Source organism: Ursus maritimus, unplaced genomic scaffold (assembly GCF_017311325.1).
Source record: "Ursus maritimus isolate PB19 unplaced genomic scaffold, ASM1731132v1 scaffold_14, whole genome shotgun sequence".
NCBI classification, from domain to species: domain Eukaryota; kingdom Metazoa; phylum Chordata; class Mammalia; order Carnivora; family Ursidae; genus Ursus; species Ursus maritimus.
The window spans coordinates 12,368,753-12,429,700 of record NW_024423786.1 but is presented as its reverse complement, the minus strand read 5'-3'; the positions used below and the strand labels follow the sequence as shown (position 1 = coordinate 12,429,700).

At 46.8% G+C, this 60,948-nt stretch overlaps 1 protein-coding gene across 1 annotated transcript; it reads left to right on the top strand.

The window, feature by feature from the left end:
* Positions 1–2,685: 2,685 nt before the first annotated feature.
* EDEM1 (ER degradation enhancing alpha-mannosidase like protein 1) lies at positions 2,686–30,342 on the top strand. Its single transcript, XM_040628530.1, has 12 exons — positions 2,686–3,247; positions 9,431–9,503; positions 12,414–12,517; positions 13,789–13,960; positions 14,952–15,135; positions 16,877–17,051; positions 18,518–18,638; positions 19,111–19,281; positions 21,092–21,165; positions 22,016–22,112; positions 23,639–23,842; positions 26,362–30,342. Exons 1-12 carry the CDS (start codon positions 2,727–2,729, stop codon positions 26,449–26,451), a joined length of 1,986 nt encoding a protein of 661 aa, XP_040484464.1. The 5' UTR covers positions 2,686–2,726; the 3' UTR covers positions 26,452–30,342.
* Positions 30,343–60,948: the final 30,606 nt, after the last annotated feature.

Sequence of the window (60,948 nt, the reverse complement as noted above, 5' to 3'; positions counted from 1 at the left end):
CCCTCATTTTACAGATGGGAAAACCAGGTACAGAAAAGTAACTTCCCAAGGTCACTCAAGAGGCGAGAGCTATGATTTGAACATCTGGCAATGGGGCTTCTGAGTCTGGGTTCTCAGCTGTTGTCTCTTTGGCGTCCCCCAGAGCGAAGCCATTTTTACCATAGTACGTTTCTTTTTTCTTTTCTTTCTTTCTTTCTTTCTTTCTTTCTTTCTTTCTTTCTTTCTTTCTTTCTTTCTTTCTTTTTTTTTTATCAGTCCCCTGATGCTCTTGTGAGACTGTACAGAAAAGCCTTTCATAAAGAGTTGATTTTTAAGGTTGAGGTTTTCTGATAGGGGTGTTGTCCCAATCTTAACAGCCACATTTACCTTAAGGGGAGTCCTAGGCTAATCTAAAAGGCTAGCATGAGATATTCCGTGTTCTTTTGATTCAGCTTAATTCGAGGCAAAACACTTTCTGAACCTGGCCCCTAAATCTTTGGCTGCACCTTGCAGGGCACTAATGTCAACAATGTTGCCAGTGGGTGACTTGGGAAGAGTAGAAAAACCAGTCTTCATTTGCTTTGAGGGCCAGCTAGTTTTGGTAAATTCTGCTAAAGTTCAGGAGACCTGGGTGGTAGCTCTTTTTCTGCCTACAGTAAGTAGCTCAGAGAACTTGAGCCTTCCAACCTGATTTCTTCCCTTATGGCTTGTGGAATAGGCCTAGCAACGCTTTCTGTGAAGATTAAACGACAACACGTTTTGAAGACCATAAGACATACATAACTGGCAGCTACTGTCAGTTTTACCAGGAAAAGCATCTTTCAAAAGTTAGATGGTTTTCTCTGGCTATGAAAAGAAATTTGGTTTTGTTTTTACTGGAGCTTGTCTCCAAATGTGAGGACAGGAGCTGTCATTAATGTGGAGTGCACTTGACCATGGAGCAAGATCAAATTTAAAACTTTTTAAATTTGCAATAAAATAGCTAACGAAGGCAACAACACATACCCTAATGTTCACATTCAGTTTTCAGGTTCTTGGAAGGCAGACCTCAAAGTCCAGGATCAAGCCCAATCAAGATTGGATTTCTAGCATGGTTCCTACCTGCCTTTCACAGAGGAGTAAAAGAATCTTCATAGGCAAAAGACCTCGGTTCAAGCTCTCTATATACTCTTTGATGCTTGGGCAGGCCTATCTCTCAGGATTTGGGGGGAAGAATAAGGCTCAGCCAAAAAAGAGGGGCTTAGTAGGTGCCAGTTACCTTGTGTTGTAATAAAATGTTTCTCTGGGCTCCCGAGTCCCCATTACATACACCTCCTCAATGTTGCAAAAAGCCCCCTGACTCAGAATGTGATGATTGTGCCACATGACAACTTCATCATCCTCTTAATCACTCCTTGGTCACTCAGCCAATCTCTGATTTGGGCCATTCATCGGTTTTTGCTTCCTGTGCTTTTCAGAAACCTTGGTGTAACAAGCACATGGTCTAACTTTGAGGGAATATCTTAACAGACATCTACAAATGTAGCAAACAAAACAAAACCCCTAAACTGTTGAATTGTTATATGAGAGCCATAGCCCTTCAGAGCTGATATTCTCAACCTTCTTAATTGTAAGTAGATACATGGGTATGTGGTAATGGGTAAAGTGATTTGACCAGGAATCTATTCTAGGAACCCAAAGGTTAGGTCCGTACTGTGGTGCACAGGAGAGATGGTGGGAGTAGCAGAGGCGGGAGGGGACCTGGTTAAATAGATTAGGCAAAAATAATTCGGCGTTACCGGCGGCCTTTCCTTTTCCTTTTTTTTTTTTTTTTAAGCTCCTATTTCCGAGACAAAGGCAATATAACCTAATTCAGCATTTCCTGAAATTGCCAGATGCTAAGAATCGCCCAAGAGCACTTGTTACACACAATTCCCAGGACCCTCCCCATTGGCATTTGCTAGGTCTAGTATAAGATCTGGGAATATGTGTTTTACAATTACAGTGCGCGATTCTTACAAATTAGGGTGTTCTGATAAGAGAATTCAGGATACCTTTTTGTGTCGTCGGGAGCTACCAGTAGTATCCCACCCCCACCGTAAACAACCATCTTCTTAAAAACCGTGCCCGTGCAATGCAAAAGTAGCTCCTTTTATAAGGAAATGTCCCTTTCCCTCCTCTTCCTTACGTCTTTTAACTGGCACCATCCCTAACCTAGGGCTGGAGTGGCTTTCTCCGGTCCCAGCCAGGCGGGAGACAAGCTCTACCCAAAGCCCGGCGGGCTGGGGGCCAAGTCTCTGTCCGGCGTCCGACTGGTGCTCCCGTGCAGCGCTCCCATTGGCTGGAAGTTTTCTCGCTAGTAGCCCGAGCGGCCTCTACTCGCCACGCCAGCCCATCTGGACTCCGACCGCCCAGGGGGCGGGACGGGAGGATGGGGCGGGGCCCCGAGGGCGGGGCGGGAGGATGGGGCGGGGCCTCACGGCGCTGCGGAAGTCCGGGCGGCCTATGGCGCGGGAGGGAGTCCCCGGCCGCGCCCCACGAGGCCGGGCCGGGCCGGGCCAATCCCGGGCGACTGGGCGGGCGAACGCGGGGCCGGGCCGGCCGGCCCGAGGAACTGGGGGTGGGGGACAATGGGCCGGTTCCTGGTGCGTCACGGGGGAGTTCCTTAAAGGGGAAGTGAGCGGGGCTACGGGGCGGGTGCGGGGTGCGGTGGTCCGCGGGGGAGGTCCCCCGCGCTTTAAAATAATGCCCGCGGCGCCCGCGCGACCATGCAATGGCGAGCGCTTGTCCTGGGGCTGGTGCTCCTCCGGCTTGGCCTCCATGGAGTGCTGTGGCTCGTCTTCGGGCTGGGGCCCAGCATGGGCTTCTACCAGCGTTTTCCGCTCAGCTTCGGCTTCCAGCGCCTGAGGGCCCCCGACGGCCCCGAGTCTCCTGCCTTGGGGCCCGCGGGCCGGCCCGGGACGCCCGGGGGGCCGTCGGGGCCGTCGTGGATGCAGCCGCCGCTCCCTGGGGCTGCGGCGGCGGGACGACGGCGGGCTCCGCGGCGGCCGGAGCCGGGCGTGTGCGGCCCGGCCCACTGGGGCTACGTGCTGGGCGGCCGGGGCCGCGGCCCGGACGAGTACGAGAAGCGCTACAGCGGCGCCTTCCCGCCGCAGCTGCGCGCCCAGATGCGCGACCTGGCGCGGGGCATGTTCGTCTTCGGCTACGACAACTACATGGCGCACGCCTTTCCCCAGGACGAGCTCAACCCCATCCACTGCCGCGGCCGAGGGCCTGACCGCGGGGACCCGTAAGTAGTCGGCGCTGGCCCGACGCCCCGGCCGCGCGCCCCACGCGCTTCCTTCCGTCCTCCGGGTCAGGGTGCAGCCTTCTGACCTCCGGATTCCCCAAGGGCTGCCGCGGCGTTTAAGGGCCTGGGGCCACACCCGCCCGCCCAGTGCCTTGGCCCGCCCCCCGCCCCGGGCGTCCCCCTGGACTTGGGGGGGTGGTGTGGATGGGCCGGTGGCTGTCCTCTTTCTTGATTCTTCCGGAATCTCTTGAGTTACAGGACAACTGTTCAGCGCAGTCTCTTTTACAGATGGGGAAACTGAGGCTCAGACTGGAAGGGACGGTAGCAAGTACCAAGGGGATAGCTTCGGGGGCTTTAGACTCTCATCTCCAATAACCCCTTCTCCAGATGAACATATATATAATCAAAATGAAATCCCTTGTAAACGGAGCTTCAAAACAGTCTCTCATCCCCTCCCCCGACTTATCCCCATATAAAAATTCAGGGGTTGATTCCAGGAAAGGACTTTTCCAAAGCCAGCCAGTGATAGTGACGCAGAGTGGGTCTCCAACCTTTCTCCTTCATTTATGGGGACTGCTTCTTAGGCTGAGGAAACTTACAGGAAAGGGAGAGACTCTGTCTTGGCTGTCTGGCCAAGATTTGGGGTCTTGATACTCAGGGTTTGATTCCTTGGCCGCTGAATTGACTGTCACCTTTATCTGCCCCATAAATTCCTCCACTCTGGTGGCCGGACTGTCCAGTAAGGTCAGCCAGTCCTCCCCTTCCACCAGCCTTGTCTGTGGAGGCCAAGCTTCCAGGGTCACTGGTGTTGACATCAGAGTCCAGGAGGACAGCACACCCAGCTAAGGACCTTCCAGCTGGAGAGAATGGGTGTGCTTTGCCACTGACCCTGTTAAACCGGATAGGTGACTACCTTCCTCTGGGTGATGGGAGTAGAGGAGATGGGCTGCCCATTGCCTTGGCCCCACATCCTATGGGTGCTTTTGGACTTTGAGGGATGTATCTTCCTTCACCTGGTGAAAGGAAGAGTCCTGTCCTTAAGTTCTGAAAAGGAAGCCCATATACTAAAGGGGTTTAAAGAATTTAAAGAAATGGTTAGGTTATCTACAAAGTCATATCTTAAATGACAATTTGAGGAGCATGAGTTTTAGTGAAGCGAGGGGCACAGTCCAAGCTAGTTTCAAAGGACTGGGCCTTTTTAAATTTGTAGGAAACTGATGAGTTATTTTTCTTGCTTCACTGTATCAGGCTTTATGGGTATGAATATTTTCTATCTCAGTTTTTTTTTTTTTTTTGAGAAAAATTTTTAAGTTTTGATAAAAATTACTGGGGCCTTTCCAGATATTAGGAAATTAGTGAGCTAATTGTTAGTCCTTAACTGTACCAGACTTTATACCTATGTATTTTCTTTGGATCTCATTTTTTGTTGTTTGTTGTTGGAGGAAAAAAAGATTAAAATTTGAAAAAAACTAAAAAAGCCTAAAACCCCACCAGACAGTTATTTTTAATTTATTTTTCCTGGCAGCTCCTGCCCATATGCCTACACATATTTTACATAGTTGAAACCAAAGTGTGTGTACATATTTTGGATCTTGTATTTTCTCACTAATGCTCATGGTATTACAAGGAGGGAGAGGATACTTTGAGTAAGTGCCCTTATTCTCTCTCACTTTTTCCTCAGATTTCCTTTTATGGTGTGGACCTAAGGAAAATAGTTTAATGAGGACTTGTGATAACGCTTTCAATTGGAATATGATGGTCAGGAGAGTGAGTTGATGACATTTTGATGCTTTTCTTAATGACCGTTAGGAACCCTTTGGAGAGTTGGAGCCCTTCTCCAGCAAGGTGACGTGGCAGTTGATTAACTTGCTGGTCCCTGTGGTAGTTCCAGGTGGCATAGGCTTTGTTTCAGGATGAAGTCTGCTGATGAGTGTCTTGGTTTGATTGTACAGTGGCGGTGTGGGTAAACTGAAGTCAGGTTGCTTTGAGACAGATGTATTGTTGTTGGAAAGATGGAGTTTGAAATATTGAGCAGATGCCATTTGGGAAGGGTTGTTCCCAGAGGTTAATAAACCTTTCGGTTGATAAACCTTTGGTGTCTTTGAGGAGGTGAAAGAACTCTGGGTAATGGTGGCTTTGAATAGACCCTCACACTGACTGCTTCCAAAGAGTGGAAAGGCTAATTTTTTTTTACTCTCCTTTCTTTAACTTAATTCCTTTCAGACTAGGATTTTCAAAGAAACGTTTAGAACGAGAGCTTTGTCATTCTGGCTCTGAAACAATAGGATACATTTACATCCCCAAAATAGATAACCTGCAATAAAAACTTTTCAGATTTTCTTTTATTTCTTTAATATCTTTTTTTTTTTTTTTGGTGGGGGGTAAAGATTTTATTTATTTATTTGAGAGACAGCAAGAGTGAGAGTGAGAGGGCACAGAGGGAGAGGGAGCTGAGCAGGGAGCCCGATGAGGGGTCCATCCCATGATCCCGAGATCATGACTGAGCCGAAGGCAGACGCTTAACCGACTGAGCCACCCAGGTGCCCCAAAGTTTTTCAGATTTAAAAAAATCAAATGTATTCTAATGATAGTTGTCAAGCATATTCTAATGATGCATTTAAAATATAGAGTGACATAACCATTGTATGTAGAAAGTACAGAAACAAAATATGGGTGCTCAATCTGTGTTTCTTTTCCTTTTAGTCACATTTACTTGAGGCTTGTCTTGCATGTCTTGTTTGACTGTAGGTTAGGGTGAGGAGTTAACGTGAAGTAAATGAAACCTGAACACTTTAAAATAGCTAATCTTTCGGCCCAGCTACAGATTACTGTGCAAAGTCAGTTACTCTCATATCCCCAATTTGGGTTGGAGGATCCGAATTCAAAAGTTTCTTCAGATAAATTTGGATATTCTATTTCTTGTCATCTTGTGAATGATAACGATAGTTCAGGCCTTGGGCGCATGATCCTTCTTTGCTTCCTGCATGGCCATATTGCTGTTCAAGTAAAAAAGCAAGCCTGTGAACAACCCCAACTGATACTGGCCCCAAACCGACCCGTTCCGAGGCACCGCTAGCATAAGGTGGCCTCCTGTGCATTCTTCTTTCTTTCTAATGTCCTGTCTCACTTCACAGTCAGACCTAAGTCTTTTTCTACGATGCCATTGAACTTTTGAAAACAATTTTCCTTGCTTTACTTGGTTCTCCTTTCCGTTTCTTCCGTTTGAGCTGCTCTCCCACATTTCAACATCACTTGAGAACTGAGTGCTGTTGTGTGCTCACCTTCCCTTCCCTTTGTCTTGTCTCTCCAGATTGTCAACCCCTTGGCACAGACACTGCTTCCTATGTTACCTCAGTGCTACCCAGCAGCAGGTAGATTTCCGAACAGCTGGTACAGGTTAAATATATGTGGGAGACTTTTTTTTTTTTTACTGTATGTTTGATTTTGTTAGTTACATAATCAAAAATTGTCTGTCAAAGGTTGTAGTTTTTTCCAGCTCTGTTTTGGGGTGATAACCTTACAAATTCACACTGGGGTGAATGTCATGAACAGTCACACGTGGTAAATTAAGTGGAGAGTTTAATTCTGGGTCATCGTGGTTCAGCCAGCTGGTGATGTGAAAAGATGTGTACTTGGGAGCCTAGCCCCGTACTAGAAGATTTAGTTCTTGGCTTGAGGCACTTAGCAGATAAGTCAGGCTGGCCATCGATCAAGAATATCTACAAAGAACAAGGCCACAGTCTTATACCTACATCATGAGCTGGTGTAAATGGAATCACAGTAGTATGGTGCTGTTAGGCCAAGGGGGTTTTATGGAATCTACGTTCCACTTCACACCCCTCTTTCTTTTCTTCTATTTTGGCACATTTTGAAAGAGTGTATAGCAATTACTTGGTAGGAAATAGTTAAAAGTGTTTTAATGCACACCTTAGATTTTTCAGGTGATTGGTCTTAGTGGAGAGAAGGAACCCACCCAGTTATTCCAAATTTTTATTTTTTTACCGCAGCATTGCTTATAACTGTTCATTGTGAGTAACTGCTTGGGCACTGTATTGAGAGGTATTGTAAAGTTGTGTCCTTTTTAGTGATGGCCTAAAAGGAAAAGTACTATAAAACATGTGAAGCAGTTTAGCAGTCAAAATTCGTACTACCTTCCACGGGCCTGTGCAGGTGGAGTGGGTGACCTTGGCCCAGACGAGGGTACAGCTCAGGAGAGGGCAGTTGGGGTGTTGCTAAGTGGTGAGGTTGCCATTTTCTTTCTTTTCATTTTTTTTTTTTTTAAGATTTTATTTATTTATTTGACAGAGAGAGAGCACAAGCAGAGGGAGCAGCAGGCAGAGGGAGAGGGAGAAGCAGGCTCTACTGAGCAGGGATCCCAATGTGGGGCTCGATCCCAGGACCCTGGGGTCATGACCCAAGCGAAAGGCAGATGCTTAACTGACTGAGCCACCCAGGCCTCCCAAGGGAGCCATTTTCTAATGAGGTGGGTCCTGGGAACCCACTCTGTTTCTGAGCCACAGAGCAATGCAGTTAAATATTTAAACCCAACAGAATATTCTGGAGTTGGCAGAATTGAGCACAAGGATCTCCCTGTCTACTCTGACCTTCTTCTCCAACTTTCTGCATTTCCTGTATCCTTTCTGGCTGGCAGTGCCCTTGAAGTGCTTATTTTAACCCACAGCTCTCGGCTAGAGGACCTTTTGCAATTATATAACTTTGTTTAGAAAGAATCTACAGATCGAAGAAGCAGGTGCTGTGTTTGAGCCGTGCAGTGTGCTGGCCTCATGGTTTGTGAGGGGCGGGATAACCTGGTTCCCAGATAGCCCCTTCTATGTAGCCTGTTTGAAACAATGTATGTAAAAGTTACCTCTTAATTCTTTGTCCTAGATTTAGTGGGGTAACACAGCACACAACAAAGCAACAGGAAGGAAGCCTCAGGTAAGATCAGCTGTGACGTGTTGAAGTTCTGTTTGCCTGCCTCATGTAAGGCCATTCACCCAACCCAGGCACATTGCGGGGGGACGCTTTCAGAGAGCAGAGCAGGCCATCCAGAACAGGGAAGCGAGACCAGTCCCATTCGAGTGACTGAAGGACTAGCCACAGTGGTCTGGGGATGTGCTGGAAGATGCCATAATTTCAGTGAATCTGCTGTCAAAGATAAAGCCAGGGCTTTTTGACTTTGGTCTTTAGTGAAAGTAAGCAGGTATCCTACTTCTCTCCTTACTTCTGAGTGACTGGGAGCTTTACCCTCACTGCAGGCCTGAAGTCGGTGTCTTAAGATTGCTTCAGAAAGGGAAATCGGTGTTGATTGTGGAGACAGGAGGTGTGGGCAGAAACGTGGGTGCAGCTCCAGCGTAGAGAAGTCCTGCCTTGGCTCAGCTCCTCAGAGTTGGTGGAGGTGATGGGATTCTTTCATTGAGATGTGAATGAGAAAATGAGATCAAGAGGTTAATTTATTCCCCAACCAAAGCACAGCTGAGTGGTAATCAGGCTGTCATGGAAGGTATTTGCTTCTTTTTGTGGGTAACTTGCTGGAGCGGCTGAGTTCTGTATTAAAGGGTCATGGGGGTGGGCACCTGGATGGCCCAGTTGGTTAAGCATCTGCCTTCAGCTCAGGTCATGATCTCAGGGTCCTGGGATCGAGTCCTGCTTAGCGGGGAGCCTGCTTCTCCCTCTCCCTCTGGCCCTCCCCCCCTGCTTGTGCACGTGCTCTCTCTCTCTCTCTCTCTCTCTCTCAAACAAATAAATAAAATCTTAAAAAAAAAAATGAAGAGTCATGGGCAGGTCACACGACAGGGTCTTTCTTTTTCCATTCCTAATGTTTTTGAAATCAGAGCTCTTTGAAGCTGGCCAGAGAGCTTGATTTGTGGTGATAAAGCTGTACCTCAGAGCGGGCACACGACTCTGGTTCACCACCTCTGGACTTCCTGTTGCGTGTTCTTCCCACAGTAGTGTCATTGGTGTGTCTCTGTTGTTGTGTGACTTGAGTCCACTTGCAGACACTCTAGAAATAGTCACTTATGAGACAGAAAGACCACTGCCAAACTGACTCACCTATAATGGTCCCTGAATCAGTGAGAGTTGCCAACAGTTTCAGTTTCTGATGGGTGTTTAGTGTTATTGTCCCCTTTTTCTTTTAAAATAAAGTACCTTTCTTTAATTTTAATTTTATTTCTTTTTCAGTTCAAATCTGAACATCAATGATGTCCTAGGGAATTATTCATTGACTCTTGTTGATGCATTGGATACACTTGCGGTAAGTGTTTAGCCTTATTATTTTTTTCATTAATTAAGATATTTCGGGATTGATTATCTCTAGTTTCTACCAGGGATGGGAATTCCAGGAAACCTGATACTCAAAATGTATTCATAGCTTTGATAGCCATTGTTTATTTTAATGACCTTAATGCTGAGGGTGAGAAAGGCATTCAAGGTTAAAGGAGTGGAAATGTGATTCCCCTAAAAAAAAAAAATGGAGAAGAAATGATTGTTTTGGGGGAACCTATTTTTCTTCCAGTTTCCCACTATTTTATTCGATAAAGGAATCAGTAGAGCATTCCATTCAAGTTGACAGTTACTGTAGTTAAGATTTGAGAAGTAAAGACAAGCTCCGGGTCAGTGGGCCCCTGAAGTAGCATCTGGCTGCTTGCTCCCCGGGAGTGTGTCCTGAGCCCTGGCCCCGGGCCCCTGCGCAAGACCTTCTCTAGAAACGCTCCTCTCTGCGTGCCGCTCGTGTCTTGTCCACACCGAGGCTGCCAATATGGGCGCTGCCTTTTCCCCCAACATCCCATGGTTTCCTCGTGGAGTCCGGGAGCTGGAGACGCCTGAGCAGATAGGAAGACGCTCGCTGCAAGCAGGACGCCGCTGGCATGGTACTTGCCATCACTCCGTGCGGGCCGTGTGCGCGGTCTGCCTCTCGGCGCTTTGCTTCCACGGGACTGTACTTCAGCGTAGCATGTTAAATCCTCCTTCGTGAAGCTGTCGCAAACCTCTTTGCTCCGCTTCATTGTCCAGCACGCCTTTACCACTAGAGAATTCTTCCCGTCTTCGAGCCCAAATCCTGCATTTACTAATGTAGTCTTGTCTGTTTTAACTTCCCTGAGAAGAGTTTAAAGCTGTCAGGGGTTGGAAGTGGGTAATGCTAGCTAAGTTAGTATTACAGCTGCCCAGGAGCTCGCTGGCGGGAGACTCGCTAGGACTTGGGAGGAGCTCGAGCGGTCTCTGTGCCCTCCTGGGCCCAGGGTCTGCGGGGCCTCTGGGCTTTCATTCTGCCAGCCTGTGGTTGCACAGCATGTTAGTGGCCCAGTTTCTCCTTCTGGGCTTTTTGCTGCTCCGCTTCAGTCATCCATCCTCGGCGATCACAATGTGCCGGGACAAGTCTGCTCAGCCTAATTAGAGTTATCTTGTTGAAGATACCGGAGGCTGACTCAGCCTTGTAGGTGTTGCTTGGAGAGTCTCCCAAAACTCACGTACCTTATGAAGGAGTGCCTCTCATCCCTGACCTCTCTTTTTTGGCCCTCATTGTGTCTTTTTATCCCTCTGCCATGCTCATTAAGTACAGAGACCTCATCTGTATTATTCACTGTACTCTCCACCTAATGGTGTCTGATACATAGTAGGACTGCAAATATGTGTTGAAAAAATGAACTTCTCCAAATTCAGCATTTCCCAACACTGTTTCCAAGGGTATATTCCCCAAAAGAGGAATTCCATTTCCAAGTGAACCTTGAGAATTTCTGCATGGCTGTCCATTATTGGAGAGCTACAACGTATGCCAGCATTTCAAAGGCTCTGAGAAGTCCTGCAGTAAAGAACCCGATTTAACTCCTTTGTCCAGTCCAGGTTTTCTTAAGCCTGAGCAAATGATTTCACAGCCTGCTTACTCTGTAGCTGTGTGACTAAAACGGTAAATTGGACTATGTAATTGAAAGTTGCTGGCTTCCTTCACCATCCTCCATTCGATCTGAGATCATATCAGCCTCTGCAGCTGCTAACAGATATTGTCACTGGTGAGCATCTGTAAGGAAACAAAGCCACTTGTGTGGTTTTTCATTGTAGAATATCCGGTCTTCACTGTGCTAGCACTTCGGGCTTATTTTTCAGGTGTTACTTCAGCTGAGGTTTTCTTGTTCTCTTGCTAACGTTTTAAACAGGCTCTAACAGATGTGCTGTAGAAACACTCGGAAGATAACAGTCCCCTGACCATTGGCTGCAACGTGTAGCATTATTGCGTAATCTTTTAAAAAGAAAGAACTAAAGGCCAGGAAAGAAACGTCTGTACTTGCTCTGGGTGTTTATGGCATAATAACAACAAAGAGGGAGATAAAAAGATGTGCTAGCCCAATAAATACTAGGAATTCAGGCACGCTTGAAAGAAATAGTGTCTGGATGAAATTATTTGTTTTTCCTTTGTGTGTGTATCATTATGATGTCCTTAAAGTCCCAGGATTGTCCTAAATTTTCGAACAGAATGAAAGCATTTTGGTTGAGTTAATCTGTAAAATTTTATTCCCAATTTGCACTTCATATAGGAGAGAGTGGCTTAGCATGAGATCATATTCAGGCACCCAAAATAGGAATCGTAATTTTAGATCACTCTTTAAAAAGGACACGGAGCAGATTATTTGTATGTTTTGTTTGTTTCGAGTGCCCCTGGGTTTATGCTGTGCTCCAAAAGATAATGCTGCTATTTCTTAAAGTGTTTGGACATCTGGATAAGTAGCAACAAGTCCACTTTCCAGATGTTTCAGTCTCCTGGGAGCCAAGCACCCAAGCTGTCGATTTATTTGAAGAGCATAGGGGAAGTTATATTTTTGTTTCTTCGGTTTTTGGATTTATTTTTACTCATTTCAAGAGTTTTAGGAACTCTAGCGCCTTGCATGCTAAATCAGACGAAGTTTGAGGGAGAGTCTAGTGGGAAGGTGAGGGGTACTAATGGTTCATGAGGAATTATTTCACAGTTTGACCATTAGGAGATAGGATTCTTGAGTTGCGGGAAATGGGCTTGCCTTCTGTCCTGGAATATATTCTAAGAGATAACTGTGTTTCTACGTGTTGTGTTTATGCTCCTTCCATGGGTGGCAAAACCGCGGACAGACATTTAGATGAAGTGGCCCCTCTGTGTCATTTCAAGCTGTTTTAAGGGTTTGTGTTCCTCTTTTTAAAGATAATGGGAAATTCGTCTGAGTTCCAGAAAGCAGTCAAGTTAGTGATCGACACAGTTTCATTTGACAAAGATTCCACCGTCCAAGTCTTTGAGGCCACGATAAGGTAAAATAGTACATGAAATGGATGGAAGGCTTCTTTTCTGGGTGTGAGCAGCAAAATTCCTGAGGCTCTCCCTGCTGCGAGATCCAGGTAGAGAGTCCACCGGGGACCTTATGGGCGCCGTGTCGTTTTTCCTCTCCCTTTTGGGCTTCATCATCAGTGGAACAATTGACATTTCAAAGTAATTACATTGGGGTCTGAAAAGAAAGACTCACTTAAGCTTTAATGTAGGTGGGAGACGGATGTCCTATTAATGCAGATTTTCACTGTCACTTGGTGTCTGGTCTCATTTCCTTCCTTCACTGTGTCCTAGGAAAACCCCTACAACATTTCTGAAGGAAATGAAAGTTTCCCATCTTACCTACCACCCACAGAGGACGACTGCTTACCATTTGGGTGTATTTCCCTCTCATGTGCCACTCTAACTTCTCTCCCCACCCCCCACCCCGTGCCCGCTGCCCCCCCTCCCCCCACCAAGGTAGTTGGGCATATGTTCCATACTCAGTTTTGTATCTTTCATCTCTAGGCTGATATATTGTGACTATTTTACTACTTAAACTTTTTGAAAACTGTGTTACTGCATAGCATTTCAGATGTGTCATTTATTTAAAATGAAAGTTATGAAAACATAACTTCAAACAACAATCATACCAGCAAACATCACGATCAGCTTGAGATCATTGGGGTGATGCAGGATTCCTGGCTCCGTAGGGACATAGACCTGAGCCTGAGCTGGTGGCCGTCTGCCTCTGAGCGCGTCTTTTCCTCCTCTTCCTCACCTTGCCTCCTCACCAGAAGGTGGAGAATTTCTCAGCACTTTGGCAGCCTGAACTAGGAGAGCTACTTAGTATTTGCTGTCTTGCCCTCTCCTGTTTCCCATATGGTTAAGTGTTTTCCCCATATGAGAGAAACCGAGTCCTTTATTAATACTGAAAGGTAATGTTTATTCTGAGAATGGCTGGTACCCTCCCTTCAGATGAGATGATTGAGACTGCTGGCCATTAGTTATTACTTTAAGTGAGATTATTCTTGGTGGCCTCAGGTGAATGGTTCTCTGTCCCCCCATTACCCAGTAATGTGGGTAATTAAGAATCGGTCATTTATCAGGGCTGGAAAGAACTTCAAGAAGCCATTAAGGTCAGTCCCTGGGATTCCAGGCAGCTCTGAGTTCAAGGGGTTTGAGGCTGCTGCTTTCAGTCTGAACTGGATTGTGCGCATTGACAAGCCACGTGATTGTATTGTTTTTGTGTTCTTCTTGTCATCCTGTCTTTTAGGGTCCTAGGAAGCCTCCTTTCTGCCCACAGAATAATAACTGACTCCAAGCAGCCCTTTGGTGACATGACAATTAAGGATTATGATAACGAATTGTTGCACATGGCTCATGACCTGGCCGTGCGGCTCCTGCCGGCCTTTGAAAACACCAAGACAGGGATCCCCTATCCTCGGGTACGTAGAGTAGTTGGACGTTTCAGCATCTTCCTGAATTAAAACTCTTTTTTGATTGATATATTTGGGGGGAGGAGAGAAGTGATGTGAAAGAGGAAAGCTGTGTCCTTGAGAGAATTTGTCCCTAAATGTGATGTAAATGTTTTTAATTCAGTCAGCATTTACCGAGCACCTACTGCATACTAGGCATACGGTTGACATACGTGATTCTTCCCCTTAAGGAACTTATGTTCCTGTACTCAGTATTCTGAAGTTCTTCTGCGTGTGAGAGTTATGTCCCCTGCCACAAAACAGCATGGGGAATTTGTCTTTATTTCTGACTCGAGTACGTTTCCCCAGAGACCCTCATGTGTGCACTGTAGGGTCCTGGCGAATGTTCTTGGGAGTGCTTCACCTGGATCTTTCAAATAAAAGCCTGCCCAGCCCAGCCAGTGAGCTGCTGATTTAAATGCAAGATTTGGAATGCGATTATATCTTTGTGGCACCCAATTTGCTGAGCTCAGAACTCCCTTGGGAATTGAGTCAGCCTTTTAGGTAACCAGAAGAGAATTGCCAGCCCACGGAGCCTCAGTGATGAAACAGGCTGTCACATTCTTCCCGTGTCTCCCTTGTCTGCCGGTTTGTGATTTCTGTTCGCTGAGCAGGGGTGAGTTCCTAGTAGCTCACTTAAAATTGATAAGGGATCCCACAGCTGGCCTTTGTTTCTAATGCCAAAGCCCGGTTATGGAAAGACGTGGATTAGTGCATAGCATTGTAACCATTCCCCTAAGACTTGCTCTTATTAAAACAAGGCCGTGGTGTTCTGATTGTCTTGTTTGTGTCTTCGAAGCTTAACTCCCCTGTCTCAGGTGTGACATGGGAGGCGGTGAGCTGCGTCACACTGCAGTAAGTTTGGTTCAGTAGTTGAGTCTAGTGGCTGTGACCTGGCCTTCTAGCCCTGAGGGTTCCTCACAAGTCTTGCCACAAATCCTTTGTCTCTTCCTGTCCCCAGGTGAATCTAAAGACAGGCGTCCCCCCTGACAGCAATAATGAGACTTGCACAGCGGGCGCCGGTTCCCTCCTGGTGGAATTTGGGATTCTGAGCCGACTCCTGGGGGATTCTACATTTGAGTGGGTGGCCAGACGTGCTGTGAAAGCCCTTTGGAACCTGCGGAGCAATGATACAGGATTATTAGGTGTGGTGGCACCTTCTCAGGCTGTTGGGACTGGGTACATGTGGCCCCCTTTCCTTTCCTCTTCTCTGGGGCTCTCCTCACTGTCCACTCCTTCTGTCTGTACCACCGAACTGACAGTGGACACCTCAGAGAGAATGGCCCTTCGTGTCTGCCATGTCCAGTTTCTCTGTGGGACTTTCTGCTTTGAGTGAGGCTGTAAGGTTTGATGGGAAAGAAGAATGCTTGTGCTGTTTGAGGGTTCCCTTCTGATTTGAATCCCTTAGCATATTCCACTTGAAAATAATTATTAATGGAAATGTTATAAAAAGAACTGCCTCTGAGGCAGATTGTATTGTTTCAGCATAAGGCTCTAAATATAGGCATTTGGAGTTACTGGTGGAGTAGCTTTCTCCTTTAAAAAATCTAGGCATGTGGTAGTAGGTTGAAAGGCCAGATTAAACCTACATTAGGTGGGTTTTTTTTTTTCCCTCTCGAAAATATTTGGTCAAGATGTTATTTAAAAAATTTTTATTATGGAACATTTCAAACCTACAAAAGTAGGAAGAAAGTATAATGAATAATGAATCCCTGTGTACTCATCATTCATCTCCAGTAATTACTAGTTTTTGCTAATTCAAAATATTAGTTTTAAAGGGTTTTACACTGAGAAAAATTTTTAAAAATTTTAAAAATTTATTCGAGAGAGAGCGAGAGCACAAGCAGGGGGGAGGGGCAGAGGGAGAGGGAGAAGCAGGCTCCCCACTGAGCAGGGAGCCCAATGTGGGGCTCGATTCCAGGACCCTGGGATCATGACCTGAGCCAAAGGCAGATGCTTAACCGACTGAGCCACCCAGGCGCCCCAGAAAAATTTATTTTGTCATCAAGAAGTACCTTGATTAGTTGTTGGAGGGCCATAGAGCTTCATTGCAAGAGCGCTGCCTTTTTAAAAATGACTTTTTTTTTTTTAAGTAATCTCTATGCCAAGTGTGAGGCTCGAACTCTCGACCCTGAGATCAAGAGTTGCGTGCTCCTCTGACTGAGCCAGCCAGGTGCCGTACAAGTGATTTTTGATTATTCCTTAAGTTTTTAAGTTTATTTACATTATTTGTTGTGTTTGGCAACAATGGTAGAAATAAACAAGTTGCCCAGATCGCCACCCCACCACCAAATGGTTTGCCAGTGTCACCATGACATTTTTACATTTGGCAGTTCAGGTTGTTCAGGTTGTTATCTTGCTTTCATAGCTACTGTCTTTAAAATCTACATAGAGTCCTTTAACTCTTCCACTGTGGGACACTTGGAATATTTCTGTTTTTTCTTTTCCCCCCTCATTTTACAGGTAATATAAATCATAGAGTTCATAATTCTTGATGAACAACACAATACTTGTTCTTAAAAACATTTTTTTTTCACAAAGGATAAATTCCTAGGAATGGCATTACCGAGTCAAAGATTTGAACACTCCTTTGGCGTTTGAAATGCACTTAATCTGGAAAGGCAAAATGACAAATTTACTTTTCTCTTGCCTGAAGTGTTTTCCCCAGTTTTGTCCCACTGTTTAAACACCGTATATTGAGAAAGATTTCCTGGCTGGCTGTGCCGCTGATGGGACTGATAAAAATGTGAGGGCGAAGCGTTCATTCCTTCTTTTCTGCCAAGGCTGAGGGTGCGGGAGAGTGGTGGGGCCAGAGTAGGAGGGCACCCTGGAGGAGGAGCCGTCTCCAGATACCTGGGGCCTGATGGGCTTTATCTGTTTTTGCAGGCAACGTGGTGAACATTCAGACGGGCCGCTGGGTTGGAAAGCAGAGCGGCTTGGGCGCTGGCCTGGACTCCTTCTATGAATACCTCTTGAAATCTTACATTCTCTTTGGAGAAAAGGAAGACCTCGAGATGTTTAATGCTGCGTACCGGAGTATTCAGAACTACTTAAGAAGAGGGTGTGTCTCCTCCCTTGCCCTGTAGAACAGCCAGGGTGTGTTCTCCACCTGACTCCACAGCGTCTTGTGGTCTCCGCAGTCATCTTCCCGCTTCCTGGTTGCTGGGCAGGCATTTGGGGTGAAGAGCTGTATTAGCCTTCTGCTGTGGCGTCGCAAATTACCCCAGCACTTAGTGGCTTACACGGCAAACATTATGTCACACAGTTCCTGAGGGTCAGGAAGCCAAGAGCTGCTGAGCGCACCCAGGGTCTCGCAAGGTTGTCACCAGGCTACTGGCAGGGACTACAGCCGTGTCAAGGGTGGGTCAGGGCCGGAGGACCCACCTCTAGGCTCACTCCTGTGGTGGTTGGCAGGCTTCAGTTGCTCGCCACGTGGACCTCTTTGTAGGCAGGTGATGGCAGCCGGCTTCCCCCAGAGTGAGTGATCTGACAGAGGTAGAAAGAGAGGTCAGAGGTGTGCTTTTGTGACCTACGTTTGGAATGACAAACCAGCCCTGCTGCCCTGCTCTGTAGACCCCGCAGACCAAACCTGGTACAGTGTGGGAGAGGGCTGTACAAGGCCCACCCTCTGTGACTGCCAGGAGTCAGGGATCTTGGGGGGCCATGGTGGAGACTGGCTGCCGCAAGGAGTGACACGTGCCTGTGTTTCGCTGTTGCTTTAATAGCAGACAGAGCTGTAATTCGGACCATTACTGATGAATTGTTCGGATTGGTCTTTATACCTAATGAGAGAAAGGACAATTACCACATTTCCCCCTCTGTTGTTTAAAACAGCATTATTTGCTACCCAGTGTTCCGTCAGGAGGGCAGGAGAGAAGTGCCATTCAGAGTGACAGTGGCTTCTACCCCGAGGTCGCCTCACTTCCTTAGGTCTTTGTCTGCCTTTGTAGGTTAAGTGTCCAGTGCAGGTGATAGGTACTGAGTTTCTGCATGTTGAGATTTTCTTGGACCCATTACGTTAGCTGTTGTAGGAACCCCTTATGTGAGTGCTGTGTTTTAGTAAGAGGCCGTTTGGCCAGAGTTCAGTCATTTTTGCTTTTTAAAGTCCCAACCTAAATTGAGTAGTAATCCCTGAGCATCTTGCTCTGATGCGTTCCTTCAGGCCCCTGGTGTAGGACCTTATTAGAGAAGAGACTCTTTTCCACTCAGGTCAAAACCAACAAAGACCCACGCTAGATACCTTATTACGTGGCAGTACTCGTAAGCCAGAAAGTCCAAGTGCTTTCTGCAAAATACAGTGAAGTCCCTGATAAGTTACAATGGCTAAGTTCAGAGCTTTTATTCCACGGTAGATGTTACCTGACGCTAGAGTCTGGTATCCACAGGTAGAGGTTTGAAAGAACGAGTTAGGAGAAAACGTTAATGTTGATGCCATTGAAGTGAAACCACCCGCGGCTGCGGGAGGAGGAGGGCTGGAGGGCCGTCAGCGAGCCTTCTCACCGTTGCCTGCTCTGCTTGGCCCGCCAGCCGGGAAGCCTGTAACGAAGGAGAAGGAGACCCGCCGCTGTACGTGAACGTGAACATGTTCAGCGGGCAGCTGATGAACACTTGGATTGACTCGCTGCAGGCCTTCTTCCCCGGACTGCAGGTAGGTAGCCACCGCGTTTGCCGAGAAGACGTGGCCATTACCACCACGGGTTTCTGTGTGTTCTCTTTTCTTTTTGTGACACCAAAGCATTCTCGGGCTCGTCCGGATTTGGGAGATTAGTAGCACAATATGTCTTGATTATTCTGTTTGTGAGATTAGTCGTCAGGATCTGGAACAGAGCCATACTAAGTAAGTGTAAAACCATGGCTGGAGAGTGACCGTATGTGATTTTTGGGTCATCTGTCTCTCAGTTGTTTATTCTTTGCTCCTAAGTACAGTTAACATCTTGCCCTATGCAGTTCACATCAGTTTGGCATTGACAGTCTGTTAGGGAGGGCACCCTTTTCCCTGAGTTGCTACTTTTGGGTTGGTTTTGTCTCCAACCAGGTCAGATAAGAAGTGGGGGGCAGAGGGAGCGCCCAGGGCCTGCGTGTCACATCTTGCCACTCTGAGAAAAGCGTCTTCTCCTTAGGTTCTGATAGGCGATGTGGAAGATGCCATCTGCCTCCATGCCTTTTACTACGCCATCTGGAAACGCTACGGGGCCCTCCCTGAGAGGTATAACTGGCAGCTCCAGGCCCCCGACGTGCTCTTCTACCCGCTGAGACCGGAGTTAGTGGAGTCTACGTATCTCCTCTACCAGGTACTAGACTCTGTGTTTCAGCGCTAGCAGGACCTGTAGCAGGTGGTTTTTAGCAGACATTGGCTGATTGGTGTAGAACTGTGCTGTTTCTTTGTGACTCCGATACGGTTGCCGCCTAACCGTAGGCTTGATATCGAGTGGGATTCCTGGTTCTACAGGACAGAGAAGGCGTCTGTGGTCCCACACGGAGCTGTTGAACCTAACCTTCCGCAAAGCCCATCGAGCCTGTACCATAGGGCTTTTCTCTCACATCCTTATACATGAAAGAGGACTTAATACTCTGTGTTTTCCAGATTTATTTGGCCAAAGAACTCTTTTTTGAGATACAGTTCTGTACTCATGCACTGTGAGACCCTGGTCTGTGTAATCATTATTCAGACCAAAGGAATTCTTTTTCTGGATAAAGGAAATCATCTGGGATTCATCTGAATGTCTATTTTTGTTTAATAGTTAAAAAAAAGTATAGTGTTCGTTTTTCCATGAAATTTCATGCCAGAAGGATTGTCACTTTAGCTGTGAAGTCTCCCCCGCAGTCGAAGGCAGGTATTTATACCTCTGAGCGTGCCGTCCATCTATACACACGGAGAGTCTGCATCCATTCACAGATCCAGCAGCTTTCTGCAAAGCCAGCCTGCAGTGCGCCTCAGCCGACCGGGGACAAACGCCTGCAGGGGCAAGCCCGTACATTTTTGAGTTCTGGTAGTAGGATTAGTACTGTGGTTTGGATTTATTGAAGAAAAAATTAATGCTGAATCGTGCCATTTGCTTCTAGACGAAAAAGGGAGAAATCCTATGAAACTGGTCCTAGGCCTCACATGAAAGAGAGAGTTCATGAGATCTAGATAACCTCTCAGAGGAGGGCACGGATAGCCTCCGAGTTTGCTTCTCTGAGCTGGGTGGTCAGCCCGGCTCCGTGCGCCCCGAGGATGCTGTGCCTGGTGCTGCCCAAGTTCTCCTCTTAAGCTTCGGTCTGTTGCCTTTGGGTTTATACCTCTTCATTTCTCGTCACTTCTTCTTTCCTGTTTTCAGCTTCTTCCTCCCGTTGACTCTTTTCTTCGAAGTCAGAGAACCCTTCAGCTTCCTGGCTCCGCCTTCTGAGGCCTCTCCCTGTGCCTCTTCCCACACAGACCGCTGCCCTCAGCCACGGTAGTTTGCATTTGCTGCTGCAGGCGGGCACTAGGCGTGGATCCAAGATGAGCCCCAGCTCTTACACTGTGTGTGGGGTACAGGTCTCATCTTCTCAGAGAATTGGTTTCCTAGTGAAGCCGTGAAAGAGCATGTGACAGCACAGTAAGCAACCCTCAGGACTGAGTTCGTAGGGCAGCTCGAGAGGAAAGTGTGGGGGCCTCCTGTGTGAAAGTCTTCTTGTTCCTCTTAGCTTTTCCTCAGAATGCTGTAAGTGGAATGGGGGCAAAGTCCTGCGTCCTTGGGCCTGCATCTTAAGTTTGAGAGTTCGGAGGCAAGAGGGAAACTAGATTTGGGCTCACATACGGTACCATCAACAAGGCATTCTTTCATTTCTGATCATGATGGGGACCGGGAGAGCCAGAGCAGGGCATCGTTCTGCCCTGGAGCGGATTGTCTCAGCCGACGTTGCGGTTAAACAGACTGTAGATGTACTTTGACGTGAACCAGCAGAACACCTTAGTTCTTTGACACGTGTGACCCTTCAAGGTAACGTGAGCTGGGCGCTGTGCCTGCCTTTGGCCAGTGACTCGCCTCTCGGGAGATTGCTGCAGTCACCATGATACTTGTTGATGGCTTGTTTCCCAGGCCCTCGCCGGATCACGTTCTCTCATGTTCTTTCTAGGCAACCAAGAATCCCTTCTACCTCCATGTAGGAATGGATATTCTGCAGAGTCTGGAAAAGTACACAAGAGTCAAGTTAGTTTCCTAAGTTCCTTCCTTTTTCCGTTGGCCACTTTTGATTTTTTTTCAGTTGTTCCGGGGAAAATAGAATTATTTTGCACTTTAATTTACAGAAAAGGTCAATTAATGTTAATCCTGTAGGAAATTTGCTTACTTCTTGTGTAGCAGGACCAGTCCATTACAGTGGGAATTGCTTTTTATTTTTTATTTTTTCACCTTTTTTTTCTGTAAGGTTCCAGCAGACTGTGTATGTTCTTTTTAAATAACTTATTTTTCCTAGTTGTACAAATAATACATGTACTAACAAGTTGAGGGAGTACAGAAGATGTGGAGGTAGAATCTTGTCATTGTAATCTCCATGTGTAGGTAACCACAGCCAACATTTTCATGTAGTTGTACATATAATGTGTGTATATACGTATATGTTAACAAAAACTATATTTCAATTTTGTGACCTGCTTTTTTCACTTAGCAGTATATCTTAAGTATTCTCTTACAAAATATTTTAGGCTATCCAATGATAAGTCAGTTCTACAGATACTGGGACAAAAAATTTCAATCAGTCCTAAATTTGTTGCCAGTCATTTTCTTGGTGTCATGTTAAGTGCTTGGCAAGTACCCTCCACCAGTCCCACCTTCTTCCCCCTATGACTAACCTGATGATTTAGCAGCCACACCACTTTTTCATAAATTTGCAAATAATCTAGGCTCAAAAAACATAGCTCTTAAACCTAACCTAATTTGTGTTTCATATGGCATTTGATAATTTGGCTGATTATTCTGTTAAGAGACTATTTCCGCTTCTTAAATTAATAAGCAGGTAGGAAGGAGCAGAGGCAGGACTAACTGGAAATTTGTTTTATAGGTGTGGGTATGCGACATTGCATCACGTCATAGACAAATCCAAAGAGGACCGGATGGAGAGCTTCTTTCTCAGTGAGACCTGTAAATACTTGTATCTGGTATGTGTGTTAGAAGGTTAACCCAAGAAATGTTTATTAATGCTCGGAGCATGCGTTCATCCGGTCTTCCATGTAGCATACATTCACCGGGCACGGCTCTGTGCTGGGCGTGTGCTGGCCCGGGGACCCAGTGCTATCAAAACAAGAGCGTATTGCTGTCATCTGCCGTGGTTTCTAACCTTGTGGGGGAGGCATCGTCAAGTAAACAAAGGAACTTCCGATTACAGCCGGTATGAAGTGCTGGTCACGGTTCCTAGAGGACCTGCGCACGTGAGTTGGGATGGTCGGGGAGGTCGTCTCTGAGGAAGAGAGCAGTGTCTCCCGCCCTTACGTCTTTTGATGCGTGTGAGTTTGGCTGAGACCCCAGCCCGTTTGGCTCTCTGTCCACACACACGTTCTCAGGTGTGTGGAGAGAGACAGAGTCACGGGACCTGGAGGAAACCTCTAAGGGATCATTGTCAACATTCATTCTTCCCCTTATGGGAGCTGACGTTAGGTGACTTGTGTGGGTTTTCGGGGTGACTGCATGGCAGAGCTGACGCCTCAGTCAGGTCCCCCCGGGGGCCTAGGCCTCCCTCTCAGTGCATGTCTCCGGGCCAGGCTGGCCGCCCTCTGCAGGCTGATAGGAGCCCTGCGTGCATCCTGTTCAGCAGCCCTTGGTGCCTGGGGTGGTCGCGGGCGAGTTCTAGAGCGAATAAAGGAGACCTCCTAGGCTGTTCTAGAGGAAGGAACATAGGGTCTGGGACCAGAAAACCTAGGCCTACCCCATTCTTCTGTTAGCTGTGGAAACACAGACAGGTTGTGCCAAGTCTCGTTTTTCCTCATCTGTACAATACTTCAGGTGACTGTAAGGTTTCTTCTATCACTGAGATTTCTGTCCTAAATGTTCACTCATTTAACATTTACTGGACACCTGCCTTCTCCACCCACTGACCTGTCCTGTATTCAGCTTGGTGTTCTTTCTGGACGCTCCTGCCTCATGCCTCCTGTGGAAGGAAGGCACTGCCCTCTGTCCTTAGAGCCCGGCCCGTATTCTGACAGGAGTCAGTCGGGTGGTGGCACAGGGGTCAGGCTCTATGGCCAGGCCCTGGGATATGGTGAAGGATAGAGCGTGTGCTTCTTCCCTTCCGGCATTTTCTAGTTGAGGGCCTAGGTGTATGTGAGGTGGGGTTAGTTCTAGAATTCTAGTGCCACAACTGTCAGGGGAGTGAATGGGGTCATCCAGAGAGCTTTTATAGACTATGCAAGTTCGGGTCTCAGCCCTGGGATTTCTGAATCTTTGGGTCCGAGCAGGGTGGGATGGAATGGGGGAAATTCAGGCATTTGGGTTTAAATAAAACTGGTGATTCTGATTTGCATCCAGAGTTGGGAGCCACCTTTTCACCCATTTGTCACTGAAAAGCCCGAGGACCCAGCAAATTCTGCTCCCCATGTAGTCTGGGACACACTCAACTGAGTTTGTTCCAAATGTGCTACAATTACCAGTTGTATCTTTTTTGTTTTCTTTCTTTTTCCTTTCCCACTAGCTATTTGATGAGGAGAATCCAGTCCACAAATCCGGAACCAAATACATGTTTACAACTGAGGGACACATTGTATCTGTGGATAAACATCTTCGGGAATCACCCTGGAAGGAATTCTTTTCTGAAGAGGGAGGGCAGGACCAAGAGGGGAAGTCTGTGCACAGGCCTAAATCACCGGACTTAAAAGTCATCAACTCCAGCTCCAACGTAAGTTGCTTTCTCCAGGGGTGGTTGGCATGTGGAGGAGGAGAAAATAATACAAACTTGTCATCCAGAGTCCCTGACAGAAAATTGGTGGCACACATAGACTGGGTCACTGGGGAAGAGTTTCGCAAAAGACCGTTGACAGTGGGGACCCCTGGGAGTGGCGCTGCTGTCCATCCTAGCTGCAGGGGCTCGTGGTCCCCGGAACCTGGGTGGAGAGAGGCGTGCTGGGGCAGGGGGCTCCTGGCAGAAGCCTCGTTCTGAGCTGACTCCAGCGACCTTGCAGGAAGGGAGCCAGCAGAGTGAACACTTGACCATCCTTCTGCCTTTTCCTCTGTGGGAGCTTCTCAGTGCCAATGCTCACCAGACGTCAGAGGCCACAGGGACTTTTGGTATAATCTATCAGGTTGGCCTCTGGGGCCAGAGCAGAATGGGGAAGGGCAGAGAGTGGATCTGGAAGGACAAATGGAAGAGATCAGCCAAATCACCCACCAGCAGAGAGGGGGAAGGAGCAGTCATGAGTCATTGTGATTTTTAATGTAATGCTCTTGGAAGTGCAGAGGAACTCAGTTTTGTTTAAAGCAAGGTTTCATTGAGCATGCCTCCACCGTCCTGATGAACACGGGGAAAGGTTTGGAAACCAGTCCTGCAGTTCCTGGTAGGAGTCCTAGGTAGTGGTACTGATTTGAGTCAGAATGGTTTGGAAGTGGGAGACCCCGTATCAGTTGAAATATCAAACTGGGTTATCCCACCGTGCCCTGGGTGCCGCATCTCTGCTCAGAAAAAGCCTCTGTTGTCAAGATGCCTGCCACCTACTTCCAAACTGCCTTGGTTAGGGGACACCCCTTGGTCCCAGACTCTGCTTCTGAACTTGGCCTTCAGTGTCTCATTGAAGGTCTTTACCATCAGTCTGTGTACTACGTTGACGGACCAGAGCAGAGATTGGTCCCCCAAATCTCCAGAAGGCCATGGGGTGTAGACTAGGCAAACACAGCCCAATTGAGAAGGAAAGAGAAGGAGGAGAGCTGGGGGGAGGGAAATAGTAACAACAGCATTCGTGTATAACGCCTCCCACAGCCCAGGCCCCTTTTCCAGCTGGTCTTGCCCATTAACGTCTCACTGCGGCCCCTCGAGGGTAGGTGCCGTTGGCCTCCCATTTTACACGTGGAGAAAGGGAGGCACAGAGAGCTTCTGGTCGCACATTGGAGCCAGGAGGTGGACTGGAAGGAGACACTCGTCTTAGACCTGATCCTGTGCCTGGCTCTGGCGATGTGGGTCCGTCAGAGGGGGCTCGTGGGGAGACCGGCTCCTCCCCGGTGTTTGTCAGTAAGGCGCCGCAGGAAGTGCTGCTGAAACACAGAGGAGGGAGGAGTCGGAGGAGTCAGTCTGCTGGGGGAAATAAGGGCCAGGTCTCCTTTCAGAAGATCCGTGAGGGATGCGGAGGAGCTTCGCAGGAAGGGCTGTTCGGGCAGCAGGGATGGCACCTGCAAGTGCGCGGCTGGGGAGCGGCTGGGACGAGCTGAAGGACCTGCGGCCTTGATCTCAGGGGATGCGGAGTGGGGGAGGGGTAGTGAGTTCGGTGGTGGCACGGAGCAGTGGGAACGTGCTTCCTCCTAGGCGAGTGTGTCATGAATGTATGTGGAAACTGTCGGCAGATAAACGTGTTTGGTTCTCAAATTCGCATCTCCTTTGAGGGGGGAAAGGGGCTTTTCCTTAACAACAACAAAAAAAAAACCTCTGTCAAGCACTTAGGTTTTAGCTGTGGCTGGGAAAAGCCACAGTACAGTTGACACTTGAACAATGCAGGTCCGAACTGCATGCGGATGTTTTTGATAAGTACATTGCAGTCCTGTCAATGTATTTTCTCTTCCTTGACTTTCTTAATAGCATTTTCTTTTCTCTAGCTGCCTGTATTGTGAGACTATCGTGTGTAATACACGCAGCATACAAAATACGAAGTGTAGCATCTGCTGATTAAGTTACGAGCAGGGCTTCCGGTCAGCCGCAGGCCGTCAATAGTTTTTAGGGAGTCAAAGGTTACATGTGGGTTTTCAGCTGCACTGGGGTCAGTGCTCTGAACCCTGCATTGTTCAAAGGCCAGCTGTGTTTCCAAATAGCTACGGTGTTTTCTGAAATTCTGGGTGGATTAAGTTAAGGACGCAAGGGATGAGCTTCTCATGGTCACTCTGCCCTTGGGTGGGTGTCTTTTAGCCTCCTTGGTCTCCATTTCTTCCCCTGTGAAGGTATTAAATGATGTTAGTCATCCTCAACTGGGGGTGGTTTGCTCCTCAGAGAACAGCGAGCAATGTCTGGAGACAGTCTGGGTTGTCATGACTCGGGGGTAGGGGTGAGGGGCATCTAGCGGGAGAGACCAGGGATGCTGGTAAGCATCCTGCAGTACGCGAGAGGGCCCCACGTGTCAGCAGTGCCCAGGTGGAGAAACCCGTTTATTCTCTGAGCAATCAGTACTTGGATTTTTAATGCAAAGTTGACATATTTCCTCTTTGTTGTTTCCTTTCTAGTGCAATCGTGTTCCTGACGAGAGGAGATACTCCCTGCCCTTAAAGAGCATCTACATGCGGCAGATTGACCAGATGGTTGGCTTGATTTGATCTGCTCTCCTCCGTGGGGCCTCATCTGAACCCGGATGGAAGCAGCCAGACCCACGCTGTGCAGAGATCCAGTCTGAAGCGGAAGAGGATGGAAGTCTGGCCGTCTGTGATGGTGTAGGGATTTCTGTCCAGCTCCTCACACACATCTAGCAGATTCTTGCATACATTAGTGTTTCTCTTCTGTTCAATAAAATGCCCCGTTTTTCTTAAGGGTATAATTTGAAGTAAGAAGGTACGTAGGAGTTGGCTTCTTAGGACATGCTGATTTTATAAGCACAGTGTGGATGGGGCATCTCTGGATGGGGCTTCGCAGCTTCCCACTTTGGAATCCAACAAGTGCGTTCCTGTCTCTGGCACTTGCCGTGACTGCAGTATTGCTACCTCTCTGTTAGAGGACTGTGAACGAAATTTCCATGCAAAGGGCCTGAAGTTCATCCCTATTTATTGCATTTTGTTATCCTTTCTCTCTCTCATTAGATAATTGGCTCTGCTTCCACCCACAATTTTGGATCACAGGGAGGAAAATCATTCAGTTTTTCATTTGCACCCCACATAATCTTCACAGTGTTACAAGTTAATTGCTTATGAATAACTTTTATCTGAATTTCAAAAGGCAGTCTCTTAAGTTGTCACACAGCTAGATCTTTGGGACGGTATATTACATTTAATTTGACCTTACCTGAAGAACTCCCATAGTTCCAGGACCAGGTGCCTTTTAGGGAGAGAAAAATACCCAAGAATGTCTGAGCTTCCATCTATCTCATATTTACTAACCAAGGATTCTCAATTCTGACCGTTTTGGGTTAGAATTTTGTTTTGTTTTTGTTTTCTGTGTCTAGTGCCAATTAGCTAAGTCAGGGAGAAAGAAATGGTCAGACGGCTCTCTGGCATCCCTGAGCCGTTTCTCGTCAGGGAGAAAGAAATGATCGGACGGCTCTCTGGCATCCCTGAGCCATTTCTCGTCAGGGAGAAAGAAATGATCGGACGGCTCTCTGGCATCCCTGAGCCGTTTCTCTGTACTGCGGGCTTTAGCTTAGTGCCTTACAGGATTTGGGTTGGGGCCACTGCTGCTCTGGTTTTAGCGGCCTCGTTTTGTATTGTCACGGGGTGGGACCACAGTGAAAAAGGGGAAGGGATGAGTATTAGTAAGAGTCTGGAAAATTCTTGGCCAGTCCTTGCCTTTCAGCCTGGTATTTTAAGCAAACCGACTTTAGGAGGAAGTTGTGCTACACTGCCTTCTTTCTTTGTTATTGTTTCCTTAGCCAGAACAGAAGCATCTCTTTTTGACCTTAGGCTGAATGCTCCTACAGAGCAGAGGTGGATTTGAACCCTCAGCCTGGCTTCCGTATAACGTCTGAGGTTGAGATGCATCCTGGTACATCCTGGTAGAGTCTCTTAACCTCCAACCTTACCTGTCATGTTGCTCACCTGTATGCTTGCACACTTCAAATGATTTCCTGTTCATTTTTTTAAAACCAGAAGTGTGGTCTGAGCCATTCCATATACCAATCAAAGGGAGAAGTTTTATTCCTTCTTGAAATTTCAGTGTTACTGTTTTTTTTTTTTAAATAGATACAGAATTCAGTTCTTGGAGATTTTTGCAAAAGGGATTTTCAGTAATAAATGCATGACCTCTGTCTTTTAAGTATTTACTATGCAGATTGTTGTAAAGTAAACAAAATCAAAAGCTTCTGTTTTACCTTTTCTCTTCATTTTGGAAGCATTCTCTTAATCGACCTTGTCTCATCTCCTGAATAGAACATTTTCTTTGAGAACACTGTATATTTTAGGTGTTTTCGTTGACTCAGTAAAATCAAAATGTTCATTTGACATACGCAGGTACACCCAGGCACGGCGTCCCCCTACCTTTACTCCAGGCAAACCGAGGCAGGACTATAAATGTCCCGTCTGGGGGGATGGGGCATGTCAGGGAAGGAAGTCTGTCCTCTGGGCATCAGTTCTGTCTCTCGTGGCCCTGCCGGGTGCCCTCTCCAGCTTCTGGGGCAACATCGATGTGTAGCATTGCAACACCACCCTCTCATCCAGGCCCTTAACCTGTGTCCCGCTCTGGCATTCCATCCCCCTCGTGCTCAGGAAAGGGACCTGTGCCTCAGGGCCACTGACGCACGCCAGGGGCCACCGGCTGCCATGATATGTGTTTTGTGTGAAGTCTCAAACCCCCTTGACTTCTGGGCACTGACTTGTACCAGTTGGCGAGACGGAGGGTGAGGGTGTTACTACAGACGAATCCTGGTGGTTGAGCTTCCAGACTAGCCGGTCTAAAGTTTGATGCTGCCCGTGATCTGTGGGGCTGGAGGCAGAATACTGTCTAGTGCCAGTCATGAAACGAAGGTTCTTTGAGACAAGTTCAAAGCTTGTTTTCTTTTTGGAAATCAGGATGTCAACAACTGTGTTATATTTTGCAGGGCTTTTGCTGTTTTCTTCCATTCTGTGTTGCAGGGTATCAGATAGGGAAGGGCCAGGGAGGGGAGTGTCGAAGAGATTCCCTCGCTCAGTGCTGTGCCCCAGGCCTGGCCTGATTCTGAACAGAGGTCATCCTTTGGAACAGCCGTGAGCCTGCACCATCCTCAAGTTCCCCTGTGTAGCTAGCGTCTGGAGTCGGCTTTGGTCGACGCGAGGAATACGGTTTTGCAAAACTCTCGTAGGAAGCTGCCCTGTAGTTAGGCTGGGCCGTCTCAATCTCCTACCACAGAGTTCTCAGTCCATACAGGGCAGACTTTGCTGCTTTCGGTGATGTGACCGAGGAACTCATTTCCGGAATGGGAGGTGACAGACGAAGTGTTGGCTGGCTTCCAGCTGTGCTGGCCTTTGTGAAGAACCAGCTTCCAATGTTCACATCTTTTCCTATCGTTCCAGCTCTTGTACCCGAATTCTGTCTGTGCCTCCAAATCCCAGGTTCCCAGGTTGTCCTGGATCGGGGGGGCACGCACATGTCACTAAAGTCATTGTGTGTTTCTGCATCAGGGTGTGTCTGTGCAGGTGAATTTTAGAGGAGGCTCTTTGTGCAATCCAAGGGCCTGAACGTGGCTCCGCCTCCTTCCCTCCCCTCCCCCACCAAAGAAAAGTACCCTCTTAGCTATTTCCTTAGCTCAGTTCACCGAATGTTTGCAAACTGTGATCCTTTGCTTCAGATCTTGTGGACTGAACATCAGACGTCCTTTTCTTCTCTCTGGAGGGCTCCAGAGGTCTTTCTCTTGATGCTTTCAAATTTAATGCTGGTGAAAAGGTAGGGCTGAATGATTGCTCTAACTAGAGTACCTGAGCAGGGACTTTTGAAGAAAATCTTGGTCTTTCCTTTTCCATTCCCAGGCATCCAGCTCCGTCTCTAGTGCCTCTTCCCTGCAGGGCAGGGACCCTTGTGAAAGAGGGAAGGTGGGCTGGCTGGGCTGTGTGTCCCCAGGTTTTGCAGGGCTCAGGGTTCTGTTCCTGCTGGAGTTTGGATGTGAATCCGGGAAAATGTACCTGTGGACCTTCCTAATTCATACCCCCTTTCCCTCTTTCTGAGAGGCAGAGAAATAATATTTTTAAAAGGTATTTTGTTTTAGTTTTAAATAGCAAAACACAAGCTGCATTTTTATTTATTATGCACAAGAAAGGTAAATCTGTTTTTACAAAAAAATCTGGAGTTGGAAACTCTGGGAAAACCTGTTGAGATATACACATGCTTCTCTCTCTGTAATGTGCAATATGCTTTGCAACTATAGATGATATTTTATGTTTAATCTGTAAATAAGAAATGTATTTAAATTAAGAGGGAGATTTTTTGTAAAAGGACCAAATGTTCTTTTATAAATGTACTAAGAAATATCTTGTTCTTTGAAATTTATTAGGATTTTTATGAGTAATTTTTATTAAAAGATTCTTTTTTTTTTTTGAATTGTCATTTTGTTTCTTCTTTATATACTCACACATATACATTACATGCAGGACAAAAAAGGGGGAAAACCCTTTAAGGGAAACTATAAAACTAGACAAATAAAAACTTTATTTTGTGTGCGTATGTGTGTTTCATAGCTGAGCCCTGAGTAATACTGCTCCATTTTTGTCCGTCACACCTTCTGTTGAACTGTCCTTGCCATGTGGCTTAGAGCCTCGTGTAACGATTTTCATCCTGTCCCTCCCCTCCTCTCTGCAACTACTTCCTTTATCCCAGGCCCCAACTCATTCTCAGTTCTTGTTGCCTTTTATCTGAGTCTCTCTAGGTTCTGGAACCCATTCTCCACTATCTTAAGCAAGGTGATTCATTTCTCCTGACCTCTTGGAGGCTAAGTGGGGGTAATGGCACATGGGGTCAGCGTGGGGTGCATGGTCTGGGGGAGGCATGAGCCAGGAGGGTTTCAGCGGGATGGCTCCCTCCCTACTGCTACCTGAGTTGCGATGAGGTCTGGAAGAGATGGCTGATTCTGCCCCTGTGACACCTTGGTGTCCCACCTTTGTGTTCTAGGCAATTCTGATGGGGCTTTTAAAAAACTGAATTGCGGCAAGGAGAGGAAGGGAGCCCTGGGATCAGAAGTACATTGCTGGTCGTAAAGCACACTGGCTGGGGGCATCTGCATGGCTCAGTTGGTGAAGGGTCTGACCCTTGATCTCAGCTCAGGTCTTGATCTCAGGGTTGTGAGTTCAAGTCCCACACTGGGCTCCACGCTGGGGGTGGAGCCTACTTAAAAAAAAAGAAAACACCCTGCTGCTTTGTAAGGGTCGGTGGTAGTTGTGTCTATGAAGTCTCATGGGTTTATAACCACCTGACAAGGCTAGGCAGGGCCCCAATGCCAAGGGGGCAGCGGAAGAGCCTTGAGAGGGGCCGTGGTGAGTGTCCTGGAGCATCCTCTCCTGACTTTGCAGGGGAGCGCCAGGGCTGAGAGGGGGACTCCGGACCCACACTGTGTGAGGTACAGTCCTACCTCTACCGGTGAGCCTTGCGCCAAGTTGTCCAAGGTAAATAATCTCGTGGGCCTCAGTTTCCCCGTCTATTACATGCACTGACAGCAGCGTCCTTACACAAAAAAAGGTAGATTGGGTGGATTAAGCCGTGTAGTGTGCTTCGAATGGCCCCTGGCACATAGTAGCTGTGTGTGTGCGTTTCCTACAATAAGGGTCAAGTTGGATTTGATTCCCAGGATAAGCTGCAGGATTTTTACACAGGGACCCTGAGGAGGGATAAGAACGTGGACTGGCACCAAGAGGCCTGGGCTGGAACCCCAGGCTTGTCCTTCTGGGTCAGCAGCTTGGATCAGGGTCTCACACTGTTTCCTCGTTTGCAAAGCCGGACACTAGCACCTTAACTCGCAGGTTCTTGTGAGAGCAGGACGAGCTACGTTTTGTCAGAGCCGGTGAGCTGCCAGCAGCTACCATCTTCATGTCAGTTTAATCAGGGAAATGCACGGCTGTGCTTTTTCTCTTCTCCTTTTTAAAAATAGTATGTTACCTTTTTTGGTTGTTTTTAAAAAATTTTTTAAAAATTAATATCAATTAACAGATAATATTAGTTTCAGAGGTAGAGGTCAGTGGTTCATCAGTTGCATACAACAGCCAGTGCTCAGTATAGCACGTGCCCTCTTAGTGTCCATCCCCCAGTTACCCCATCCCCCCACCCCCCTCCCCTCCAGCAACCCTGTTTGTTTCCTATGATTAAGAGTCCCTTATGGTTTGTCTCCCTCTCTGGTTTTGTCTTGTTTCATTTTTTCCTCTCTTCCCCTATGATCCTCTGTTTTGTTTCTTAAATTCCACATACCAGTGAGATCATATGATAATTTCCTTCTCTGATTGACTTATTTTGCTTAGCATTATACCCTCTAGTTCTATCCATGTTGTTGCGAATGGCAAGATTTCAGTTTTTCTGATGGCTGAGTAGTATTCCATTGAATATATAAACCACACCTTCTATATCCATTCATCTGTCGATGGACATCTGGGCTCCTTCCACAGTTTCGCCCTTGTGGACCCTGCTATACACATTGGGGTGCAGGTGCCCCTTTGGATCACTACATTTGTATCTTTGGGGTAAATACCTAGTAGTGCTGGGTCGTAGGGTAGCTCTGTATTCAACTTTTTGAGGAACCTCCATGCTGTTTTCCGGAGTGGCTGCACCAGCGTGCGTTCCCACCAACAGAATACACTGCCGTCCTGTCCATCTTACAATGCCAGAACATGAGGTGCAGGTTGGTTAGGAGTGATACCCGTGCCCCACACTCCCCAGGGAATTGTGGGCAAGTGCCTGGCACAGTCAGCTCCTCACTGGCACATCAAACAAATAGGCCTCCAACGTGTATGTGTGTGTGTGTGTGTGTGTGTGTGTGTGTACATGTGGCTTAAAGCCTACCATATTCAAGCATCACCAAAATCCTGGGAGGTAAGTTCTATTGTTCCATTTTTACAGCTGAGGCCACTGGAAGGTAAGCAACCCTGCCCTGGGTCACAGTGGAACCACCCTGAACCCGTGACTTCAAGTTCTCTTAAGTACTAGATAAATAGTTTGGCTCTAGTCCCAGGATGGAGAGAAGGGGGTCTTTACTGTGGGGGCTACCTTGGGCCCTTTCCAGAGGGATATTGCTCAATCCTTGTTCTGAGACCCCAGTGGCCCCTCCCATGGAGGGGGAAGGTGGAGGTCGGGATAGGGCAGCAAACCTGCTTCTGGATTCTTGGGACCCCAGCCTGAGGCACCGTGGCCCTCCCCGCTTCTGAGAATCAAGACGTCCAGAAGCTGCACTGCATTCCACAAATCAGAATATTTTCTGTGCCAGCATGGGGGGTGCAAGAGGCAGTGAGCCCGCCCTCCCTCCAACCAACAGAAAGCCCCTTTGCAAAAAGGATTTGTTATTATGTTATTAGAGTCATTCTCTTAGATAAAATATATCCCAGAAAGGTCTTTCAAGATTTATCAAATGATTATTCATTGTACCTGCTTTATTTATTTATTTATTTATTTATTTATTTATTTATTTATAAAAATGTATTATTTGTTTCAGGGGTACAGGTCTATGATTCATCAGTCTTACACAATTCACAGCACTCACCATAGCACATACCCTCCCCACTATCCACCACCCAGCCACCCCATCCCCCTACCCCCTCCCCTCCAGCATATGATAATTGCCTTCTCTGATTGACTTATTTTGCTTAGCATTATACCCTCTAGTTCTATCCATGTTGTTGCGAATGGCAAGATTTCAGTTTTTCTGATGGCTGAGTAATATTCCATTGTATATATAGACCACATCTTCTTTATCCATTCATCTGTCGATGGACATCTGGCATCCTTCCACAGTTTGGCTATTGTGGACATTGCTGCTATACACATTGGGGTGCAGGTGCCCCTTCGGATCACTACATCTGTATCTTTGGGGTAAATCCCTAGGAGTGCAATTGCTGGGTCATAGGGTAGCTCTATATTCAACTTTTTGAGGACCCTCCATACTATTTTCCAGAGTGGCTGCACCAGCGTGCATTCCCATGTACCTGCTATTTTTAAATGTAGAGGCATCTTACAGAACCTGAAATACTCAAAAGTGCTAGAAAATTAGTATTAGCTTTGACATATCTCGATAATACATTTAAAATATAAATGCCTTCATCTTGTCACCTCCCTTAAATATATTTACATCAAACCCTGGAGCTGTAGTCTTAACACAGTTCAGAGGAAATAACCACCATGTAACCTAATTGGCTAAGCCAGTCCTTGTTTTCAAGCTATTTGGCCCTAGCGGGCTTATTTGCTGACGGGAAAAGTCTGATTTCATTTTTCGGTCCTGCTAAATGTGTTCATTAACCCGCGAGCCCTCTACCGTCTGCATCCTAGCATGGAGTGCGGTGGTGCAAAGTTTTGCTGTGTTTGCTACAGGAACAGAAGGAGGCACTCGAGCCTCCGATCGAGGCCCTGCTGCCAACAAGCCAGGAAGGCACGAGGCAGCTTGTTTCCTGAGGAATATTTCCCGCGGACCCTTTGGTGCTCCAGAGGTTTCTACACGCCAGGGCTGTGCGCACAGAGCGCTGAGATTCTGGGTCTGTGAGAGGCAGGCCCGCCCACCACGTTGGAGAGGGATCCTGGGGGCTGAGAGCCGGCAGGTCACAGGTCAAGCCTCAAGCCGAGCCATTTTGGTGAAAGTACACACGCGTACTTTTATGTTGTGTGTGGTGAGGATTTGGAAACTCCTTTAAAGACAGCAGTTGTCAGACTTCAGAGTTCCTTGGAGTCCCTTGGAGTGGTTGCAGAGACACTGATGGCTGGGCGCCGCCGCAGCGCTTCTGACTTAGTAGGTCTGGGGCAGGGCCTGAGAATCTGCATGGCTAATCAGCTCCTGGGTGAGCCTGATTTTTTGGGGGGGGGAGGCATGTTTTTTTTAAAACTTAAATTCAATTAACATATAGTGTATTATTAGTTTCAGAGGTAGAGGTAAGTGATTCATCAGTCTTATATAACACCCAGTGCTCATTACATCACATGCCCTCCTTTTTTTTTTTTTTTTTAAATTTTATTTGAGAGAGAGACAGACAGCGAGAGAGAGCATGAGTGGCGGGGGGGAGGCGGGAGAGGGAGCAGCAGGCTCCACGCTGAGCAGGGAGCCGACTCAGGGCTCGATCCCAGGACCATGGGCTCATGACCTGAGCCAAAGGCAGACGCTTAACTGACTGAGCTACCTGGGTGCCCCATTACGTGCCCTCCTTAATGCCCAACACCCAGTTACCCCTTCCCCCGCCACCCTCCCTTACAGCAACCCTCAGTTTGTTTCCTATGATTAAGAGTCTCTTATGGTTCGACTCCTTCTCTGATTTTGTCTTGTTTTATTTTTCTTCCCTTCCCCTATGATCCTCTGTATTGTTTCTTAAATTCCATGTATGAGTCAGATCAAATGATACTTGTCTTTCTCTGATTGACTTATTTTGCTTAGCGTAATACCCTCTACTTCCATCCATGTGGTCACAAATGGCAAGATGTTGGTGAGGATGCAGAGAAAGGGGAACCCTCCCACACTGCTGGTGGGAATGTAAGCTGGGAAAACAGTATGGAGGCTCCTCAAAAAGTTGAATATAGAGCTGCCCTACAACCCAGCAATTGCACTCCTAGGGATTTACCACAAAGATACAAATGTAGTGATCCGAAGGAGCACCTGCACCCCAAAGTTTATAGCAGCAACGTCCGCAATAGCCAAACTGTGGGAAGAGCCCAGATGCCCATCAACAGATGAATGGATAAAGAAGATGTGGTACACACACACACACACACACACACACACACACACACACAGGAATATTACTCAGCCATCAAAAATGGGTGAGCCTGATTACCGCCAATCTGGGGACCACTGTTTGAGAATCCTGCTTAAAGCTTTCCCCTTGGAGCATCCTCCAGTACAAAGGAACTTTTCCATGTTTTACAGGAGGGTGATCCGGGTTTTGGAGGGATGTCTTTACAAAAAAAAAAAAACAGAATTATGAACTTAAAATTAGAAATGCAAAAGTAAATATGTATGTAGGATGAGAAAAAATCACAACAAATCACAAATATTAAAAAGTTGGCAAATACAATAACATTCCATACGAATTATAATGGTTTAATGAAAATTACCCGATTTACCTCTTTTCCTACACTTTTTGGTTATATACGTTTTGATTATTCTTTGTATTTATACTTATATCAATCTGTATATATTTTGTGTCTCACATTTGTATACCCCTTCTCTGACATAAACCCTCAACCCCCTGGTTATAGACCCTCAGCTTCCTGGCAGTGAAAGCAAAGAAAGTAATTGGATCCTTGGCCTCTCATTGTCTAGCCACACGAAACCTACTTCTTCACTAGAAGACAAGTGGTTCTGAGCCTGAAGAGTTTATGGAGAATTGGAGAAGGGACATTCCACTATATTCCCGATTACATTTTTTAAAAACTAAGATCGCCATAGCTAGTGTTCATTTCTTAAATTTCATGCCTGTACCATAGCAAGCTTTTCCCAGTCATTATCTCAGTTAACACTTGGACTAAGCTGAGGTGGGAGTTTTAGTCATTACTCCCATTTTGCACGTGAGGAAACAGATTCAGAGAAGTGTAGCATCAGCCCAGCGTCACCCTGCCAGGAAGTGGCAGAGTCAGAATCGGAACCCAGGGTATGAGCCTCTGGCCGTATCATATAGGTTCCATGTGGGGCAGTTTTCGTGTTGGCTTTCTGTAAGTTGATAAACATTGAATAGTGGTTTGTAGCCTTTTTAAAATTTTTTTTTAATTTTTAAATTTTTAAAAATTTAATTTTAATTATTAACATATTATGTATTTGTTTCAGGGGTACAGGTTTGTGATTCATCAGTCTGGTTTGTAGCCTTTTTAAAGAGCTTATAAAATTCTTCAAATAAAATATAATGTAGTGGCTGAATTTATAAAACAGATGAAAAAAACAAAACCAAACCCTGCAAACTTGTAGCTCCAGTTAAGTATGGGAAAGAATGGGGACCCTGAACTTCTCACCTCCTCCAACCAGCTCTGCTTTACAAGAACTAAGGGTCCCCAAGAATCACGGAGATAGCCACTCACTCTGCTTCCTTCATTAGTAGGGTTTTTATTTTTCAGGTTTTAGTATGGTCTGTAGTCTTCCACAAAAACAGCCTCAGCCTCAACCACCAGTCTTGGTTGCCTGTCTTTTATTAGTAGGAGGATCTTTTCAAGTTCAAAGGCATGATTTGAGTGACCCAAACAGTTGCCTCAGCAGTGGATAAGCATGGATTTGGGGGAAGGGGCAAGAGGATGATACAAAACTATGTTCTTCTGCCACTTAAGGGCCCAAGGAGAAATGTCTTCTCTTCAGTTTAACAGAAAGCAGTCATTCTGTCAGAAATACATGAACTCAAGACTCAGCTATGTTTCAGTGAACTGCAACACAAAATTCTTGCACACCCAGGGGTTTGGCAGAAATTAAGGATACCAGGTACTGGTAAGGATGTGAGTGATGGGGACACTGCCACACTGCTCGTGGGAATGCAAACTTGCTTGAGGGCGGAGCTTGGTGTTACCCAGCAGAGTTGATTGGAACACGCACTGTGGCCGAGCTTCTGGTGGTGCCGGGCTGTGCACCGCACCTCGTGGGGGTGCCATGGAGTTGTGCCATGGGGTGGCCCTGGCAAGGTCACGCCTAAGGAAGTCATCTTTAACAGGAGTCAGCAAACTATTGGACCATGGTCCAAATCCGAGCTGCCGCCAGTTTTTGTCTGGTTTTGTATGGTTAAATAAAGTTTTATTAGAGCACATTCAGGCTCATTCGTTTCCATTTGGTCACACACGTTTTTCCTATACGATGACAGCTTGAATAGTTGTGAGAGACCATCTGCTTCGCAAAACCCCGAATATTCACTCTCTGACAAACAGAAAATGTTTGCTGGCATCTAGTCTAGAGGATTCCCTGCATGTGAGAACCTGGTGACACTTACTGAGATGGTTCGTAGCAGCATGGTTTGCCAAAGCAAAAAACGGAGAGGCTACCCAAACGTCCATCAAAAGTAGTGATCTGTATATTGGGAGATCATAGAGCAGAGATGCAATGCACAATGGTCCATTTATTTACCGGTCAAAAGCAACTCAAGCTGAATTTATCGCTTAGGTGTGTAAACACATGCGGAAAATTACAAAGAAAAAAAAAACAAATGATGATCGTGGAAGTTAGCAGAGGGGTCATGCCATCCATGAGTGTGACGAGGATATGTTGGTGAACAGGCACACAGGGCTGCTGGCAACGTCCATTTTTATCTTGGGTTCCTTGTTAGCTGGCTGGCTGTTTATTTTTATTCTTTATATGGTCCCTATGTTTTAGATGTTCTTCAGTGTGCTTATCAAATTTTGTAATACAAGAATTTTAACATCGTAGGTGAAACTGGTCTCCCAAATTGTGAAAAAGAAGTCATAATTCAGTTTGTTCTGCTACCGTGTGAAAAGGGGCAAAATGTTGGGCAAAACGGGGAAAAATAAAATCATATGCATCTAGTGGAGAAATCTACCAAGGATTTTGGGCCCCCCTCAACCCTTTTAGTTTGGTTTGACCTATGCTAGCCTTAGTCTTCCTTTTCCTTCCATGGACACAAACCCAGAAGAGGGCTTGTCAGTGGGTTGGCAGTTTTGGATTGGAGTCCAGGAGGGAAGGTCTTTAAGTTGTATGCGCAACCCCCCCCACCCCTCCCCCCTCCCCCGCTCCGAGAGTGATATTTGAAGAAAACAGTGGTCCACACCACACAATGCCGGGAAAACTAGTCGAACCCTGGATCTCAGAGCATGTTTCTTGAACACCTGGTAGAGACGCACCTGGGCGATTGCGGAGCGTGGAGTGGGGAGGCCGGCGGTGGACAGGAGGGAGGGATGCAACTTTTCATGGCCTGGAGGAAAGGCTGCTGGGCGTGGCCTCAGGTTTTAGGCACGCCCTTTCAAAAACCACCCGGAAAATAGGCCATTTCCCTCCAGCGGGCTTCAAAAGACCCTGTGCCATTCCAGCTCGACAAATTGTTGTAGGTGTCGTCACTTCCACAAGAGGCCACTCTTGCTTCACTTTTTCTAGCGGTAACTTCTAAAAAAATACAGTTTTAACAACCAGCGGCACAGAAATAAACAGTGTTGGCATGTTTTAAACTCAGCGTGCAAAAATGTAATTTCATGGTCTTTTGGAATCTTGTATAGAACTCTTGATGTGTGCTCCTAATTGAAACATGAGTAAGTGACGATGACAATGATGGCATCGGGTGTCTCTATGGGGTCTTCCTCCCGGGAGCAAACTCTTTCATATAGTTATTCAGTGAAGACTTGCAATGCCATGTGTCTTGGGGTCTCGGTTTCTGAGCGTGAGACTAGGAAAATACCACAAGCTGCCCTATTAGATGGTGATGTTTCAGAACAAGGGGTAGGTAAGAAAAGGGAAAATGTAGACCTCCTCTACGGGAAGTGCACCAAGTCTTCTCGGTGTTCGGTGGGTGGTTTAATTTTCATGTTGTGAGGTTGCTTTCGGCTTGCTGTGAATTTGGGGAGATACCCAGTAGTGCTAGGTGCAACTTGGGCACCCACAGTGCATTGCACAATGGGGAGTTTCCCAGATGACGGCTTCCTTAGGCTCTCCTTCCTCACAGTTTCTCCCCTTGAACTTTTACTCTGGATGTCAGACACTTCTGGGTCCTGTTGAGCCCTCCATTCCAGTTATTGTCCTGCCTTCGGTTTCCGTTGTCCAATTTGGGAGACAGAGGCGGTATATTGAGTCGTCACTGTAGGTTTAAATCTGGACTCTGCTCCTTATTAGCTGGGTGGGTTATTAAGCCTCTCTGAATCCCAGTTTAGTCATCTGTAAAATGCGGCTAGTTATACACATCTCACAGGGGTTTGTGGGGATATCCTTCCCTTTCTTCCTCCCTCACCCTCAGATGGGCTGCGTGTGTGGTTGTGAGCCCTGGTTCGGAGAGGACTCACAGAATATTCATTACAGACCTAATTACATTCTGCTGCAACCCTGCAGCCCTTGGGGTGGGGCAGTGGTTCTAACATTTCAATGAGAATCCCCCGTTCAATCTAAGATGGCTGACCGGGCTGGGGCTCTGGCGGTCGCCGTCGTGGAGGCATGGCGGGCCACTGGCTCTCACGGCCACCTCCGCGACTGGGAGGCGGCTGAGCAAACAAGATGGCCCTACCCCGGCGGGCAGAACTCCGGTCTGTTGAAGGCCTGAACAGAACAGAAAGGCAGAGGAAGGGGCAATCTGTTCTCTGCCGAGCTGGGACGTCCATGTCCTCCTGCCCTCAGACACCGGGACTTCTGGCTCTCAGGACTCTGACTGGGAGTTCCCTCACTGGCTGCCCTCGTTCTCAGGCTTTGGGCTTGAACTTGAAACTGTACCAGCGGCTTTCCTGGGCGTGCAGCTTGCAGCCGGCAGATTGGGAGCCGGGGAGAAGTTAGCCTCCATACTCAGGTGAGTCCAATCCTTCACAATAAATCCTTCTATATATCTAAAAAAACACAAACACAAACCCTCGTGTGATTGCTAAACCATCCCCGATGGCCCTGAGTCACAGCCTGCCTTTCAACAGACGCTGGGGCCGAGGGCGGGGGAGGCGGTCGAGGCTAGTGGTCAGAGGACCACCGTTTGAATACTGCACTGCCTGGGAGTTTGCTGGGGGGAAACGGCGCCACAGCCTGCATTTCAAGGCTTACCTCTGGGACGGAAGTAATAACATTTGCAAATGCAGCTCATCGAGGCTGCTTCCTGCTGTACCCTTCCAAGGACTCCTGCCACCCGGTAGCTGCCCGCCGCTCTGGAGTACAGCTGGAAAACGCTGTCTTGTTGGGAAAGCTCCTTCTCACAGTGCGGTTCCTAACACAGCCAGGCGGCACCTCCGGGGACTTGTTAGAAACTCATGGGCTCTACCCAAGACTTAGAGAATGGGAATCTCCAGGATTTCCAGGGCGGGGTGGGGGGGGGCATTGGGCAATTCGCTTTGACAAGGTTTCTGGATTTTTTTTTTAAAGATTTTATTTATTTATTCGACAGAGATAGAGACAGCCAGTGAGAGAGGGAACACAAGCAGGGGGAGTGGGAGAGGAAGAAGCAGGCTCACAGCGGAGGAGCCTGATGTGGGGCTCAATCCCATAATGCGGGGATCACGCCCTGAGCCGAAGGCAGACACTTAACCGCTGTGCCACCCAGGCGCCCCAACGTTTCTGGATTTTGAATCGCAGGCGACCACCCGCGAGGGCGGATCGGTCTTCGTCCCAACCACGTGGAACAGATTCCGGAATCCATCCACTTTCTGCCATTCTTGGGCTGGGAGAGGTGGGAGACGGGGTCGTTCTCCACTTTGCCGAGTGTGCCGCTGCTGAGCGTGTATGAAGCGCCTACTGAGAGTGCTGGTCATTTCTCCTCCCCTGGAGCACGCCTTGTCACCTAAACCGTGTCATTTCTAGTTGAGGGCAGGTTCGGTGTTTCTGATTCATTCATTCGTTGAAGTGAACAAATACTCCACAGCCGTTAGGTGCCAGGGACTCTTCTGGGTACTAGGGTGTGGTGATAGGATTGTGCTTTCCCAGAAATCAGTCAGTTTATGCTGTCATGTCAGATCATGGCAAGAACATGAGGGCAGAGCCGGGAGAAAGGCTGGCATGCTGGGTGGACGAGGGGATGGGGGAGGGGCATGGGCTATTCTTTTTTCCCTGGATGATAGAGAGGACTATATTTTGTCCTTTAATCCTTGTTCTGGGAGAGCCCATTCAGTTCAGAAGGTTTCACTCTCTTTCCCCGCACTGTTGGGGCGGTCACATGACCCAGGGCCAATCAGCCTTCATCTCCCTACCCCCCAAACTGAGGCGTCAGCGCTGAGCTCTTATGTAGAGCAGAAGGCAGGAGAGAGCCCTGACCATGTTGTTCGAACCCCTAAATCCAGCCATGCCTGAAGCCTTTCCACCTGGACTGTTTAGCATGGTGCACCAATCCTTTCCTTTTTTGAGTGGAACCCGCTTCAGTCTGTTGAAAGCCAGAGGGTTAGAATATGAGACTCAGGGAAGGTGGGTTCAAGCCCCAACTCTGACCGTTACAGGTGGAGTCTTCACCTCTTCTGTTACAAGGGCTGAAGCTTCAGCAGGGGGAGAGAATCTGCAAGGGAGGTGTTCACTAAGGGGTGGCTGGACTGTAGAGAAAAACCAGCCTCGAGCTGATTTCTTTTGACCTTAGCTTAATGGTGTTCATATTTCGTGTTTCAGGAGTGTGTGACTGAATTCCCAATGCCGGGGTGAGTGGCTGTTCTATTTTTCATCTTTATTCTGACAGTCCAGATGGTACAGTGCTCTTGCTCCTCGTCGTTCCCTTTCTCCTCACTCAAACGCACAAGTATGCCAGGAGACACATTTTTCCTTTTCTCAATGAAATACAATTACATTGAATTCATGGCATTGATGATATTCATTGTCTCAAATTACACTGTTTCCTGGCGCTGGGTTGAGAGCTATATAATAAAGTACTGATAAGGATTTTCTTTTTCTAACCCAAATTGTATGCAGATAGATGACACCTTCTGAGGGCAACACTTTCTTTTTTTTTCTTTCTCAGAATTACTGAAAAATCAGTCATTTTGAGGCTAATTTACATTGCATGTGTTTTTTTACACATCCATCAGTTTCAAAATAGATTTGAAAGGGGAAAAAAGTAAAATTCTCTCAGTTCAGACATCCGCATGATTTGGCTTTAATAATATGCAAAACAAGGATGGGGGTGAAGGCTGGCATCCCATAAAGGTGCTGCTAGCTGAGGGAGGCAGGAAGCATTTCCTCAGCCTAGCTAGCCCCACCCATCGCAGCAGGAACAGCCTGGGAAGGGAATGGGGGTTTTGGAGAAACAATCTGGACTGACCTGTCCCTAGACTGGGGAGCTACCCATGTTTCAGAAAGAGCCCATCTCTGTGTTTCGGCCATTTGGAGCGCCTGGGCTGTGTCATCACTGTCACTGTAGGTGGTCTTGTGCAGGGCCGAGTTCGTCAGCCTTTTTTTTTTTTTTTTTGCATTTTGCATTTTGCCCCTCTTAAGCAGCCTTTTAGAGTTTTTCTTTTCTTTTTTTTTTTTTTTTAAGATTTTATTTATTTACTCGACAGAGATAGAGACAGCCAGCGAGAGAGGGAACACAAGCAGGGGGAGTGGGAGAGGAAGAAGCAGGCTCCCAGCGGAGGAGCCCGATGTGGGGTTCGATCCCACAATGCCAGGATCACGCCCTGAGCCGAAGGCAGACGCTCAACCGCTGTGCCACCCAGGCGCCCCTAGAGTTTTTCTAATCCCCCCTTATGAAATTTTAATACCATAGATATACTATTTATCTGTTTATGTATTGGATATAAATTTTTATCCATAAAAATTGTAAGTTTCTTTTCCTTTACCTCTAAGAACCATTTTTGCCCTGTTGGTGATATTGTTTCCATTAAGGGTGCATGATTCCGTGTTTACTGTGTGTGTCAGGCTCCCTTCTGAGTGCTTACTTATATTAACTAATTCAGATCTCACAGTGACCCTACCAGGTATCCCCATTTTGGAGTTGGGGTGCTGAGTGAGGCACAGAGAAATGCCTAAAGTCATAGGACTAATAGGTGTTTGTTTCAAGTCTAAACTGCAAAGGTTGATGTTGATGTGAAAATGTTGGGCTTTGGGAGTGAATGGTCAAGAAAGAATTCTTGCGATGTCTTTGGTGCAAAGAGATGGTTTATTGAAACACAGGGACAGGACTCACGGGCAGAAAGAGCTGCACTGGGGTTGTGAGGGGTGACTGATTATATACTTTCAAGTTGGGAGAGGATTAGGGACAGCGTAAATCTCTAAGGAATTTGGAAGAAAGGTTTCCAGGACCTTGAAGGGCTAGCTGTTGTTAGGAAAAGGTCATTTACTACTCTCTAGTAAACCCTTAGTCATGAGACCCTTTAGGTGTGATGAGGTTGTGGGATATAGGTGAGGTTCAGTGGGGTGGAGTCCAGAGCCGACGACCAAGAAAGGATTCTTGAGGCGTCTTTGGTGCAAAATTGGTGGTTTATTAAAGCATGGGGACAGGACCCGTGGGCAGAAAGAGCTGCGGCACAGGGGTTGTGAGGGGTGGCTGATTATATACCATGGGGTTCCGGGAGATAAGGAAAAAGGGAGGTTGAGAAATACTTTCATATGTTAAAGAAGACTCACAGGGTAAGGAGGCCTTGCCATTGTCAAGTTAAGGTTGTTTTTCCCTCTAGGAAGGCATTATTAACATTAAGATGGTTGGGAACTTCCTGGAGGCTGCAGATTATAAGGACATTTAATTGTATCTACATTCCCTTCCAGAAGCTAGGTTATTGATAGAAATGCTTCATTCTTGTAAACTGCTAACACATTTGTAAACTGAGGGAGACTTAAGTCTTGCAGGATTGTGGTATCTATAGGTTAACAATTTCTTTGTCCTTTAGGGCAGCCAGGAGTGCCTGAGGAATGTCATGTACATCCCTTGGGGGGGGAGGGTTGCAGGGTGTCAGTTTCTGCCCTGTCCTCAACTTGCCCTCCGTTCCCTCATCAGGTGTATATCAGTGGGCCATATGCTTGGTGGATGATTGCTAACCTTTATTTTGGGGGGTAGAGATAAAAGAAGTTTCCAAAGGAATTTTTATATGTTAAAGGAGACATAGGATCCTGGGGGTTGGGCTAATGTTAAGCTAAGGTTGTCTTTTGCCTTTGCCGTTAATGTTAGGCTAACATTGACTTTGCCCTTAACAAAGTATTAACACTGAGGCAGTTGAGTTCCTAGAAGAAGGTCACTCTGCCTCTGCCTTTCTCAAGGACCTGTTAGTGGGCTGTAAGTTGAAAAGAGGTTTAATTTTTTTCTTCTGCCTTTGTTCTCCACATCAAGGTTAAGGGAACAGTTTCCATGCAAGATGTCCCTCATTTTTGACACCAGATATAAGGAGTTTCGGGCAACTACAAAATGAAAGGGAGTGGTCCCCTTCTCAAACCATCCACAGGTTTGATAATTAGCTTGAAGGACTCACAGAACTCACTGCAAGCTAGTATACTCATGGTTACAATTTATTACGATGAACGGATACAGATGAATCAACCCAAAGAGGAGAGGCATAGGGCACGGTGTGGAGAGGTTTCAAATGGGAAGTATCTCTTGTCCTCAGGGTGCATTACCCTCATGGTATCAATGTGTGACAATATTCATGGAGTATTGCCAACCGGGGAGTGTTCACCCAAACTCTGGTGTCCAGTTTTTATTGGGGCCTCATTACATAGGCATGAGTGGTTGATTGACTAATTGTTCCTGTGGTTCAACTCAGTCTCCAGGGCAACTGATAAAGCTTGACCAAAGTCCCCAATAGAAATCACCTGGTTTGTTTCTCTGGACATGGTCATCCCTCACCCCTGACTATCAGGCATGGCCAGCCCCCCTCCAAGATCCAGGATGGCCAGTCCTTGTCCTCCACAAAGACACTCCTATCAGGTGCAACATGGATTACCTTCCAGAAGCTGAAGACAAAGTCCAGAGCTCCCTTAGGGTAAGGCCAAATTGTTTACTGTGCAGTGGTGGGGCTGGGATTTCAAGACAATTTGGATCCTTGTGGAAGAGAAAAGGCCTATTATTTGAGTGTTATAATCATGAGAACAACGCCATGAGAAGAAAGGCATTTTCTTTCTTCACAGAAACTGAGTGTGGGAGGCTCCCCCAAATCCAAGTCCTAATACCTGGAGTCTCTGAACGTTACCTTATACGGCAGAGTGGATTTCCCAGATATGATTAAGTTAAGGATCTTGAAGCTGGGGGAGTATCCTGGATCGTCCAAGTTGCTCCTGAATGTAATCACAAGTGTCTGTATGAGAGGGCAGTGGAGGGAGATTTGGCTCAGAAGAGGAGGAGGTAATGTGAGCAGAGATAAGAAGGAGGGGCTTTGAAGATGGAGGAAGGGGCCACGAGGTTCCTCCAGAGGAACGAGTTCTGCCTACACTTTGATGTTAGCTCTGTGTAACTGGTTCTGGACTTGTGGCCTCCAGAATGGTAAGAGAATATGTGTGTTGTGTTAAGTGTCCAAGTTGGTAGGAATTTGTTACAGCAGCCATAGGAAGTTAATATATTGAGAAGGAGGAGTTGAGTGTTTGCTTAAGGCGCCAGGGCTAATAGGAAGCTGTTCCTGAGTTTTAACACAGGCCTCCCTGTGTTAAAAGCCTATTCTCACTTCCACAGTCCAGAGGAGGCTTGTTCAAGGCATGTAGTGTTGGTGCTAAGCTCCTGTGTTGAGATCGACTATCGCTAATTGATTATGCTTCTCTCTTACCAATCTGGGGGTGAGGAGCAGAACCCTTGTCTACATGATGCTTTTGGTGACCATGGTGCAAAGGTGGCCTGGGATCAATACCTTAACCGAGTGCTCGAGACCCTTAAGGAGAATAGCAGCCACATTCTCTTCCTTTTTTTTAAGTACCTGAGTTTGTAATGCCAACACCAACACGGCAAATACTCCTTTCAGGGCCACTGTTTTTACTTCCTCCATCCCAAACCCTGTTGCTTGGGTATTTGGGTTTTTCCAGCTGCAGCAGTGTTCCAGCACTTGTCACATGTCCTGGGGGACCAGCCCTTTCAACAGTGCCTGCCATCTTGTATCTTTCATCACTATTTTCGTTCAGTCCCCTGAAGCATAACTTGAAATAGGAATTTGGATTCCTTGGGTGGTTGGGGGGAAGCATGAAAGGGAGGGAGGGAAGCCGTGTAGTTAAGAGGAAAGAACAGGGCAAGTTTGGAGATCCAGGGAGTCTGGCCCTGGCAGCATGGTGCCATCTCCTTGCCAGGCAGTGGGCCACCTGGGGTGGGGGGATATACACGCAACTTCCTGGGGGAAGGGACTTCCTACAGAAGGGAGCACTGAACCTCTAGTGGCCACCATTCCCACTGGGTGCTGTGGAGGACAAGGGGGTTAGCGCCCCTTCCGGGAAGGGAGATCTGGGTGGGGCGCCACAGAGCCTCTGGCTCTGTGCACCTGGCTAAGTATCTGCTTTGCTTCTGAAAAAGTCACTTCTGACCTTGGCCGGGGCCCTGGTTCTGGGGCTAAACTTCCATGAGAGACCTGACTCCTCTGACTGCTTCATCTGTGCTTTTCTCCTATTTGTCATCTGAAGTTCTTGTGTTTACACACGATGATCTTTCCAAATGTTTCATTCTTCTCTGTTTGCTTCTGCTGCTTCCATGTTCTCCTTGGTGTCTGGCTCAAACCGTCAGGTGCTTAGAATCTTCTCTGTTCCCCTGACCTTGATGAGGGTGGTGGGAAAGGTGAGGCGAGCTTCAGGCTGCAGGCCTCTGGCTGACTGTTGAAGGTGAAGCAGGCTGCTCTATGAGGCCCACAGCGATCCTGGTCTACTGGCATTCATGGCCTTGTGTATTCCTCCCATCTTGTGTGTGGGCTGGACTTAGGGGTCTCCCTGAGCTCCCGGGGATCCTAAGCATAATCTGCTAGTACAACTCCTGAGGACGATGGGTTCACCCTCAAACTCAGGAAGGGACTGCGACGTTGCCTGCAAGACTTTGTCTCAGAGTAGTCACCTGTCAGCACGGGCTTCTAATGAATAGAATATGGCAGAAGTGATGGGATGTGCCTTCCACATTTAAGTTATTAAGGACTGTGACTTCTGTCTTGCTGGCGGTCTTTCTTGCTTGCTCTCATGAGGCAAGCTGCCATGGTGTGAATTGCCCTATGTGATAAGAAACTGAAGGAGGCATTAGCCCACAGCCCATGAGCAGCTGAATCATGCCAGCAACCACTGGAGTGAGCTTGGAAGCTGGTCCTTCCCTACTTGAGTCTTAATATGACTGTAGCCTGGTGAGGAAACCAGAGTCAGAGGACCCTGTTCAGCCACTTTTAATTTCCTGACACACGGAAGCTGTGATAGGATCAGTGGTGTTGTTTTAAGGCATTAGGCTTGTGGGCAATTTGTTACACAGCAGGAGCTAACTAATATAAAGAGTCCGGGAAATAAAAACTGAGGCAGAGCCAATATTGTACTTCTATGAAAGGTAGTATCATATGGTAATCATTTTTGAAGCTATTAAAAACTAGTCATGAATGTGATTTTTCACAAATGGATCATAATTTATTTAGCTGTTTTCCTATCACCTCGGCTATTCCGAGTGCCTTCATTATTTCCGATGATGAACAATGCTACCAAGACTTATACATAACCTTTGATCCACATCACTGTTTGCTTCCTAGGAATCTTTATTTCTAGAAGTTGAATTAATAGGGCACAAAGATGTTGACGGTTCTTGGTCTATATTGCCTGATTGCTCTCCAGAAGGCTGGTCTCGTTTCATAATCTTATCAATGGAATGTGATAATGCATCTAGACAGCTCATTCTAGACTGAAACTCTCTGGTTCTGTATGACTAAGGTGGCTCCGTGTTTGTCTCTGGATATGCAGAATCTAGCTCAGTGCTTGACACATAGCAGGGCCCACTTAGGGATTAAGAAATGATGGGAAGGCATTTCTAAGTGCTGGATGATCCTCATTTTAAGACTGTTTATTTCCAGGAGTGACTGTACAAGCACGACTCTTCAGTGTGTGACTTCTGACCCAGTGGGTAGAAAAGTACAGTGGGTCTCAAACTTTAGTGTGCATAGAATCCCCTGGAAGGCTTCTTAAAGCAGAGATTGCTGGGCTTCACTCCCAGAAGTTCTGAATCAGTTCATCTGGGATGGGGCCTAGGAATCTGCATTTCTCATGAGTTCCTACGTGTTGCCTGGTGCACGTACCACACTTGGAGTAGCGCTAGGTAGTGGGTGTCTGTCTGTTCTTTATCGCTCTCTTTGAGAACCCCTGCCTCCCCACTCTTGGTTTGGGTGGGGATTCCTACAAATGGTCCCTGAGCATCTCTGCCCTGAAGATCTCAGGGTCTCAGGTTGGTCGGGGGACCAGGGGGTGGTCCATGGGTTGATGTATGACTTGGGCCATTCAGACTTTTTTTGGAGGGACTGAGATGGATATGAGATGAAAGATGACATTTCTCTTCTTGTGATGTTAGAAATACAAAGGAGCAAGTGAGCCTGGAACTTGTGTGACTATAAAGTCAACAAAGGGAAAGCAGAGCCAAGGAAATGAAAGGAAACATTCTCTTGAGGGTGAAGTTTGAGCCCCATGTGTAGTCATGCTGTGGTCTTCCTAGAAATGGCAATGAGCAAACTCCTTTTTTTTCCCCAGCTTGTTTGAGTTGGATTTCTGTCTTTTACAATTAGAAGGGCTCTGATCCTGGGGTCCAATACCCTGGAATGTGGAAGGATATTAATGTGGACAAGGAGCAACGATGTCTTGCTCACAGGAGTCTCTCTCTGTAAGCTCACATGTAAAGGAAAACTTTGGCACTGGATGCCGGTTACAAATGGCAAGACGGATTTCATTTGTGCTACGGTAGGGAGAGAGACTTCAGTAGAGAACAGGCTGAACTCCAAATGTGGCAAAATCATCTAGGGGCTTACAGCCAGTGAGCAAAATGTGAGGCTCGATGGCTGGAAAATCACTAAGAGAAAATTGACTTATAGCAAGAGTGGCGAGAGTCTTGCTACCCTGACTTAGGTTTCTTTGCTAAAACTGGAGTAAGCAGGCCAAGGACATGGGTGGTCAAGGTCAAGGCCCAGATGACAAGAGGGCTCAGAGGAACCTAAGTAAAGTTTGGTCAAGGAGGGAGTCCTTGTCACACAGGAATCCTAAGTACACTCTGGGCTCACCCTGGAGCCCCAGAGGGAACTGTGACCCTGCCTGCAAGAACTTTTGCAGGGAGAACTCCTGCCCGCAGAGAACTCTACAGATGGTCAGAAGGGCCGTCAGCCCTCCTTCTGCTTCAGGCTGGCTCAGGAAGTGCCTATCCATGCAGCAGAAGCTCACTGAAGGTTTATGGGTGATGCTCTGCTTCCTCGAGGCAGAGGAAAGAGGCTGCCTCTGATTCCACAACAAGAAACAAAGCCGATGAAGACGCTTCTGGGAGAAAGGCTGCATGACTTTAATTTGCAGGAATGGATGATATATGACTGACCTAAGGTTTTGATAGATGAATGGTGAACTGGGAAGGGGGTGTGGAGGTAGCCTAGATGCCTGGGCAGAAAGAGCAAGAAACACGCATAGGCAGCTAGATACTGAGGCAGAAGGCAGAACAACTTTGAGCCCTGAGAGTATGTCTGTAGCCGGAGAAGGACGTGTGTGGACTCGGTGGCGTGGTCTCCATTCTGTGCCGTTCTCCTTTCCTCTAAAAAACCGCCTCTTCCTTCTCCTGGGATTGTTCTTTTAATGCCCTTGCCCTGTGCAAAATCTCACCGGTCCACGTCTTCCTGATGGTTGTTTGGTTATTTGTTACACAAATATATATTGCCAGACATCACACAAGATGAAGTGTTGGGGTACAGTGGTGATTCCAGAAGCAGATATAGTTCCTGCTCCCATGGGGTATGCAGCCTAGAGGGAGAGAGAGAGAGAGAGACGTGAATCAAATAATCACCAGACACATACTTCACAAATTCCCCGACGAGAAGCAGACCCGTTTGCAAGCACTTAGCTCCCCATCTTCATTAACAGGGTTTTCTATTGACTGTACGTAACAGGACTTACCATACCAGAAGCTGAAGTTAAAAATAGCTGTATTGTGTTTATCCAAATGGAGAGCTATCTCTCATTAGGGTTAATGTCCCTTTCTCAGGGCTGTAGGTTACTTAACAGGGCTCATCAAATGACTTTTCAAGACTTTTCAAAACCCTTGCCTTGCCGTGTTCAGCAGTCCTAAATGATTGTGTTATGAAACTTGCATATGCCTGTCAGACCCTGCATTGAAAGAGCTGCCTAAACCAGTTCCCTCACATCTCCTAGATCTTCCAGTTGTGCCCCCCTCCTCTGGGATGCGACTACATTTCTGATAAGGCTGTGTTCTCCTTCACCACAAGAGCAATGAACTTGAAGTTGGCAGGTCATGGTGCTCTGAAGGGGTAGACTCTAATCCTTATGGACTTTACAACAGAGAATTGGGACCAACACTGGAGGCTTCCATGGAGGAGGAAAGCTTGAGCTGAGTTCTAAAGGATGTACAAGAGTAAATAAGGCCGAGGGAGAGGGGGGATGAGGGAAGATGAGCAATGGGAGAGGAAGAATGTGCCAAGGCCCTGGGGCAGAAGAGAGCATGGAGCTTCAAGGGACAGGGAAAGTCCAGAGTGGCTGGAGCCCAGGGTCAAGGATATGGCAGTGAGGGTTCATGCTGGGGAAGTAGGAGGGAGCAGGCCACACAGGGTCTTATAAACCGGTCATGATAGTGATTGTGTCCTTTATCTGAAAAGCACTGGGAAGCTGTTGATAGATTTTTTTAGTCAAATTTTTATTTTTGTAAGTGCTCACCATCCACAGTCAGCAAGGACAATTGACTGGGAGGCTGTGGTGGCTATCCTGGGGAGAGACAGACAGAATAGCTTTTGTTAGAGGGTTACAGCGCTGCAGAGAGAGGGGAGGAAGTGAGTGGGTTTGAGGGTCTGTAGGATGTAAAACTGAGGGCTGGATAAGTTAAATCACTTGACCAACATCACCAAAGGCTACTTAAATACTTTATATTAATTAAAATGACATAAGATTAAACCTCCCACTTTTCTCGGGCACGTCAGCCACAGTATAAGTGCTCAGTAGACACGTAAGGCTACCTTACTGGACAGGCAGGTCACAGCACATTTCCACTGTGGTGGAACGTGCTAATGGATGTCACTCGCGTGGAGTCCACATGTCCTGAAGCTCCTAGCCTAAGGCACAGCCTGATGCCGTCCCTCCTCAGTTTGGAGCCTCTTAATGTTTGGGAGCTGAGGTCAGCAACTCTAGACTGTGCTTGACCTGAAGGTGGTCCCCAGCCCCTCAAACAGAGCAGTCCAAAGGGCTCAGGGATTCCTGCCCTCTGCACGCCCACGTAGTGCCTGAGAAGCAGGAAGCAGCCGTTACTGACTTGCTCCTGTGAATGTGATCCCAGGGCGGCAGCGGGGGCTGCATGGAGGCGTGGGGGCCCCAAGGCCAAATCCTCCTTCATGTGCAATCAGCATGCCCGCGTTTGCCCCGCTTCTGGAAATATTGGCATGCAGCACACACATTTCACGGCTGGAATTGCCCATTTCTGAATTAGATAAAAGATGTCAGAAGAATAATAAAGTTACTTTTGGCGAGTACATATTATCTGTAACGATATAAAATGGGGATTGCAGCCACTACAACTCAATCTTCCATCTCGGAGGTTTATTAGTGCTAATCCCACTAGAATCAGTAGCAGGATCTGGGAGTGTAATAAAATGGACTCATTTTTCACAGTTTTTCCCCCCCAAGTGCTAGTGGTGTAAAAAGAGCAATATTAAAAAAAAAACAAAAACAAAAACCCAAACACCACCAAAAAAGCATTTGTTTACATTTCTCCTGCTAAGTTATGACTGATTTTTTAACAGTCCTGTTGTTTTGGGAGAGTGGCTTTTAGGTCAGAGCCAGGATAGCAAACCCATGGCGGATGTCTTTGCTCCTTGGTCCCATGCAGACATCATTAATCAATCATGAAATTCTTTCCCCATGACTCCAGACATGGCCCTGGATCCTCCTCTCCTTATGGTCCTAACAGGGGAGAAAATAGTTCAGAAACCTAGTTGCTCCCCACTCATTAGGGCCAGGCATTTTATCTGAGATGGGGCAAGATAAATATTCAGTTCTCAGGACAGCGATGGGAAGCTGTTCCGATCTCGCTATTTCTGGGAAAGAGGGCAACATTTTTGCTATGTTGGGGGCTGTTAAGGAGGAATGACTTACCCCAGTCAACCTGGCAATGGCTCGGTGGTGGCAGTAGCATCATAAAGCATAATAGGGACCTGAGGGATGATGATGAAAATGTTTCCAGAGAACTCATTTAGTAATATTTTTACAACTGAAGTCTTACTGGTGAGATGTGGGCTGTCTCTTGGTCAGTGCTTGGACCACTGCATCGTGTCACTTATGGAGAGTTGGAAGTACCTGGCATGTCATCCTTTCGGAAGGGCTCCTGGACTAATGATGTCCCTTCCGGGAGACTGTTAGTATATAACATAGCAGAGCTGGCTGAAGCAAAGTCTCAGGACCTTGCTAGCAGTTCCATCCCACACAGGGTTTGTTACCAGTAGAGACTCCAAGGGGGAGGTCTTTGTTGTCCTCCCTGAAAAATGAGTGCCATTGGTTTTGTTTTTAAATAGCTGTGCACAACCTCTTCAACTGACCCAAGACTTTTGCATGACTCCTGGCTATTCTACTTCTTGGAGACAATGAGCATCCTAAATTGTGAATACAGTCAGGGTGCAGAAGTGATTTGGGGCATCCTCTTGGAACTTATTAAGTAATCACACGTGCTTATTTAAACTATATGCAGGGGTGCCTGGGTGGCTCAGTCAGTTAAGCGTCTGCCTTTGGCTTGGATCATGATCCCAGAGTCCTGGGATCGAGTCCTGCACTGGGCTCCTTGCTCAGTGGGGGAGCCTGCTTCTCCCTCTGCCTGCTCTGCCTGCTGCTCCCACTGCATGTGCTCTCTCTCTCTGACATAAATAAATAAAACCTTTAATAAATAAATAAAATCTTAAAAAACACTATATGCAAATGTCACTGGAGGCCCTCAGAAAAATCCCTTACCCTTGAGACCCCTAACAACATTATATAGTGAGTGACTCTTCTATTTCATGGGTGATCCATGGAATTAATGAACTGGAGTTCTAGTTTCTAACAATCTTTTTGTGGGGTTTCCTAAGTTTTCTGTGTCTTTTCCCAGATATGGGCTGCAAATCTGTCTGCACAAAGTAAGAGAATTCCTAATGTTTGCAAACCGTCTGCTGAACTCCCCTTCATTTACAAATCATGCTTGCTTGTTATATCTGTTCTTAGGCATGTTCTTATACATATTAAGGAGAAGCTTTACTTTATATGCCAAAAAAGGCTCAAGAGAGTTGTGATGAAATAGCGCCACAACCTCAAAATTTCTTTCCAGGGAAGAGCACTATAAGGCATCAAACTGTCCCTCTCCTTGAGGAATAGCAGCCCCCAAATGTACCTGCAAAGTTTTCTGTCCTGCCACATTGTGGAGTAGGCTCTGCAAGCCCTGGGGTCTCCAGGGGGTGTTGTGAGTATTGAAGGAACCAAACTTGCCCAGAGGTGAGCGGTGTGGCGAAGTCTCGATATAGCTTAGTGTGGTTCTGGCAGGCAATAATGAGAGTAAAGCCACTTTTCTGGTTGCTGATTCTTTATGTCCTATGGTTTCTGTCTTGATATGATCACATGGACTTGAAATACTGTTGAGGCCAGAGAGGGAAGAAGCCCATCTGGTTGATTTCAGGACAATGCCGTTGGCCTTGATTATACCACTCTGTTCTCTAGGCTTTGACAGAATTTGTTGGCCCTCACCGGGTCCATAGGTGGCATTCTGTTCTGCTGTTCCAGGTATTAAGACTGTGTAACAAGTTATTGCAACACATAGTGACTTACACCTGTGGATTCTGTGGGTCAGGAGATCAGACAAGAAAGAGTGAAATGGCATGCCAGTAGTCCAGGATGTTGGGGTTTTGGTGGGGAAGGCTCAAAGGTTGGTTGTGATGCAAGTGCAGGGGCAGGAGTCTCCTGAAAGTTCATTCCTGCACACCTGGTGCCCAGGCTAGGATGCCTCAGAGTCTACCTCACCGGCTTCTTTACAGTATGGCAGCCTCAGGGTAGCTAGAGGCGAGGTGGAGCTGCCTCACCTGTTAGATGTAGCCTCCAAAGCTACCTGTGTCCCCTCTGTGCTACCCTATTGGCTGAAGCACCTGCGATCCTACCAGGTTTCTGGGTTGGAGAGTAGCATTGCAGAAGAGCGTAGTGTAGCCGTCTTTGACAAGTGCATTCCTTCACCTGCCTCTGGAGCTCAGTGTGAGGGAGGCCAGGCTAAGGAGGGGGTGGCGGCTTCCATTGTATGCACCAGACAAGTGCCCATGTCACCTGCTAGTGCTCTGAATTTCCTGGAGTGGTGTTCCTTCTGTAGCAGGGAGATCTCCTCCAGGAACGGTGTGCCTCCTAAGCCAATTAGCACACTAGCAAGCATGTAACAATTTCTCCTACATGCTAACTCACAGAGGCGGTTGTTAAGCTCTGCAGAGCCTTTATATAAATGGGAAAAAGATGGCCTCTGAATGTGGGGGAAGAGCAAGCAGAGTACAGCCTCGTTGGCCTTGGGTCAGCCACTCTTCCAGTGCATATTTGACATACAGCCAAATATAGCAGTCTTGGTTTGTAGTAGGTTTTATCATTTAAAAAACAGCCAACACATTTAGCAGTCTCCATGCCTGGTTGCCTTCTCCAGTGTCTCTTCCTAGCTGCCCTTTTTACTGGACCCATGTTCTTCCCTTTCTAGAGCTCCCATAGTTCCCCAGAAACATGGTATTTTCTGTAGCAGTTCATGAACTTGGCGAGGAGAAGTCACGTTCCTAGGAATGTTGATGGCTGAGTGGGACTAAATATGCATTTAACGGTTTCTGAACAATTTTTAAATTTCTTATTTCAAATGGAATACATGTGTATTATAAAAATTCAAGCAAAAATTAAGGTAAAAAAGATAGTGACTCAGAGCTCTCTTGTAGGGATTTTTAGCAGTATTGTAGACCTATGTGAAAGTAGGGTAGAGGAGTGTATGTGTGTGTGTCTGTGTGTCTGTGTGTGTGTGGGTGTGGGTGTATGAAAGAAAGAGAGAGGGGGAGAGAGACAGAGACAGAGAGAGAAAGAGGTGTGAAGAGTTGCCAAGTAAAAGATAGGACCTTGGTTAAATGAGAATTTCAGATAAATCATGAATTTCTTTTTAGTAGAAATATGTCCCAAGTATGTTTTTCTGAAAGGCTAATTTAATAGGTTAGTTAAATTTGGCAGCCCTATCTGTGTGATGTGTGAGTGGGGAGTATGTGGGGAATGGGTGTATGTGTACATGGTGTGTATGTGTGTGTGTAATTATGTGGGGCTTGTGTTTGGGTGGGGGGATGGGAGGTCAGAAGAAAGAAAGAAGAGATACAGGAAACCTGAAGGTGGTTTTTAACACTTTTCCTCAGATTGGCCTTGTAACATACAGATTTTTGGTTTTGTGCTTTTAATACTTTATTGTAATTTGCTGGTTTACATGTCCAGATTCCTATAAGACAGAGAGGTCAAGTCTGGTTCCTCTTAGAGTTCCCGCATGTGGCATCGAGTGGACATGCTGATTTGGGTGCTCTCAGACTTCAGAACCGTTCGTATCTGAGTCTGCTGGGGCCGCTATAACAAAGTGCTACAGACTGGGAGGCATTTGGATAACAGAAACTTGCCTCTCACACTCTGGAGGCTGGAAGTCCAAGACTGAGTGATGAGCATGGTTGGAATCTGGTGGGAGCCCTCTTCTTGGTCCATAGCTGGTGACGTCTCGCTGTGTCCTCACATGATAGAAGAGGTGAGGGGTTTCTGGGGAAGAAGAAGGGAGGAGATGGGCCTCTTTTATAAGGGCTCTAATCGCATTCATGAGGCCTCCGTCCTCATGTCCTAATCAACGTCCAAAGGCCTCATCTTGTAATGCCATCACCATGGGAGTCAGAATTTCAACAGAGGAATTTGGGGAAGAAACAGACACTGAGATTCTAGCAGCTGGTGATTTAACTCTGGTGCATCAGCCACAAAGCCACCCACGGCTTGCACTGAATATCCAGTCTTCAGTATGTGACAGAGGAGTCTTGGTTCCCCGTGCCGGGCCATCCGGGTCACCTGGAAATTTTGTGCAAAATACAGGTTCCCAGGCCTCACTCCTCCAAGAACATGAGGAAGCCTGGGGTGAGAAGCGTGGTGCACAGGAATTGAGTGAACAGTAAGTGTTCAGATTTAATTATCTCCTCTTATAAAAGGAAAGACAACAGAATCAGACCCATCAGCCATACTACGAATGACTGAATGTGTGTGTGTGTGTGTGTGTGTGTGTGTAAATCACACACAGGCAGCACAAAGTATAAAAAGTGAAACTTGGTTCATTGATATTTTATAAAGATTTTTCCTCTATGAATTTATGTTGTGCTACTAGTAATAAATCACGTGCCTTGAGCAAATAATGAAGTCATAAAGCTCAGTCTGCAATGAGCTGTGCCCAAAAATGTCTGTGAGGAGAACTAAGGGAAATGGAGGTTTTATGTTCCAGCAGCAAAGTCCCAACTGTGCTTTCCACAGCGAGGGTGCAAGACTTAACCTAATGCAACTGCTTCTCTGCTGACACTGGGCATAGAGAACTTCTTGGTGGAATGTTGGAATTGGTTAAATGAATGTGTCCAAAAATATAATTAAACATTTATGAAGAACAGAGCCACGGGGTGGAAGGAAAGTAGCAGTCGATTCTTTGAATTCAAAGTTCGTGAGGTTGGAAGTTCTAGATTCTTCTCTATGGCTTTCCCTCCAAAAAGACTGTTTTAAAACAACGGAATTGTGTTTACTCAAAAGAACATCAACGCTGTGAATATAGTAAAAGCCACTGAATTGTATACTTTAAATGGATGAATTGTATGCTATGTGAATTTTATCTCAATAAAGCCATTACAAATAAGTTCTAAAAATCAGGAGGACCAAATTCCATAAGCACCAAGGATCAGGTCATTTCATAGTCTGATGATAAATCGCAGGGCAGTTTATCTTCCAGGTATGACCTTGTTGCAGACTTTCCTGGGAAGATTATGTAATTGAAGCACATAATAAAAATTTAAAAAATGCAACAAGATGAATGGTACTGTTTCAAATACTAAAAAGGTAGATTTTTAGAAAACATTAATGGTGAATAATGTCAAATTGTTCATTATCATTTTTCATCTGTTATGTACATTTCGTTTATTAGCTGGTGCCCATGTGGGCTTGGCCGGGAGGAAGGGGGGGGGCTGGGGATGAAAGCTATTGGCCAGTTGGCAGCTGTTAATGTTTCTCCTAAGTCTCATTTACTGCAATCCGTAATTTGAACACGGCTGTTCTTTGAAATGCTCTGGTCTCTCGAAGTTCAATCAATTTCGTAATCATGTAACCACAGCAGGAGCCGCGGAAACAGAGACAAGGGCTAAAGGAAAGTACATATGTCCCCCTTTGCAGCTCACAAAATATGGAATCCAGTGCCTCCTTCGCAAAACCTCTTGTAATAACACTGCACATCTGAGTGGCCTGGGGGTGAGGGCAGGGAAAGGAAAAGTATTTCTAAATGAGAAGAAAAAGAAGTCAGAAACTATCATTGTTAGATGAACAGCAACAATAAAAAAAATCAAGAGCTACTGATGAAAGGCAAGTTATACTATTCACATTGATCGCTTTTTCTCCCTTTTTTCAAATGATTTATTATCCTTGGATATTACAATCAGCTAGCTTGCCGAAGCCTAAATATTTGATCTCGGCTTAATGCTTTTCACAAGTGCTTTTTGCTACAGTCAGACGTCCTTGCTTTTTCCTCCATCTTTCCTTGATTAAACCGAGGAGGCAAATATTAGGTGTGCAAGGAGACTAGAAATCACTGACCTGTTAATTGGCCAAGGGAGGGAAAGCCCCAGGGCTTAAATAAAATACCAGCAGGGACAAATTCCCAAACCGTATTTTTGGAGGGCTCATTACCTGAGTCCTCTTTTGGTTTGCTTTGTGTCTGCTTGCTGGGGACAAACAGGATACCGTGGGATTCATTTTGTTTCCAAATCACAGTCTTTTTGTGCTTTAGTTATTATTATAGCAAGCTGTACAAAGAGGGGGCTGGATTTTCAGACTGTCATTGTACGTGTCAAAATTCAGTTCGAAAACAGCGGCTGGGACAGAGCAGACATTGAGTTGCTTTGTGGCACCCTCCCTGTGCCAATTCTCCAGAAAAGGGTGTCGCTGTGAGAACGTGTTAGCGAGTACACGCAGCTACTGGGCATTGAGGGGATGGACCTGGAAACGTGGATCTGAATGGGGTGCTGACGGCTTTCGTTGCACCCACTGATTTAAGTTCTGTTTTCTGAGGTCAACAAATCTAGCCCAGCTTCCCTACGAAATAACCTTCCAAACACTTGCGGTGTCCTCTCCCTGGCTCTCTGTTGCACTCTTTCCTCCTGGCTAACTGTGTTCTGTCAGTGCTCATAGGACATGGTTTAAATCTCCCTCATCGCTCGCCTTGGCAGTCAGTATCCCAGATTGAAATCATGGTTCCACTTGGGTCTGTGTGTGACCTGGTGGTGGAGGGGACGGGGGTGCGGGGGAGGGGGTGTTCCATCCCTTTTTTCATGTAGCGTCTCTTACCTGAAGGGGTTGGGAGGAGGAAATGAGAGCTGCTTGTGGGGGGCTTAGCAGTGCCTGGCACAAGACCATCACTGAGAACGTGGCGACGGTTATTACAATTCTCTTTAAGACAGTCCTTTAAGATCCATCATAATGGCTGCTGGCCTTTCCCCCTGGCCTGGAAAGCTTGTCTTTTTTGTTCTTCCTGGTTCTGATCCATTGCTTTGCTCTGACCTTGGGGCTCCAAAACAAAGCTGTGCACCACAGCTGGACGCTGATACGACTCAGTATTAGCGTTGTAACTTGCCTCGGGTGATTTATTTGCGCTCTCTGAGTCTGTTATCCCCTGGAAAAATCGTACCCTCCTTGCAGAGTTGCGGGGTCAAAGGAGATGACTTGGAAGGGAGCTGGCATATAGGAGCTCAATCCGTGGTAAGTGATTACTGTCATTTTCCCCACTATAGGTCTTCCTTGGGCATTCTTCCCATTCTTTGCTTGCTTTGTTTATTCTCGTTTGCTTCAAACCTCAGTTTGAATGTCACCGTCTCAAGGAGGACTTCTTCTTTTTTTTTTTTAAGATTTATTTATTTATTTGAGAGTGTGTGTGCGCACGCGCGTTCGAGTGGGGGGAGGGGCAGAGGCAGAGAGAGAATCTCAAGCAGACTCCCCACTGAACATGGAGCCTGACACAAGGCTTGCTCTCACAACGCATGAGGTCATGATCTGAACTGAAATCATGAGTCAGATGCTGAACCAACTGTGCCACCCAGGCTCTCCTCAAGGAGGCCTGCTTGTTCACCCTCTCTGAAAGAGATTCTTTCCTGTTTTTCATACCACTATCTTGACTGTGATGACTTATTTACACTATGTATATATTGATTGTCTATCTTCCCGACCAGACTGTTAAGATGCAGGAGGGCAGGGACTTTGCTTTGCTCTCTGCAGTAACCTGGTATCTAGCTCACAGCACACACTTGATACATAATTATTGAATGAAGACGTTCTCATCATCACCACTGTGATGGAGAAGGCGCGAGAGGGAGTAACGTGAGTTTTCCATCACCGGATTTTCAAACACAGCATACTCAAACTTACATGGCTTTAAGCAAACTCCCCAGGGCCATATCTTGGGTTTCTGTGAACATAGGGCTGAATCGATCCTCATGAAATGGGGTCTTTGCATGGTGCCTTTTGCATGTAAACAGGATTCTGAAATTCTCTTCCCACACCCAAGTCTCCTCTCCTACAAGCACAGTCTCTCTGAGTCTTATCTTTATCCTTTTCCACACAACCACCAGCTTTCCTGCTAAAAATGGCTAAAGTTTGTTCAGCCACAGTGCGTCCAGCCCCAGGTTTGCCAGTGCAAATGGGGGTGGAGAGAAGGCAGAGAGAGAATGGGAACCAGTTCTGCTGGGGAACGGGGATTCATCGGCAAAGTCACTGCAGATACAAACACATTTTTTGAAATGCATCTTCACTGGGGCTGTTCTTTGAAAATGGAACGGAAACCTCCCGAATGTCAAGAGATAGGTTTTTTTGCCAAGGCAACAGGATGCTGAGGATTGCAAGTAAAGATTCTTATTACAAAAAGGTGCTAAATTCTGGAGTAGGGTTTAATTATCCTGAGGTATTTCTGACTTGGTGCATGTGTGTGGGAAGCTCTGCTTCTCTCTATTGCTGTTATTATCTCATTGGTCTACAGTTTCATTTTTCCCCACCACGGGGCTCCTTCATCATCTCT

What these genes read in the sequence shown, in the direction of transcription:
- EDEM1 (XM_040628530.1), top strand. Translation starts at nt 2,727, where the DNA reads ATGCAATGGCGAGCGCTTGTCCTGGGGCTGGTGCTCCTCCGGCTTGGC. An exon ending in ATGCATTGGATACACTTGCG is followed by an intron (nt 9,504 to 12,413) that starts GTAAGTGTTTAG and finishes CTCTTTTTAAAG; the next exon opens with ATAATGGGAAATTCGTCTGA. An exon ending in CCTGTAAATACTTGTATCTG is followed by an intron (nt 22,113 to 23,638) that starts GTATGTGTGTTA and finishes CTTTCCCACTAG; the next exon opens with CTATTTGATGAGGAGAATCC.